Genomic DNA, 59,897 nt, shown 5'->3' on the forward strand with positions numbered 1-59,897 from the left:
AAGAAAGAAGTAATGAATTCATTGCTTTGCCTTTTCTTTAGCAGGTAAGGCTTTAATTCACAAAGTTTATTTAACTATCATCTATAAATCTCCCTAGCAGCATCTTGTAGAATTTTGTGGGACAGATTTCATATTTCCTTATCAAAGATGAAAAGCATCAAAAGTTATCAAATAAATCTTGAAACTATAAAATAGGGAGAAAAAAATAATCAAGTTATAGAAATTTGCAGCTAATACATGTCAAAATGCAGACATGTCTATGTTAGTACATATTCAGTATCTTTAGATTTAGAAAATATTTTTACAAGTAAGTATTTTGTGTTTCAACTTTTGATGAGTGCAGCAGCTTTGTTCAGATGCTGAAACTTTCCTATGTGGAATTGAAGAGCTTTTGTGGGATAACTGCAAGGATAGTGCGGCCCATTATAAAGACCACTGTACAGCAGGTCCTATTCTGTTAACAGTTACTGCCATTTAAAGTCACATAGCTGAACCAAGCAGGATCAACTTCCTTGTATTTGGCATGAGATGGGAGCTATCATCTAACCCAACATCCATTTTTCTAGGTAGCACTCATCATGGTTTCCACATCACTCAAATATTACTGTCAGGATAGCGGTTTTAGGAGATTTATTGACACAGATAGTAAAATAATTGTTGGCAGGCATTAATAAAAAGAAAATATTAATAATATAGTTTTAAGAAGATATCAAGCTATAAAAAAGCAGTTCTACATGATTTTATTTTCTTTTTTATATATGTGCCACTGAGTTCACAAACATGATCACAAGAAGTGACAGAAATGTTTCTCTTTTGCAGTACATACAAGGGCATGCAAATGGTCTAACTTCCCTCCACAAAAGTAAATGCAGTCATTTCTCTAGACCATTCAGCTGTAGAGTGGCACAGGCACAGTGTTCCTGGACAGTCTTGTTCTCCTATTACTAAAAATCTATTTTACATTCAATATATACTAGATGTTATGACACCCTTTGCCTTCGTGGTGTCCCTTCCAACTGAAGCCATATTATGATTCTATAATTCATCACTGAAGTAATTCTCACCAGTCAGTACTGTGCCTTACAGCTTTGGGAAATTGTACTGAGGGCAGATATACACACTGATGACTGACCTAATATACAAAATAAATCTCTCTTCTTTTAGTTTAAAACCGTTCTCTCTCACCCTATCATTATCAGACCATGTAAAAAGTTGGCCTCCCTACTGCTTAGAAACTTCCCCAGAGCCTTCTCTTCTCTGAGACCAATAAAGCCATCTCTGTCAACCTTTCTTCATAGGAGAGGTGCTCCAGACTTCTGATGATCTTCATGGCCCTACTCTGTACCTGCTCCAACAGCTTCACATCCCTTCCATACTGGGTGTCACAGGATTGGACACTGTACTCCACATGGGGCTTTACAAGGGCAGGGTAGATGGGGACAGTCACCTTCCTCTCCCTAGACGCAGTCCCTCTTTTGATGCAGTCCAGGACACTGTTGGCCTTTCAAACAACAGTTTCAAGCTCAAGGAGTGTAGATTTAGGTTAGATATAAGGAAAAATCTTCTGCAGTGGGGGACGTGAGGCACTGGAACAGGTTGCCCAGAGATGTGGTGGGTGCCTTGTCCCTGAAGATTTTCAAGGTGAGGCTGGATCAGGCCCTGAGCAACCTGATCTAGCTGTGGATGTCCCTGTTCATTGCAGGGGAGTTGGGCTAGATGGCCTTCAGAGGTCCCTTCCAACTCTAAGGATTCTATGATTTTATGATTCTGTGACTGCAAGTGCATACCACTGGCTCATGTTCAGCTTTTTGTCCACCAGAACTCCCAAGTTCTTCTCTGTTGGGCTGTTCACAAAGAGTTCTTCTCCCAGTCTGTATAGAACACACCATGGTGGTGTTGTGTACCTCTATTGACACAAATTAGTCCTGAACATACAAGAAGTTGACCCTGTTCCTATCTTTTTCTTCCCAACGTTTCAGCACAATTTTGCGGGGATTATACAGGAAAGCAGAAGCCATTAACTGGCTGGAAGCAAATTTCTGTCTGAAGAGGAAGAAGCATCTACCACTGTCAGCCTAGATAGCAAGGAACAGCAGAAGAGTGACATGAAGTCCAAATACTGAGACAAATTTGCACGAGTTTTTTTGCACACCAAGAGACACGTTGCCCTCTTGTTGGAGGAAACTTTCAGAAGAAGAATCCCTGTAAAAAGACAATGGGAAGGAAGGTTTGGGGTTCAGCAGAGACACAAATATATAGTGCTGCACAACCTTGAGATACTACACCTACTCTAGCTTTTTTCTATGATAAATAACTTTCAGGCAAAGGAAAACATAGACATTTGTGCTTTGAAAAAATATCAGAGGTTTCTGTTGTCAGGAAGGAGGTGAGAAGATAATGTTCACAGCTCATGATATGTTGAAGTGTTTGATTTGATTCAGATTACTTGTTGCTCAGGCAACGCACCAGTTTGAGTCCCTGTGGGAAGTTCATAGTTTGAGGAAGACAAACATTAGGAAGCATAATGAAAAAAGATGGTCAAGGAATCAGGTCAGCTGGAATGAAATGACTGGAGGTACAGACGTTGAGTGGAAGTTTTCTGTGCAGCACAAGCCTTCTTTATGTGAAAATTCAATGAATCTCTTCATGAAAAAGGGATAGATAGCTTCACACTTTCCTTTGGGAGACATGAAGTATCCAACTAAGAAATTTTTTAACTTTCACAGTAGGAGAAAATATGCGCACTGAAGGTGTTGGCTGCATTTATGGAGCTTGTAACACTGCATGTAGTACTAGTTAATCAGCAGTTGACAAACATGCAAAGCCTATATGCTATGCAGTGAAAGACTGACAAACACTGTTTAGTAGTCAAAACAATTGTCTGTATGCTAAAAAAAAAAAAAACAAAACAGAACTTTGTTGATATCAGGAGCATTAGCTGCCAAATGTAAATCAGGTTTCAAACATGCTTTAACAGCAGTGTTGTTGGTATCTGCATCTTTCTAGAATAGCTGTGGCTTCAAGTGATTATGCTTATCTACATAAAGAATCTACACTTCCTGTGGTAAACTGGTCTAGAGGTTGTAGTATTTCATTGAGAAGATGAATGATGGAAGTTCGAGTTCTCATCTTGAAATTATGTGGGAACAATCTCCACTTTCCTTCTGAGGCTGGACTGCTCCAGGTTCAGGAATATAGGAGTCATGGGATCAGATCCCACAGACCCAAGAGAAAGCTTAACCTCAAATGGATTAAAATAAAAGAGGCTCCAGATCACACTTCAAGTGCACATATGTTTTATATGTATATGACAGAGTTTTCCTAAACTCTGCCATCCTTATTTGCCAAGATTACATATAGGGATCCTTACGTACTTATTAAAAGGCAGATTTCTCTTCACAAGCTGTATCAGAAAGTATTTCTTACATGAACTTTCTCCTGCCTGCATTATCCAGTTGCTTATGGCTGTTATAAAGACTACCTACTGGGAGTTTACTGAAAACTGGGCAGGAGTCTGAAAACAAGTAGTGAATACTGTTGTGCTATTTTACATGGCTTAGCAATAATTTCCATGTGGCTTCTTATCTCTGCAGTCTTTTGCACAACTTGTTCAATAGATTCCTTCCCACTGCATTTTCCTAACTAGAATTATCTAGGAATCATTTGACAAACCTATCTTGCAGTATAAAACACCGCTTCTATAGAAGATCTCAGTTGCAATGAGTATACTTTGAAATTATTTATTTAGCTATTGTGCCACAAGGAAAACCAGATTTCAAAAGTTAAAGATTCTCTATCCGGTGTGTCTGAAGTTTTTCAGGCACCTGTGCTACAGCACTGTGTACACGGCTCCTCAGGCATTCACTATCATCACCCAGACTCCAAATGATTTGGGTGAACCTGGAAGTCTTTTCATCTTAATTCAGACTAAAACGCTTCCCAGAAGTTTCCTTTCTTTGATGAAGCGCTCCAGTCTGGAAGGGAGCAGACTGTCTTGATGGTGTGCACTTTGAAATATTTTGAAGCCATCCATATCAGGCAGAAATAGGCAAGAAAGTGCTCTGTCAGATTACAGTTGCTGTGATCTTCTAAATCGGATTTACCATCTACCTCTATCTGTGTTCTCACATTGTAAATCAAAGCAGAGCTGTTCAAAGTTTAATAAACTGGAAGGGAGATGTGTGATTTTCTTACTTTTTAAAGCAGCATGACTGCAGAGCCTTTTGGGATTTCACTTCCAGGCATCGAGAGCTCCTTCTGTGATTGCTCACAATTGTCCCCCAGTTGGAGAATATTGCTAACATTTTTATTTTGATAGATCAGTAGAATAAATCACAAGAAACCATGTGTTCCTAATAAAAATGTTCTCATCCACTGTCAAAAAAATCCATTCTGTTACCCTGAGTGTCCATGCATGTCTAATGCTACTATAATCTGATGAACTTCTAGCAGGAGCGCAGCCAATATCTAATGATCCTTTTACTCTGCTGCCAAGGCTGAGCACCTCAGAAAGAAGCAGTCATTGCCTCACACAGGGGTGTAATAATCACAAGCATCATGAGAGCAACAGCCTCTTCTGATTTCATGAACTGTCTTCAAGCCTGAAAGAATGTGAGTAGAGTCAATAACATAGAGGACAGATGACCTATAGCTAATAATAGCAACCTGATAATATGTAATCTGGATAACCCAATACTGCAATAATCTGACAATAGAGATTAATCATCTGTAATAGTCAGTGAGTAATGTTCTGTAGAAAAGTCTTGTAATAGCAGACCTCTTGGGACATGAGAGCTCAGGATTACAGAGCATCCAAACCTTATGTCGGGGTAGCAATAAAAAGTCTCTAGGATCACATGCCTTGATTTACTTGTCTCTCAATTTCCAACTAATATTCTTCCCCAGAGGTAGAGAAAGAGTAATGCTGGTATATTTTAGAGCCTTTTCTCACAGGTAAACAGCATAAATGCGATGCTTCAGCTGATAGATCTTCAAGGAAAGGAAGAGAGGACAAAGGGTTATATTCTAACTCTGTGTGAGACAGTGAACCTGGAATGGGGTTTGAAGATTCTGAGAAGAGTGAGGAAAGCACACAGTGGGATAAAAACTTTAGCTGAAGACTACGGTCCAGTTTGCTTCATCTCAGTCCATGAAAAGACTGCAATGAACCCACCTGAAGACATTTTACAGGTACGTATGTCTGCAGACAATGAGATGGCTTCCTTCTGATTCCAGAGTTTCACTATAGCCACTGCATTCTATGTATTGCATGGTTAGTTGGACTAACTACATGAAATCCGAGTGCTTACACTCACTGTGTTTTTCTTGTTTATAGAGATCCATGGGGTCTTCTTTTAGGAAATAATGAATTTCATTTAAATTTTGTCTCCATGTGAGCAAATTCTAACAAGAAAAAAACCACAGGAAATATTGTTTTTACTGTGAAAGAACAGTACTCCATACTGTGACTATGGTTATATCACTTGGCATTTAGCTCAGTTCCCTCTTTGCTCTGCAACTGTGTCACCATATTTCCCTTACGTCACAGAGCTATTATAAGCATGAACATATCGATTTCTGAAGTACATCAGTAGAGCAATGACATCTCAACAGCCACTATCTTCCTTTCTCACTGAATTTATTTCAGATCACCTCATAGTTACCAGTGTAGTATCAAAAACTATGAACAGAAAAGTATCCCATGCCTTTCAGTTCTCCAAAATTTAAAGGGTTCAGTGGGTTTCTAGACCCATCCTGTTTGCAGGATCGTCTGTTCTTTGCTCATAAATTGCAGTATTTTTTCAGGTGACTGTCACATCTAGCAACACACTCAATAGATCTTCAATATCAATCACCATTAAAGACACCCGTGGAAGCTAGAGTCGTTGTTGCTCATTTGATCCTGACAAGTGATTGTGCAATGACTAATATGAGATGTTCATTAATCAGCTGTCATTTATGCCATGGATAGTTATTTGAATATTTCCTGGCTGTTGTATTTCATAGTTTGGGCCTCCCTTACTGCTTCTAAATGAAAATGAGATTTTTCTCAGACAATCTATATTGTCACTTGGATGATTTTTCTAAACATTCAATGGCTATAGCTTTTTCTTACAGCTGTTATAAGAAGCAGAAGCCCAAATCAGTGAATTTAATAATGAAAATGTAACTGAATCACACAGAGCTGCCATGTCACTGTTCAACAAGACAGAAACAAAAACTCAGTATGGTCATATAGAAACAATACAATGCTGAAATTGTTTGCTACTTTAATGTTTAGAAGCAAAATGTATGACTTATAAAAGACCTTGACAGAAATGTTATATAATTAACATTTCTTTACTGTTTTTATATATATACACAGATAATAATAATAATGGTAAAAATAAATACTAGCATATGAAAATTGTGAAGTTAGCAAAACATCTGTGGAAAACCTAGAAAATGTTGTCAAGCTGCTTATGCATATTGTCGATATTGTTGTTCAGTAAGTTACTGGTAGATGAGAATATGGAAAATCAAGGAATTGACTGAATCTATGTAGTAAATTATTTGTATCTTCAACTAATACAATTTCCATAACAGTCCATAATGTATTGTAAAAGCCTGTGAGCCTGCACAGTCTCTCTAGCGTTCATATAGGTGGAATTCTTTCACTCACAGTTTTAACTACAGATGCAAATGCCATGTGCATTCGCAACATGGTGCACTGCATAACAACTTGAGTTTTCTTTGAAGTTTTAGACCAAGGGTAAGTGATTACTAAAACTATAACCGCCTTTAGGAAACTGCAATATTTGACAGTCATCTGAGAGACCTGTTCTCAAAGAGCAGAAATAAACTCCACAGGCAAATGCCACATATAACCTCCACCACCCGTCGGTCATGGCTAATAACCTGCCTATCATAACAGAGGACAAAAGGCCTTCGTACAATAGAGCAGCCAGGCTCTGAAGCTTTCCCAGGAAGCTTCACACAGTGTTGCTAGACAGACTTGTGAGAAAGGGGAGCAGTGTTAGATTACACTAAACATTACCATGCTGTTAGGCCTGAAGAGCCCAATTCTGAATCTGCTCTACAAACACAGCTCCTGTTGACTTCAGCAGGAGCTCAGTGGGGGACAGCCTCAGACAAAACAGAAGGGCTCGTTGATATTAAAAGCACTCCCACTTTACTACTTTGCTGGACTCTCTCTTTTCATCCTTAGTCTGCATTGCTTTGTAGTTCACAGGATATTTTCACTGGAGGATTTTGGTACACGCAGAGCTATCTTGCTCGTAACCCAGTGCCAATCCATTTATCTGTGAAATATTTGTAAACAGAGTTGCTCTTTGGGATAAAAGGATTTTAGTTTCAATTGCAGAGGACTGGATGGTTGCAAGTAATTGCTATTACAGAGGATGTCCCCTTTCAGTCAGTGTATCCAGCATTTTGAAGTTTGTGTCACTGTTTCAACCTCTTATCTCACCTTATCCCTACAGCTACCTTTTTTCCACACTCCTCCTTCTACATCCAGATCCCTCCTGCCAAATCCTCATCTATCTTCCCACTACTTCCTTTCAGCTTTGGGGTCCCCAAATCCCATTGGAAAATCTTAGCAGCTTGGATTCTCCTGTCTGCACCACTTCATGTCTCACAGTGGAAAGTTTTACCTCAGAAAACTGAATTTTATGCCGGGAGTAGGAACAAGGGAAAAATTCTGTATTTAAGTACATTAATCTGATCACTAAAATTGGGAACACTAAAGCTCAAATGCTCCATTTGCCCCTGCAAAAACTCTGATCTGTCCATGCCTCAGCCACACTGTGACAAGCAGGTTTCATTTTCTACCTCCAGCTACCACCAGCTGTCACTGCAAAACACTTATCCTGATCCCACTGTCATTTTTCCATTGTTCCATGAGGTGCACATACCAGTCTATTTCAGAAAGGGCAGATATCCAAAAATTTAAGGTCTCTGCAATGGGGACCTGTGGATGCGATGTGCTATTCTTATTCCAGGCCTTTGTTCAAGTAGCAAAATATTTAACTCCCTGTTGCTTCAAATGCACAGCTGTCTGTTGAAGAATCCCTGAATCTAAATAAAAAGTGGAAGGGAAACAAATGGCTTTAAACTGGAAGAGGGTAGATTTAAACTAGATATTAGGAAGAAATTTGTTACTATGAGGGTGGTGAGACACTGCAACAGGTTGCCCAGAGAGAGTGTGGATGCTCCCCCTGTCCCAGAGGCATTCAAGGCCAGGCTGGATGGGGCTATGAGCAACCTGGTCTGGAGGAAAATGTCCCTGACTACAGCAGGGGGTTTGGAACTAGACGATCTTAAGGGTACCTTCCAACCCAAACTATTCTACGATTCCATGAAAGCATAATCATTAAATCGAGGAGTAACTATTAGTCTTTCTCCATTTATTATGATACTATATCTCCCATTTTTCCTTTCAGCTAACATCATGTAAAGACCAGTTGAAGGAAGGATTTGCACATTATGGTGGGAACGAGGGAAGACAGATTTAACATCACACCTATTAAATACAAAATGTAAGAAGACTGTATTAAATCTTCGAAAGATTGGTTGGTCTCATAAGACACTGCTTTAAACTGCATTTGAAAGCCAGTGGAAATATTCATTGCACATCCCATAAAAATAATATTGAGAATCATGAAAGTTATTAGTTTTGTCAATTTAGCACATAAAAGGCAAGAAAACATCATAAATACATTTCTTCTACATATAAAAATTTCAGCAAATTGAATTTAGGAATTCTGTAGGGCTGCACTGGAAAACCAGTGTTTTGTTTTAACTTGCTTCAAAAATGTTATTCGTACAGATGCAGGCAGCTACTTATGTAGAAATTATTAAAAAGAGAATTAACTACAAAGCATCTGAGACAATCACCCCCATATATCTCTTTTTCAGACAGACAGTTTGGAAGGTCTGACTTTCATCCTGCCTTTCCTCATTGCCTTATACAGGGTTATGTTCAAACTGGGGAAATCAGAAATCACCTCCAAGTCAAAGAGTGTCTGAAATCTGTCCACAAATCGGTTCTCATTGTCCAGCCTAAACCTCATAGCCCACATAATAACAGTGTCATTCTTGCACAAGTGGTCAAAAGTTAGTAGGAGCTCATCCAGGAAGGGATGGTGGTAAACCACATCAGCAGCCATAATGTAGTCAAAGTGACATGAAGCTCTGGGAAAGTTTTTTTCCAGATCAATTCCCCAGGACAACTCCTTGACACAGGGCTGGTGCTTGCATTTCAGTTTTGTATTTTGGAGAACATTGTGCTGAAGATTTCCCAGCAGTTCTGGCAAATCAGTGGCTGTCACAAGTGCACCTGTGACAGAAGGAAAACAAAAGCAATCTTTCGATATACTTCAAGACTTGAGTAAAACCCCACTTGCAAAAGCCACTGCAAAATGAACCGATTTTAGCAAATTTTCTCTCTAGGAGAATAGAACACTGTTATTGCTCCCAATAGTTATTACCCATTGTAGTTAAAATAAATATTGGGTTCCCAGCAGTTCTGCTGCACAGACTGCAATCTAAAGGCAGGTGGGCTTGGGTGGGGATAAATTAAATATCGTATCTTGATGTCATTTTGAATGGAAGTACAGTGAGATTAGGAATTGAAGAGTAACAGTTACTAACTGCAGAAAATCAACACTAGATTTAGGCAATGCCTCAGGTACTTTCATTTTAACATATCAAGAAGCTTTCTCAGACTGCAGAAAGCTAAAATGTTGTTAAAATACAGGTGTGAATGATTTGAATTACTCTTTAGAAAGAGCGGGTTGCCATGAGAGAAAACACAAGCTTCTGTAGCAGAAAAGTCAAGGATCCGTTGCTGAAAGAAAAGGCTGAACTCAAGTGTGAAGGAAGTGGCCTGGCATCCAAAAGGTATTTGATCAATGGAAGATATGTGTTGGTCACACCTGCGTCTGACTTTACCCTATTGCCACTGATGTTCTGTCAGACACTAATTTCTTATTTGTTGGTCCCCTGTGTAACACTGCTAATGGTAACTACATCCACAGGGGCCTTCTTTGTTGCATCTACACCTTTGCATTTACAGTTTTAGAGGGGGAAAATAAAACAACACAGATTTCCAAGAAACCCTGCTGGAATTCACTCCTTCTTTCTCTTAGAAAATGTCAAATAATTGTGTTTGAGAACTTCCAAGGTACTTCCTTGTTTTTCCAGTATTCATCTGAGCAACTTTTCCAAGAGTATAAGAGCAGTGGTATGTACTCACCCAGTAAACTGGCTACTATGGAGACCAATCCAGTTCCAGCTCCGATTTCAATCACATTTTTGTCAACTAAATTGTACTGTTTAGAATTGGTTTCCAAAAAATAACACAGAACAAGAGCCTGCAGGAGAGGGAAACCCATGAATATACTGAAAAAAACAAATCAAATAAAAACCTTCACTAAATACACATTGTCATTTATAAGCATGCAAAAAAAAATGTTTTATAGTTTCATGTCTGTTTAAATGAGCAATATCCATTCAAATGCTGTCCTGAAAGGATCATGACTCACTATCTTTGAGCTCTATAGGCTGACAAAACAAACGCAGCCACATGCTTCGATATGGGCTTGCAAAGTGTTTCAGCCAGAAGGAATGACTGCAATTATCTAATCTGTCACGCTGCATAACATGAGCTGTAAAATTCCAGTCAGCAATTCCTACACTTACTTCTGGTTGAGTTAAAACATGTCTGTCACAAAGACATCTTGATATATGAAGTGCACGTACAAGAAAATCCACCACAAAAGGGGCAATACCTTCAGTTCAGTTTCTTTCTATTTTTAATGTCCATGCCTTGTAAAGTGTAAAAACCATTTTAGTACACAAAATCACATAGCCCTCTACAACTGACTCTTCATGTATATATATATATATGTGTGTGTATATATATATATATCTTCATAAACTGTGACTAAGAAGCTTCTTCAGCTTTTATGTCCTATCTTCCACTGACCAATGTTCTTTAGATCACGGTAGAAATACAGATGGCTATTTTTACTCCTCGCACAAAGATAATTTCCAGACTGTCTCCTGTATTACTTCCCACATTTAGAAAAATTATATAATCTACATTGACAAATACATGCATTGGTTGCCATATTATCTTGCAGTACAGATTACCATTTGGGAAGATAATTAGAAGTGATTCAGCTTGACACTGCAAAATTATACTTTTGGTTTTACTTTAATAGATTAAAATATAGAAGGAATGGAGAAGGAGGACTGCTGACTTAGCAAGCAATAGAAAGTCTATTTTTTGCTTTCAGCCTCTCAAATCAGAGCTAAAAGAACAAGGTCTTTTGTATGAACATACAGATATTTCAATCAACAAAACTTAGAAAGTTTGTGCACACATAATAAAAGCCAGGTTCTTTAAGACTGTGCATGATATTAGACTGACTTTCTAAAACAAATCCTACCAAGATTTCCTTTTAGCTCCATTCATCCCCATCATTTCTTCCTTTGGTATCTTGCCATGTTCTGCTGTTGAAACCAGCTGGCAGGATCAAAACTTCCGTGACTTAAATTAGGGAACTTTTGAAACTGAGCTTCCTTTCCATACAGAAACTTAACTTCTCTTAAATTTTCTGCATTCTTAACAAATGTGACTGACATTTTTCAGAAGATTTCAAATATTGCAGGTTGGAACAGAAGGGAGAATATAGAGACAAAGTGGGGGGTTTCTTCCTTCCACAGAAAAACTGAGCCCTCACATGCATTTTAGTATAGCCCTTGATTTGCGAGAGTAATTAACAGCCGGCCAACCTTGCCTTGAAGACATTCACTGAGGCTGCTCAGAGATACAGTGCAAACAACTTTTCCAGTTCTGCTAAAGAAAAATGTTTGGCATCCAAAGCAGAAGGGTACACTAACTCCTCAGCTAGATTATGGTCACGCTTCTTAAAAACAGCACAATCTTAGAGTAACGTAATTCTCATACAAGATCCTGCATTTCCTTTAAAATTTGCTTCTAATTGGCCAGTAGGACCAAAAAGTTTTGACAGGAGAAGACACCATATCATACATGCTGTGTGATGGGGCATAAACAATATGAGGGCTGCTCCAAAAATAATGCCTTCTGTTTTATTATGTTGGTACAGGACATCAGAGGGGGATTTTGGTGGTACGGCATTAGGGGTTGAACCTTTTGGCAATACTCCATTACATTTTGTTGCTGTGTGACAGATGGCAGCAGAGGGACAGTCTAACAAAATGACCTCTAACATGAAAGTGCAAATGAATCAATGATGAGTTGAATTGCTCCATGCACTAAAAACTGCACCTATTGACATTCATTGATACTTCCTGAATTTTTATAGAGACCAACCAGTGAATGTGAGCACAGTGAGGTGGTAGGTAGTAGTGTGTTGCAACAACATGAAAGACAAGCCAAATTCCAGACAGCCATGTACAGCTGCCACACCACAAAACAGAGTGTCTCAATCACCTCATCCACTCTAATCAGCAGATTATAACCACAGAACTGTGTATGGAACTGGATACCAGTTTCAACATGTTGGAAACATCAGCAGTGTTGGAATATCACAAAGTTTATGCCAGGTGGTTTCCACAAATGCTCATAGATGAACAGAAAGAGCACCATATGCAACTTTGTCAAGACCTACTGAAATAACATGAGGCTGAAGGTGACAGTTTTCTGGATCACATCATGAGCAGTGACATGAGGTGGTGTCATCACTATGAGCCAAAATTAAACAGCAGTTCACAGAGTGGTGAGATATGAATTCTCCATCAAACAAAAAGGTTCAGGATGTAGCCTTCAGCAGATAAAGTGATATGCAGTCTTTTGGCATAAGTGGTGATCTTTCTGGATTTCCTGGAACCCAGAGAAACCATCAGATCTGACTGCTACATCACGACACTGACTAAGCTGAAGGTTCAAACTTCCAGATTCACATCAGAGAAGAAGACAGCCTTTCTCTTGCAAAATGATAACGCCAGGTCCCATACCAGTTTAAATACTGTGGAGAACACTGCCAGTCTTGGATCGTCTATCCTACCAGACCCATCATATAGTACTGGATTTATCGCCTTCTGACTTCCATTTGTTTGTGCTGATGAAAGATGGACTGCACAGGTAACATTTTCCTAACAACGACACTGCCATGGAGCTTGTAAAACAATGGGTCACCTCTGCTGCTGCAGATTTCTATGAGCTCACCATGCAGGCTCTTGTTCATCACTCACAAAAATGCATAGCTAACAGCAGTAACTATATTGAAAAAGTGTTTTTAGCTGAGAGCTCTATCAAACAGTGTCATTGCGCTCTTCGTATCTATTGTGGATTGCATGGAAATAAATAAGAGGCAGTATCTTTGGAGTGACCTGCTTTAAGCTTTGAGAACCAGGAAGCCATAAGAAAACCAGGCTAAATTCAGGTTTGGGAACTGCAGAATGAAGAAAGCATAGATTCTTACCCTTAATTTTACAACATGCAATAAAAAATATCTACCACTAAAAACCAAACTAAATGTGTTAAAAGACTCCAAAACTAAAAGTAAGAATTTTATACAAATATTGTACCGATGGCCAGACGACTGCCCCATAACAATCAGTGGCTTCTGTAATCTTTATCTCATGGCCAGCAAAGTGAAAGCCTTCCCAGGCCTTGTAAGTTATAACATCAGGAAAAAAACGTCTTCTCATTATTTCAGTCACTATTTGTTCATCTTCTTTTTCCCCTGGAAGTAAAAATATAAAAGGTCACATGAGCTGAGAGGGCTGACAATTAAATCACCAATCTATATTGAAATGCCAATTTGAAGTGGGAGCTGGAATTATATTTGTGAACTAAAATGCATTTTACCATTAATGGTTATCATGATATAAGGGAAGTCTCCTGAATTCTAATAGAAGTTTTCAGTTTATGACTATATAAAGTAATTTTTTCCTCCTTTACTGAAAAAAATGAAGTTCAGGAAAAGTGCAATGTTACCATATGTTAGTTTTCATTTCATCAAACCCACAGAACTTGCTTTTTCACTTCAGGAACAGCTGCTCTCGTATTTATTCTTGTCATCTTTTGTACCTGGATATTTTGTTATTTTCCATGTCCTTTTACTGTTCACTTTCCCCATGTTATAGTAAATAAAGAGAATCACAATATCATATATAAGTCTCTCACAAAACTTGTGAAACAGATCCTAGCAACACAAATTATGACAGACAGGAGAGAAAGCACCACTGTTGTCAAGAAAGCTTATCCACCCACCCCAACAGAGCCTTGTAAAAGGGATTCTTTCCAGCTGGCTTGATATCCTGAATGTCATACTTGCTGCTATGTGAAGGACATTTATGATAGCTAACATAATCCAGGCCAACCCTTCTACAAGAGAGGATTCATTCATTTTTTTTTTGCTGAATACCAAGCCAGTGTCATTTTTGCAATCATCACACAAAGCTGCACCGCAGTGTTGCAGATAACACGTAAATGAAGCTTTCTGGAGCATTTTCTTTGCAAAATCAAGAATCATTCTGAGTTTGCATGGTAAATTTGCTTTCACAGCCAGACATGATCTCTTGGCAAATCAGCTAAAGCAAAACATGTTTACAAGCTATACCTCCTAGAAAGCACATTAAAGTTGTAGTAACGGGGTTACCATCTTTTCCAAAGCAGAATTCTTCTATCAGGCCTGCAGTTGATATCCAAATCACAGATAGAAACATGGAGATGACACAGAATGACACACAACTGGATGACACACACAGCATAGAAACTGCAGACCCAGTGGTCATTAGAAATGAATACACTGGTCTACCATCCTTCAGTAAATCTATATGAAGGATACAGCAGTTCTTGGCACTATAGAAGAGTCTACATTTTCTTCCCCCTCAACTCACTGCTCTTCCGTACACACTGGTATTTTTCTTGCCATGACATATCAAGAGAGACAACTCTCTCTCCTTTTCTGAAAATTTAAACAACAACAGTAATAATAACAACAATAATAAAAACGATGGTATACCATGATTTGGTTGAAAAAAAAATTATTAGTCATGAGCCAGCAGTGTGCTCTTGCAGCTCAGAAAGCAAATGGTATCCCGGGCTCCATCAGAAGTACTGCGTCCAGGTATGGAACCACCAGTATAAAAAAGAAAGACAGAGAGCTGCTGGAGAGCATCCAGAAGAGTGTCACAAAGACGATCAGAGGGCTGAAGCACCTCCCCTGTGAAGACAGGCTGAGAGAGCTGGGCTTGTTCAGCCTGTAGAAGAAAAGGCTGCAGGGTGGCCTCATTGCAGCCTTCCAGTACCTGAAGGGAGCCTACAAACAGTAGGGGAGACAACTCTTTGAAAGAGTAGGTAATAGCAGGACAAGGGGAAATGGTTTTAAGTTGAAGGAGGGCAGACTTAGGTTCTATATCAGGGGGAAGTTCTTTACTATGAGACTGGTGAGGTGCTTGAACCTCTACCCAGGTGCTTGAACGGCTACCCAGAGAGGCTGTGGATGCCCCATCCCTGGAGGTGTTCAAGGCCAGGCTGGATGGGGCCCTGGGCAGTCTGGTCTAGACTTAGATATGGAGGTTGGCAGTCCTGCCTTCAGCAGGGAGGTTGCAGCTTCATGATCCTTGAGGTCTTTTTCCAACCCAAGCCATTCTATGATTCTACAACACAGCTAAATTAAAAATAAAATTATGTATATTCCACTGGAAAGAAAGTTAAACAGTATAATTTTTAAAAGGTAATATACATAGAATAATCTGAACTTTAAAATTATGATATTTTAAAAGGTCAGATGCTAAGTAGTCACGTACAGTCAGCATATAACATTAGAGGCTTGCAGGAGCTGTAAAGTTGAGAGAAAGCACATATGTCATTGAGACCATAAGCAGGAAACTCTAAACACACAGGAGTTAAGAGTGATAGAAATGCTGCTTTGGGGCCAAAGTAATTTTTTCTTATGAAAAAATAATATGAGGTTTTCTTATTACAGATATTGTAAAGTGTATTTAATTTATCATCCTGTGTCTAAGTCTACTAGATCTAGACTGCTTTTAATCTTCTCGGACCACTTACAGCAGTCTGATCTCATTCTATGATCAGCACTAGCTGCCGAAATAAAAAGCTATTCCTTCTATTACTTCTCAATTATAGCCATTTTTCTTTTTTTCTTCTTCTGATATCTGCTTTGGATCCGAGTTTGATGAAAAGCCCTAACTTATAAAGTCTTAACTTATAAAGCTTCAGCCAAAAGATCTATAAAACTTCAGAAGTATTACAGCTTCCCCTCTAGTGTTCAATAAACATTTCCCACTTATTTTTTATATTGTCAGTAATCTTTCTACTCAAGGCTTGTGTGGTACCTGCACTATTAAAAGTCTGTAGGCCACTGCTCCCTGCCTAGGGTAAATTGTTCATACTCCCAAAATAAGAGATCCAAACCTACTAGTTAATAATACCACTTAAATCACTGGCCCTCTTATTCCTTCGGTAATCCCACAGGTGGGATACCTGGAGAAGCTGACATAACACAACCTTCTCTTTGTTTGTTTGTTTCACCAGATATTTGTTTCACTATATGTATGTGGAAGGCAGGCTTCAAAAGTCACCTTAGTGAGAAATCTAATCAGGACCAAGAAACTAATGGCAAAATTAACACTACAAATCTTTAGCCAGACATGCTTACTTCCATATAATCACAGAATGGAAAGGAACTACAAGATCATCTAGTCCAACCATCCTCCCATTATCATTGCTACCACAAACCACTAAACCATCTCTCATAGCTCCTCATCCAGACACTTCTTGAACACAGCCAGGAATGGCGACTCCACCATCTCCCTGGGCAGCCATTCCAGTGCCTGACCACTCTCTGAGAGAAAAAAAATTTCCTTATGTCTAATCTAAACCTCTTCTGGTACAACTAGAGGCCATTTCCTCTAGGAATGTGTGGCTCTCCTGCTGGCCACACTATTTCTTATACAGGCCAGGATAAATCTCCCCTTACAGTCCAAAAAGCACTCTTCTATTTTCTGCTTTATACTGTTCAATTTGACTGAGATAAACACAAACACAAAAATAAAGCAAAAATCATTTTTTTCTGCAACGATCTTCAAAGCAGTCAGAACATAAAAATAACAAGTTGAAAATCTGTAATGCAAGAAGAATGTTGTTATCTGTGTAAGCAAAATGCAAGTGAAATAAAGTCTTCAAATACCTGCAAACAGTGATGAAGTTCTGCTAGTTATGCTTTGATCAACGTCTAGTTTCTTGATAACACATGTAAAAAAGCTGATAAGAAGTTATTCTCCTATAAGTGTTCAAATCTGTATTAGTCTTTATTCTTATTCAAGTTGCAATGTTGAATTACAACTCAGTGAAGGAATTTTAATGATATTTAAAGATAGGAAGACCCATCAGTAGTTCAGGATCAGACAAGGGAAGAGGAGGCTTCACTGACCTAATTGTAAGAATGGAGTTTCATATTATGTATTTCCAGCAGTATTAATCAAGTACCCATAACAAACCATCAGAATATAAAGGTCTGCTAGAACGGGTTCCTCCCTTCTTCATTTACCTGAGTTTGATGACATGGGCTAGCACTTTCTCCTCCTTCATGTATATATATACACACACACACACACACACACACACATATACATACATACATACATACATATATATATATATATATATATACTCCTTCATATATACATAGAGATGTATGTACAGTTTATTCCTCTCTTTGCATTTGCATGCAAACACAGAAAGTATTGGAATTTCAGGTGCTAGAATATATTTACATCAAGAAGGGACAGTTTGACCCTATTCACTTAGCACACAGAGACTGAGATAATTTTTGTTAATAAAACAGTGCTCCTCTGCCCTTGAATTGCTCAATTGTTCTTGATCACAAGGAAATTCCTGTCTATAGATGTCTTAAATTCTTCCCAAGATAGAATTTGAATTTATGCAACTTTCATAAGATTTTCTGTCTAACAAGATAGTGACTTGGAGTGTCCTTTGAAATAAGAAGTCTTCTCCAGAGGGCTGCTGGGCACTGGAACAGGTTCCTGAGGGCAGTGGTCAGAGCACCAAGCTGCATTTGGACAATGCTCTCAAACAGAGGGTTTGAACTTTGGGGAAGTTCTGTGTGGAGACTGGAGTTGGATTCAATCAGTGATCCTTGCAGGTCTCTTCCATATCAGGATATTCTATGATGCCAGGTAGTTTCATTTACCAGAAAAACCTAAAGTTGTTGGAGCAGACTCTTTAAATTCCTTTGATTTTCAGTCCTGTACGCTGCCACAACTTTGCACTATACCAAAGACATAATTAAGAAAGCAATGAAAGTATCACTCACAGGCAAAGCAATTACAATTACTATTTAAAAAAACAAGCGACAACAACAAAAAACAACTTGGTTTTTCAGAGAGAGATAAGATAGATAATAAATCATGTGGAAGACTGGTGTTCTTAAGTTAGTAGCAAGCTGATTGCAGAAATGTATGACAAGCTACAGAATCTTATGTAGAGAACTAGAGGTTTTTGCTGATGAGTTTAAACATCAAACAAAATGTTTTACACAAGAACAAAACCTTAAGAAAGAAAAGACCTGAGTGCTGCTGAGACAAAGCTAGAGAAGTGAGGAGGGGAAGGCAGAGCAAGATAATATGTAGATTAGGCTAGAATGAAACAAGCTCCAAATTACAGCATCTTTAACAATAAGGTAAATTACAGGAATAGGTCTTAGGCTAACATTACCTGCATGGAGTTTTTTTGCTAGGAAGAAGTTGAACAGTACATTTTGAAACATTCCACAGGAACATTTGTTCTGTTTACACCAGGAGTTACATAAAAATCGTACTTGGGTAGTACACAGCTCCACCAGAAAACAGTAACCTTAAAAATCACATGGGTACTGTCCCTCAATAATTAGCATACGTTAAATCTTTGAACATACACCTAGTGATACTGCCTACATCGATGCATTTTTTACTGAGCTGATAAAGGACAAGCACTGTTAAACATCACTTAAAATGCAGGAAAAGTGGCAAAAGCAAGGACTGTGAATTAAAATATACTGATAACATTATCCAGATAACTGAATTAGAATGTGACTAAGATAAAGGAAGAAAACAACCCCTGCACATGGAATCTATGAAGAATATACTTGTAGTCGATATCTCCATTTTCTGACTCACACACGAACAGCTCAAACACTGAGTAACAAAACATCCTTCAAGCACTCTGTTAATGTATTTGCAGCTGGACTTGATTTTCAAGCTATTTTCCAATCTGAGCAATTCTACGACTATATGATTAAGACAGCATTAAACTACAGTTTCACTTAGTGATTTATTGGGGGAGGAAGAAGGAGGGGAGGGGAAACATAGACTAGACTCTTTCAAGTGCTGGGCTAACTGTACTTAATTTCCTAAGGTCAAATGGTGTCACAGAACAAGTTGATAAGGGAGCATGCAAAAGAAATAAGACCCAGCCACCTTCTGTGTCTCTCCTGCATTCATGGATTTTCTCCAGTTGGCAAAAAGAATGAAATCCAAGCCTTCAGCATGAACTTGACCTGCCAAAGTTCAGCCCTACAGTAAACACATTCTCTCTTCTTCAGAAGCAATATACTCTCACCTGAAGAGTTTAGTTATAAGATACATACAGGGGTGGCAGAGACCTCTGAAGACCATCCAGTCCAAACCCCTTTCTAAAGCAGGTTCCCTACAGTAGGTTACAAAGGAAAGTCTCCAGGTAAGTTCTGAATATCTCCATAAAAGGAGACTCCACAACCTCTTTGGGCAGCTTCTCCCAGTGCTCTGTAACCCTCACAGTAAAGAATCACAGAAGACTTACCATTTTGATCTGTACTTAGAAATATTTTTACAGTGACACACAAGATAGATATTATAGCTACCTATCTATATTCATGCATACCAACACCAAGAAGAAACTCAAAGAAAGATCTATAAGAAAGCAGATTTGCAACTTGCTCTGTAACTGTAAAAGCTTACTGGATAGAAGTTACATCACTATGGGAAAACCTCAAAATGTAGCCCTGTGAACTCATCTGGGTATCTCTAACGGCCCAGAGAACCCCAGATCTCCTTTAGCTTGTACTTCTAAGGGACTGTAAAGCCTCATAGTTTTTACTGAGCTACTGATGTCTTGTAGTCAAAGTCCTGGTCTTGTAAACATTGCAGAGAGCTCCATGGAAACATACTCAATCTTGAATCAGAGAACAGTCCCCAAATTCCAGGTGACATCACTTCAGTATTTCGTTTCCATCCATCTATTTCTATTTCATTCCAATCCATTGCAGCCTAAGGACCCTGAAAGGAAAGGATCAGAGAGGGAAATTTAACCATTCCCTTGACCTTCCAGAAGTCAGATGTAACCTGCGCCTTTTAGAAAACATAAATCAAAGTACTATCCTAGAAAATCCTCTTATCTAAACTACCTAGTTAATTTTTTCTGTCTTCATGCCTGCCTATGAAGGTGGTGGTGATCAGTCACTCTAAGCTCAACCTGCTGAAGTGATGGCAAGGATAAGGTATATTATATAGATTAATCCGATATATTGCATTAGTGTAATATAATGCTTGAAACTTCATACTTGGAAATGTAGAAATACAAAACTGCTACCCACGAGCAGCCTAATCTCAGCCAAGAGACGAAATGCCCTTAGTACAGAGTGCAAGGAGATGAGAACAGGAGAGGGCTATGCCCTCTAGTAGAGGATTTATCCAGGTTTTAGAGGTGCATTCTCAACATGAAACTCATGTTACTGATATCACAGCCTCATACAAGCCACAGGTCATCTAAAACCATTAGAAAGCTGAAAATAGAAGTACTGTGGTCAGACTATCTCATGAACACATAATGAATTCAAATGTACCCATTACTTATTACATAACCATGTTTGTCTGTCATTGAAAATATCTGCAGGCCTATGCTCAGCATCTACATAATTGCTGATAATAACAAAATGATTTCCTGTTGACTGCAAAAGTAGGCTATTTTCTATGTTATGTTGCATAGGAAGGCTTCCAGGTGAGTCTTGAATATCTCCAGAGATTACGTAGACCTTCTGAGCAGCGTTTTTTAGTGTTCTGTATGCCTCAAAGTAAAGAAGCTTTTCCTCATGCTCATATGAAACTTACTGTGTTTGTCACACCCCATCTGGTCCTTTACAGTGTTCCAGTGTGTGTCTGTTGCCCCTTATTCAGAAGTTCCCTGCCTTTCTTGAACTGAGAAGCCCAGAACTGGACACAGCACTCCAGATGTAGGGGCAGAGCAGAGTGGGAGGATCACTTCCCTTGACCTGCTGATCACACTCTTTGTAATGAGCCCCAGGATACCACTGATCCACTTGACCGCAAGGGCACACTGCTTGCTCATGGCCAATGTGTAGCCCACCTGAACACCCAGGCCCTTCTCTACAGAGCTCCTCTCCATCAGTACCTGTCCTGACGTGTGCAAATATTCCTCCTCAGGTTTAGGATTTTACCACTTGCCTTCATAAGGTTCTTCTCTACACAGTTTTCCAGCCTGCCCAGGTCAAAAATGAGAGAAGGGAAAGCAAGTGATAGTAAATGAGTCACTTATACGTAATATAAGTAGGTTGACTTTTTAACCAGCACTGCTAATTGCGAAGCCCACCGCAAATAATCTTTTAGCATTTTAAGCACTCAGAGAGCAGAGAAATTGAGTTCTGAGCCTTCTTTAGAAAAAGTCAAATTCACTCCTTGCACATATCTGTCAATTCTACAGAATTAAGTGGATCCTCTCCCTTCCACCACCATTAAAGATGGGCCAGAAGAAAATAACGATTGTAAGGTTTGTGTCCAGAAGAACAACAAGCAAGTAAAAGCAAAGCTAGAAACTGGACACTCAGTTGTGAATAGTCATGGTTGGGTCTGGTACCAGAGTGTTTTTCCTATCTTACAGAAAAGTCTTTGAAGTCAGGGGAAAAGGGTCTGCAGCGAAAGGAGAAGATGAAAGTAAGAAGTGTCCTTAGAAGTAACCCAGGAAATGGAAACAAGATACTAAGTCACTCCCTCATCCCTGCTTAACTTCTTAACTTCTAAGTTACAGGGTTAGGCTGCTTCTCACTTGCTTCTATTCCAACCATGTCCCATTTAAGGCATCTTTCTGGATGTCACCCAGACTTGAAATGATGACAGGAATCACCATCAACGAGGGCATCTGTTGAGCAGGGGAAGAGAAGGAGCATGACTGTTATAAAGCTATGGAAGATATGTGAAGGTTACCAGGTCAGCATTTTCTCAGATATTTATGGATTAAAAACTGGGCCCCAGCCAAGTAAAGTGAGACGGTGAAGTGTCAAGGACAAGCTGCAAACTTGCTCTTCTCCTTTTGTCTCAGAGATGAAATTACTTTGGGGTGAACGTAAATAATATAAATCTTGCAAAGTAATTTCAGGTCCTGAAAAACAAAGGCAGCAGTGGTACAATCTGATCTCAGAAAAGTTTGGCAAAGGAGAGTAAAAGCTAGTGAGAAAAAGAAGTCATGAGAGGAAGGAAAAGAGACATTAATGATGCAGGTGTGCTGGAGAACTGATTGGATGAAAGGACCAGGAAAGATAAGACCAGGTAAGGATCTACCTGTAAATTGGAACCTGGTACTAATGGTAACCATGAGCTATGATAAGGAGTTCTATTCTAGAGATATGGTGAGAAGACAGTTGAGATAACAGAACCTCATGAGGGAATGGCAGCGAATAAAAGGAGAATGGGGTGGTGGAACAGCAAATACAAAGAGTTCAGACACTGAATCAGAGCAAGAATCCTAAGAGTCTGAGACTGGATGGGCGAAGGGAATGAAATGGGAATGGAGAACATGGTAGAAGAAAAAGATGGAGACAAGAAAGATACAGGCTGAGGGGACTGAAGCAGTAATTCTCCATGCAGTAGGTTCAATGCACCTTCCTCCAGAATCTGGAAGGGAACTTGATATGCTAAAGTCTACTGTTGGATAAAACTGTGACTGTAAAGATGTGCTATTTTCCACTGGTGTCTCTTCATCCTCTTTAACAAGAGTTGCTAGAAGCGGGCATCCTGCTATTGCTATCAGCAGTTTGTTGTCTAAAAGAAATACATTTCTGCTTTTGATTTAAAGATTCTGTGCTACCAACTAATTTTGCATAAATCAATCTGATGTCCCAGAACTCAATTATTTTAAAAATTCAAAAGCTTAAGTAATTACATGCAGACCCACTGCTCCTTGCCCTAAATCCAGCATGAAGAAAGTATCAGTATTAGAAAGCCAAACCTGCAGAAGCATAGCAATACCTGTGCAACTGGAACTGAGCCTTCTTGTGTACAATGTAATAAGAGTCATCAATATTGCAGTCTTTAATGGCCTGATCTTTAATATTAATACTTCTAAATATTTCTTACCCCAATCATGCCTCATCACACGTAGGATCAACTTGAGCTTTCCATTCAAGTCAGGATTATGCAATAGGAAAAGGAAATGTATTAAAGTAATTCTCCAGATTAAGGCATGCAAAACAGGGATTTTGTAACTGCAGTCTCTACCAAACTCTATCAGCCACTTTCTTGTGTGACATCAGCTTTCCAGAGAAGATCATGATTTTGGGTGCTTAATTTTCTTAGCCCTTCAGTTGTAAGGTATATGAAGACTTAGAAAAAGGGAAACAAAAAGCCATCCAGACAGCAACAGAAAGCTTCTGGAAGAGAGGGATTCCCCTGTCTTTTCTCTGCCCTCCCCAGCCTTCTCAGACTTAATACAAGAAATTTAAAAGCCATGTGTATATGAAGCAGTTGTTCTAGCAACACTAATGTTTTGGTGGCAATTTTGCTTTACACTTCATTGCAGTTCAATAAAATCTCTTCTACTCCTGATGTTTCAGGATCTTGAAAATGAGCAGCTTAAGATCTACTTAGGAATAAAGAAATAAATGCATAAAGCTGCTAACAGTCCCTGTTAAGATCAGCTGTGAGGCCATCTACACAGTAACTGGGCTTGTAATGACTGATCCTGCCTGTCACTCCACAAACAAACTTATTCTGAATAGCTCGATCATAGCCACAGCTTCATTCCCTGGAACTAGTCACAGGCAAATAGCTGAAGCAAGTTGCCAGACATGGTTAGGAAATCACTATGCCAAAGAATGCTGGCATATCAGATATTTACTACATAGCTAGAATATTACAACAGCGCTATCTATTGCATTTTCTCTACAAGTGCCATAAACACAATTCTTCAGGAGAAATAAGTAAGATAGCTCACTGTCAGCAAGGTGCCTTGTTCCTTCTACTTAACAAAATTCCTAAGCATGGCAAGAAAAGACGGTGAAATAATAAACATTTTACCTCCTGCTTGTCTTTCTAATTTTCTTCTCTGTTCATTATGCAGGTGATTATGTTGTAACGATGTCAAATCCATACTAAGCCAGACGACCACGGACAGACAAACACAAGCCTGCCAACCTGCTAAAAACAGATAAAACTGCTTTACGTCCTCTTTCCCAACACACACACAGCGTTTACATTTGTTCCACTATAAGTTACTTGTATTAAGATACACAAATATCAATATCACAGCATTTAAGAGCCAGAAGTAAGTAAGTTTAGCTGTTCTACTCTCAAAAGAGAGGAAAATCTAACTTTAAAACTGTTATATGAATAGTTAAAAATTAGAATCAGTTCAAATCAAGATTAGAAGGCTTAAAATTGTTTGAAGGGGAGGCAGCAGAAACGTCTGAAGAAAAAACTGCATCAGCTCATGTAGTTTGATCTAGCCTGGAAGGAAAGGGAATAACCAATTAGTAAAAGTGTTACACTAGCATAAGTAGGAAGCAGGAGCTGTTAAAAACACACAAAACAGAACATGTATGTGCAAGTGTACAGATACAGAGAAAAATGTAACAGGGAAAACATGACAGGACAAAATTTAAACAAGAAGCAGCAACATAGTGTGGTATAAAAAGAAAAGAACAGTGCAATGCTCAGGATCTGCAGAAAATCAGACAACCAGTGTTCTCAAATTCTTGGTGTTTTATTATCAAAGCACTGTGTTTACTGGGGCAATAATAATAATAATAATAATAACAATAATCAGTGCTCTGATAATTTGTAAAGGTCTTACAATCTAGTGTGGAAATTTAACTGTTGTTTTTGGTAGGGTTTTTTTGGAAGGAATGGTTGCAGGGAGTACAGTTAATAGCACACAGATACCAAAACACCCAAATTATGCAAATAAACGAGGCAAAAGATGAAGGACTCTGTTGATTTAATAAATAAAGAAGTGAAACCTTAGTGAAACCTTAGGGGCTGGATATCAAGGAAACATTCTTTCAGTGCAAAGCCTCGGCCAGACTTCTCTCTCCAGACATAGGATGAAAATGAATAGCACAGAACAACCCTGTCTTGTTAGAGAAGATACACGATACACCGTTGACAGTACTCTACAAAAGGCAGAGGAGTTAAAACTTATCACAGCAGTGCCAGCAGCCATTAACCTATTTCAAGGGGAAAAGTATGTGAGCTGGCTTTTACACAGTACTGTAGCACGTTAAATAAAAACATTGCTATTGCATTTATGTCCATCTATGATCTTTGCAATAGTAACAACATTACATGGGAAAACAGAGAAGGTAGACTGATTAGAATTGAAAAGCACTGAGTCTATATTCAGAACATCAAGGAGCTTTAGAAACTAGTGGGATGTGAAGCAGTGTTAACAGACATTCACCAGCTTATCATCTACTTCAGAAATATAAAAAGACAACTTTTCTTCCTATTAGAAGATGCAAGTAATGGGTTAATTATGAGTCCTTCAGTATTCTGAAGTACAAGCAATGCTGCACTGCAAGATCAGTCACTAAATGGAAAACTTTTATTTATTTATTTATTTAAGTTCTGTGCACTCTTTTCCACTCCTGAAAATACCCTTTAAATCAAACAGAACTACACAACCCATCTGACTTCAGCATATTAATTCAGTAGTACCACCAGCAGCTAAAAACACATAGGTGCAGAACAGTTTCTGACTTATGCAATCAAAGGCAAATGATAGAAAATAATTAGAGTAAAACACACAGCAAGTCACATCGACTGTGTTTCAGTTATCATTACCTGAATCTCAGCTTGTATCTTCCCAATGATGGCACTCAAACAAAAATCCTTATCTGCCAAATTGTTTGCTTCGCAGTGAGCTGCCAGGCAGTTCCAGACAGAAAAGTTCTGAAGTGTGCATTACATATCGCCAACATCCCCACACCAGCAGCAGTAATAAATCCTGACAGCTGCAGCAGGAACCCAAAGTAGGCACAAGGCACCATGGCTCTCTTATGTAAGGGAACAGATCTCATAACAGCAGTAGGTACCTAGTCAGAGGAGCTCCAACCAAAAACATAACCCAACAGTTTTGGGTTCCAACCTCTCATTGTCACTAAATAGTAACTGAAGAGCAGGATGTAATTTGTCACAAAGTCTTCTTCCAAGCACAAAGGACCAATTTAAACAGCAGAAGTGCATTTTGTGCATATGCAAACACATACTCACACAAAAGAACACAGAACTGCAGCAAGGCATAAAACCTACAGTCAAATGTTCAATTCAGAGAGCTGTCAATGTACATAAATATACACGCATCACTCCTCTTTTCATATACACAAGATGTAGACTTGCCCAACAGACTGCAACCACTTACTGCCATTGGAACAAACGGAGGTAACTTTAAGACCTCTCTTTGTGTATAATTCAATCTATTCAGGATAGAAACTACCTCTTACTTTACCACTTTTCAGCTAAACTGAATTCCAACCTCAGCTGGTGTTCCTAGGTGACACAGGATAATAATTTATTGTACAGGAACACTGAACAAGCATTACAGAAATCAAAGATGTATTTTACCATACTTTTACATCTAGAAGCTATTAAACAAACCTAGGCCTGATCTACCTTTTAAGGTTAAAACAGCAACACTCTGCAAAATAAAGCTGTAAACTGGCTGTGCAGACTGAGAATACACTTATAATATGACAATCTTTTACTAAAGTACTATCAGAGGGATAATTTTCATCCAGCAAACACCGTCCATTATGTATTATACTCTTTGCAGGGTATAATTTCAACCTTAGAAGGGCCAAATCTTACCCAGTTCACCTCAACCCTTCATTCTTTCAGGAAAGGCTGATGTTTCACAACTTGGCTGCATGGACTTTGACTTTCAGGCAACAAAATAGTGAGAAATTACAAAGAAATAATAACTGAGAGACCAAAAAGCAAAAAGGACTAAAATGTAATCTAAGAACATGTGAGTGATTGGCAGCAATCGCTGTTTTTCCATCTTAACCCACAGGAGCTATAAATAAGTTCTAGAATCAGAGAGAGAGGTGAGAAAAAAAGAGTCTGGATCTAACAAATTATTTATCTCATAAAATAAGCTGACAGGAATACTGCAACCAGTGGATCTGTATGCTGGGTTGTTGAAGTGCTAGCAAGAAAATAAGTTTTCCAGGAAGAAGCCCCTGCACTTTAATTAAAACCTCCCCATGGATAATACTGAAGAAAGGGTGGGCCGGGAAGGGAAGCGTGGAGTAAGGGATGGGGTGAAGGTTAACAGAATCCTGCTGTGTGGGGATACAAGAATAAAGAAAAAAAATAAAAGGGCCTGCATTAAGACAGCTACAGAGAGGACCAGCAGAAAGAGCAACTGATGTGGCAAAGGGTTTAGGCAGGAAAGCAAATGGAAATATTTCACACATACCTACATAAATGCTCTAAGGTGAAATCTAAGGGACTTGTAAGAAAAACTCCATACTACCTCTGAGCATCACTTATGGAAACAAATGCTGTCTATATCTATGCTCAAATAATTCCACATCTAGTAACATGTAATTTACATTCAGAACATGTAATCTAGAATTATAAACATATAACCTAGAATTATAATTGCATGTCAGAATTTACTGTACTATTTTCCATGACATACTATGAGGGCTTATATTGTACCACAAATGATTCAATAATCAACATTACTTTGAGCAGGTATGATGCAGAGAATAAGGGAAACGGAACTAATTGAACTTATTTTCTTTCTCTCAATACCTAGAAATAAACCAAGTAATTTACAAGGTTTTACGTAAGTTCTGAAGTTCAGGGAGCAACAGGTTGCATGTGATTTTAACAGCTATTTTTTCTCAGTGAGAATGCAAATGAATAGATACAATTTTTGGCCTAATCTTAAAATAAAGTAACATCAAGTCCAGTATAGAGCTTTTTTGAGCAATTGCGACAAAAGTATTTTTTTTCCCTTGTTTAAAATCCCTATTTAAATTCTGAACACAAAGACAGTTCATGACAAATGCATGATTAATAAAGATAATTTATTGCTTTTATACAAAAAATCATTACAGTGCTTACAGAGTTTAAGTAATAAAGCCCATTTACATAGCCTGTCTTTTTATAACTTCTTTTCTTCAAGACCTCCTCTTTTTTCTTCCTCCCTTACTCCGTGCTTTTTGTTTTCTGCCCTTAAATACAGGTTTGGCAGTCACCAAAATCGTGTTTCCCAGTTCTTCATCCTCACCACTTGAGCTACTGCAGCTCTTTTTGTGGTCTGCTGTCTTTGTTTTAGAGGCAATCTTTCTTCTTTTGCTCTTGTCTAAATCTCGGTTTTCTGATTCTTCTGCTGAGGAGTCACTAGAAGTTTCTGAAAGATGCAAATTTCCAACAAAACCACCTCCAAATAAACAATCTTTTCTGGAATCTGAATGCCTTTTTTTCTTTCCACTTTGGATTTCTGTCACCGCAGTCTGATGATCTGAAGTACTTCCCCCTTTCATTTCCTCGTGCTGTGTAAGTTCTTTCTCCATAACAGCTGTAGCCTCTAAAATTTCATCATTTTCCTTTCTCTTCAGACAACTCACAGCTCTACGTAGTCTCTGGCTTTTAATAGCTTGTTTTTCATGTTGTTCTAATCTGAAGAACGAATCAATTCGAAGCTGAGTCTATAAAAAATAAAACAGTGAAACAGCTTTGGATGTTTTTGTGACAGAAAGTCGGTTGTTACCTAAGTTACAGTATAAAGTGTTATAAATTAAAGCAGGATAAAGCGTAATGAAATCAGAATGCACACAGATAGTAAAATGCATTATTCCAGTAATAACTGCACTTTATAATAAATTATGCAATGAAAACTTTGATAGAAACTAAATAATGGGCAAAACGAGTGAACTTTTTAATAACACTGTGCACACAATTTCACTTAGAAACACAATTCTATTTTAAACCCTAATACAGAGAATCTCTGTAGTGCTCTTAAGTTTGTCCTTGCAAAACCATGGTTAGCTGCCAGCTGTTAAGCCAATAGACTGTTTACTAAGAAGATACTGTTACTGCACTTTGTATCTGCATATGCTACTCCAACAAGTGCTGTCATTTGAATGGAGTTATTGTATCACATGCTGCTACAGGTTTGAGAGTAGAACTAGAAGTAGTCAGACAACGGATCTGTGTTAACTACAGCTAGGCTTGCTGTACAGACTACACTAGTCTCTTTACTATCCCTAAAATTGGCTGACACAGATGCTTCCAAAGGTTGCTCTGGTCAGCCTGAAAGTATATGAATTTAACCTGTTTTGTGGTACTTTTTACTCCTTTGACAGAGAGAGCCTAGAATACTGGTATAGATTACATCTATACATCTAGTGATAGAACTAGAGGGAACGGTTTTAAGATGCGCCAGGGGAGATTCAGGCTGGACATTAGGAAGTATTACTTCTCGGAAAGCGTAGTCAGGCACTGGAATGCACTGCCCAGGGAGGTGGTGGAGTCACCGACCATGGGAGCGTTCAAGAAACGTTTGGATGTTGTGTTGAGGAATATGATTTAGCCTGAAGTACTGGTAATGGTTGGACTAGATGATCTTCTAGGTCTTTTCCAACCTTTATAATTCTGTGATTCTGTGATCTCATTGACAACAAAAGGAGCCAAAGTAAACTGTTTTACAATTGACTTTCAGAGTATCACAGTATGCATCACTGCTCACTTTTAATCTGTATGGAAGTTCACAGCACATTTATTGGTAAAGAACAATAATATCATTCAAGGGCTCTTGACAAATGGTTCATTCTGCAGTGCTCCTTAAAGAATGAGTGTGGTACCCAATGGTCCTTTTCACTTTACTAAAATGTTAGAAGCATTCTCACGAATCAGTTCAAGAGACAAGATAATGTCTTCTAAAAGCACTAAATGTACTGGAGGTACTTGTAGCTCTACTTACACCCAGCACAGAACTGCAACCTGGAAATCCGGGTAGGTATGTGATAAAGCTTCATATCAGCTACTAAAATTATGAGTACTGAAATTAAGAAGAATGCCTCACAATAAACCCAATCCAAAAGAAATAAAATCTAGAGAATCGTTTAAAGATTTTAAAATATAAATATACTGTAAGATAAAAAACATCCAAATCCCAGTTTCTGAGAAATGGATACTATAGATGATAGCTTTGCTGTTTATTTCAAGATGCTTCTCTTACAGTTTTCCAGCTAGCCTTAAGGTATACATGGCTCTGTACTGTACCTGTTGCAAGTTCAGCTGTTTCATCACAGGCAAAAGGATTTCATCTGTCTTTGTCCTATTCCAGCCAAAGTGATCTTTACAGAATATGCAGAAAGTTAAGGAACATTACAAAATAGTAGCAGTAGCCATTTTGAAATCACAAAATACAAATTCCTCAAATAGCCAATGCCTAGAAGAAAGTTTCTTCAGAGACCTTACTACTGCAAAAACAGAAAATATGTTAAGTTATTAAAGCCAAGCTATGTGGATGATTCTAGTATTATGCTATGTATTTTCATTATGACATTTCATTTCTGTTAGTTACGGAACTCTAGTATCAGCATTTCCAAAAGCACGTCTTCATAATAAAAAGTGCATTTTGGCTACGCAGCACTGTCATAAAACACAACATCCATAAATAACCTTTATTTTTACACTTACAAACACTGGAATTTTGGTTTACTCTTTAAAACATTATTAGCTCTATATGCATTGCCATCTACTTTTCAGCAATCCACTGCAGCTCAAGCTGCAATTGTAGCAAGAAATGGCATTTTATATATATATATATATAACTTCTTTACAGAAAGGGTAGTTAGGTACTGGAATAGGCTCCCCAGGGAGGTGGTTGAATCGCCATCCTTGGATGTGGTGCTCAGGGATATGATTTAGCGCAGGGTTTTAAAGAGTTAGGGTACTGGTTAGGCTGTGGTTGGACTTGATGATCTTCAAGGTCTTTTCCAACCTGGGTAATTCTATGATTCTATGATTATGATCTGAGTTTTTTTAGCTAGCAATTCCCATCTTATAGTTAAAGGATATTCTCTAATCTGCTCTACATCAGGCTTCCCCCAGGTGAATGAGCCCCTTGTCTCATCCACCACAGGCTTCAGGTATGCTTCTGCCACTGCTGGATTTGGGAAACCTGAAGAAAGCTGCAGCTCCCGCAATTTCTTCTTGACTCTGGTATCACGTGGATTAGGTCTGATTCTCTTATTCTTCTGAGCCTCATTCCACCACTCACTGAAAAACAGAGACAAATATTCACTGGTTCCCGTAAAATGTAACTTGAAATGCCAGGAGTCACTGTACTACCTTAAATGGCTTTAATCGGACTTCCTACTTCAGCTACTGCATGGTATGAGGTAGGAGATCTTCAAATAAAAATGGCCAAAGGGGCATAAGAATCTGGTAGCAAACATCATCATCCTGAAGAAGCCAAATGAAAGGACACCCCACATGTAACAATCATTTTTTGAGTTTTTTTTTTTTTTGTGTGTGTGTGTGTAAATACCAACATTAGAAAACAAACAAAACAAACAAAACAAAACAAAAAAACAGAACAAAAAAACCCACCCACACACAAAAAACCCACCAACTTCTAACCACACTGAGCAACCTGGTTTAGTGAATTGAAAAGGATCACAATGATCATCCAGTTTCAACCTCCCTGCAGGGCTGCCAACCACCAGACCAGGCTGCCCAGAGCCACATCCAACCCTGGCCTTGAATGCTTCCAGGGATGGAAAGTGCCCCTGTGCACAGCACTTTATTATCTTTACAGATTATCTTTACAGTCCCTTCCAACAAAGAAACAACATTCTAGATTCTGTGATCCTCACAATTGCCAACACAATTAGCTTGCCACTCTTCACTCTTCGTTCTTCCCCACAGCCTACCTGTCTTGTCTCTTTCCAGTTCATCCATTCCTCACTCATCAAGTCTCTTTTCTCTATGGGCAAGCTACAGCACCTTCTCACATACTCAGGGAGAAACAACCTTGACTCCACTAGGGATCCAGCTCTGCAGTGAACTCAGAGGCAGTTGCACAGTTTTAAAGCTGTTCTATTGTCTTCACTAGTCTTGCTGCACCAACACACCGTTTTGATTACCTGCCATTTCAAGTACCGATACAAGGGAGTTACATATTTTATAGTTAAGTTAGCCTCCTTGATGATGGTCATGTTTTGTTGTATACTTAAGTAGCAGAAAGTATATTCACTAACACTGATATTACAGAAATATAAGAAAGAAAAACAACAAAATCCAGCAAAACATACGCGAATTTTATGAGAGGTTCCAAACCACGTCCAGGAAACTCATTTAAGATCTCCATTGCAGTTACAAAGCCAACATTTGGGATTCCCTCAGTGTAGTCACTACCAAGCAAGTATGCCAAATTAATTAACTTGCTTCGATCTAATCCTGTAAAAGAAAGTGCATAAGCTAAATACAGCCACTGGATTCCTCATATGTTCTCTTACAAATTAAAAATACTATTAAATACAAATTAAAAATACAAAAAAACTACAGAAATATGCATGCATTAACATCTGGATTTGCTAGATTATATATAGCAAATTATATATATATATATATATTATATATATACAATATATATTATATATTATATTATTATATACAGCAGTGTTAACACACTACTGCTACCTCAAACACCACAGCTGTATTTGCTACCTAAGCACAGTTTAGCGTATCTTGCCAAAATTAAATTGTTATAATGTAGAAACTCAGATTTCCCCGATGGTCTTCAAGCAGAGAGATTATTTTACATATATTTTTCGATGTATTTATATACATACATTTTGCCATCCTTTTCTCATCTAATGCTGACCTGGATTTAATAACTGGCAATAAAAACAGCAATCCAACTGAATGTCTTTAGAGACTTCAGAATGCTGCATTTTATGCATATGTTATCTGTTTCTGTAGGAAATCCAACTTCAGAAAGATACATGGCAAAACTGTCTTATCAAAGATTGTATCTACAATGACTGGTCCTTACCCAGCTGGTTTTGAAAATCAACATACTGGTAATATTCCACGTATTTGTTTTGACTGAAGAAATTTTTATAAACATGTCGTGCACCAAATAACCAAACATCACTATCATCAGTGATTGTCCCAGAGGTCTGATCAGTGAGGTCTAATATAGCACACTGTGCCTCTGCTTCCATAGGAGCTTCAATATATGGAATTCCAAATAGGCGGAGAAGCTCCTGTAGGACAAAGACAAAACAGTTACAATTTCATCTGAAAAATGGATTGTAATATACTAGTATGTGACTCAAAAAAGCTAAATTCACACTTAGGAGGTATCTAATATTTCACAACAAATCTTAATCTCCACTAAAAAGTACTAGGCACAGTTAAGTCAAGGCAAAAGTCCCACTTCTTCAGCTCAGACAGACAGTGCCACGCAAATCAAGCACTGCTGGTTCACACTATTACTACAGAGACTGAGAATTTCCTATTAAATTATATTTAAAAAAAAAAAAAAAAGCATATTTCTTTCTATAACTGCTACTTCCACATGGACAAAACTCCATGTATTACAATTACATTTATGCAAATTCCATGAAAAAAAATGGTGTAGGTTTAAAAAAGAAAAATTAGTCATCAACTTGGCTCACAAAAGTAGTAGAAACTACATGAGAAACGTGTATCAAGCAACTAATAGCAAGCAGGCTATGCATTCTGTGAGGATAACACGTTGATATACATGTATTTTGATATACTTAACACTATCTGCTTTTACATAATGCATTATTTAATCTCATATAAATAATCCACACACTAGGTTTACATGTGAGTGCTAGTTACACAGTTCTGGATTACTTCACCACTATACTTTCCATTTATACCACTGCTCCCAACTGAGATGTAATAATCACTGCAAAACCTAAGCCCTAAATTATTTAGCATATATTTGGTAAATGTATATATATATATATATGCACATATATATACACATGCATCTATGTACCACATATATGTGCAGTAGCACTATGTGGCATGTAATATTACAATCTATTGTCCTTTAAAAATTCCGAACAAACAATGTGAGTAGGAAAGAAAAAAATCCATCACTTTATAACCATACTAATTAACCCTTCTTTACAAAGAAAATACAAGTGTTTGTATATGTTTCAGAAATTATTTAATTTTATTATATCATAGATACCATCACTAGTCTGCTATATTGTATCAGCTCAGAGATACTGTATTCAAGTAGTCTTTGTATTATGCTGGATTATCCTTTCAATGTGAATAATCAAACAGAGGCTGCAGGCTTCCACAAATATTACTGGTGTGATTCCTTAAAAAGATCACAGTGATCCACACTTAAAAATCTTGTGCTTAAAAAAATGTTGATTTACTCATAATTTTATTATTACAGTGTTATACCATTTACTTAAAATTCTTGGTACTGAAGATTCATTTCAGAACTTTAAATATTTTAAAATCAAGCAGACTGAAGAAAATAAAATCCTAAAATAAAGAAAACATTGGACTGCAGGGGTAGGAGGGCATGTCGTATACTGTATCAAGTTGAAATGATTCAATGAGTTACCTGGCTTTCCAAGAACATTTGCCCTGTTACAGAAGAAGCAACACGCTCCTGCTGCTGTTTTTGAGACTGAAGCACTTCCTGCTCAGCAGAAAGATCATTTTCTAAATCTTCTAGTTCTTCCTGAAAAATAAAACAAGTTTTTGGTAATTTCAACCACGTTATACTTTACCTAAGAATAACTATGTCCACAACTAGTAGTACAAGCTCACATCAGGTATTTCATGTAAGGAAACTGAGAGCCTCTTTTATGCAGTAAATTATAAGATCATACGTAGATCTCCTCATCAGAGTGCTAAAAACTTACTGTTCCCCTGTTTTCAGATATGGTTTAACGATCACCTTTAAAAAATGCCCCTACAAAATTTAAATAAATAGGTGAAAGTTATGAAACAGTAATAAAATCCTTAAAGCTTCTTCCTTTGAAAAGTATCTTGAGACAGACCACTTCAAGACCAGCTTAAAACGAATATCAAAGTTACCAAACTGATGTCTTGCCACTCATCTTCTGCATCTTTAATGTTATCTTCTTCTTCAGCACCCTGACTGTTTGTCAGCTGCACTTCATCAGACTCATTCAGCAAGTTCTTTGTGATAGTATCATGTCCATCTTCCTCTGCTTCAGAAAGTGCTGTCTTATCACCCAGTCTCTCATCATACTCAGTAGGAAATGCATCCTCGTTACTGATTACAGCGTCCACTTCAATGAAGCTTCCTATAAAGGGAGAACAAAGAGCTCAGCTTCTTGCTGTCTGCTTAAAAAGAAGCTCATGAATAAGTGCTTTCAGAGCTGTAAATAATGGGCTGTTTTGCAGGGAGAGATGTGCCTCACTGATGTGGTTTTTTGTTTGTTTTTTTTTTGTTTGGGCAGTGAGTTTGTCTGGACTTTGTTTTGTTTTGGGGTTGGGTTTGCTGGTTTGGTTGTTCTGTTGGTTTTGCTACATGAAATAAACAGATACAAGAATTGTGAAACAAACAAACAAACAAAAGTAATTAACCATCCATATCTAAGTTAATCAAGTTCAAGGTATAGGAAAACAATCTTCCCTGCTTTTCCATACTGTGTACCCAGGCACAGCACCATAGGGAAAATACAGGTCAGATTTTCTTCCCAATTCCAGTGTGTGTAGTAATAGATGTGTTTAAAAGTATTTCTTACAAGGAAAGAAAGGTTAAATTCAATTGACTTCAAATACAGCAAGGCTTTATCTTCTTATCTTTTCACTCAGTTAAAACGCACATACCATCAGAATCACTGTCTTCAGACTGTGAAGGCCCTTCTTCTTCCTCCTTAGGACCTTCTGTTGCTGTAAGAATTTCATTTTCCTTTTGTACCTCAGATGTATTCTCTTCTGTTTGTGAATGAACTTCCTCTATAATTTCACAAGTTTTCAAGTTTTCCTCAGTTTGAGAAAATCCTGCTGTTTCACCACGAATCAAAGGCACTATACTAGTTTGTGAAGGGGAACAGCTTGGGTTCTGAATGCACAAGTTCACGTTGTTATCTTCCAAACAAGTTGAGTCTATTTTTGAACCATTTATTTCTGTTTCTACAACCTCTTTTCCTTTTCTAGTATCTTCAACAAAAGAGTAATTTTTATCCGTGGACATACTGGTGCCTGTGGGTGTAATATGATTTTTTCCCAACTCCTGACTCTTTTGTCCAAATACAATGTCTTGCGTAATCGCTTGGTTTGAAGAATGAACTGTAGATGTAAGTATTTCTTTATCCCCCTTAACTTCAGGAATCTGATCTTCCTCATCTGAGCTACTAAGAAGAAAATCCTTTGCTTCTGACCTTTCTGTTTGCACTCTATCAGTTCTAACAGTAACAACTTCCTCCTTTTCGTCATCATCATTCAGAGCTTGCTGAATTGCCCGCAGTGTTCTTGGAGACACGCTGCCTTCTTCCATTACAGACTGTGTCACCTTCACTCGTTCTTTATCTCCCAGTTCTTCTGAGCTGCTTTCCACCATTGCTGCCTGGATAGCAAGCAGCGTCTGGGGAGAGGGTGGTGCTGTTACTACACCATTATCTTTCTCTGTCTGCAACTTGTCAGGTGCAATTAATTTCGCATTAGCTGGAGATTCATTTATTTTATTCAATTCAGACCTTTCTGATGAGGGTCCTGCAGTAGCTTCCAAGTCTTTACTAGTATCTCCTTTTGTTTGAAAACCTGAAAAAAATAGGTTTGTTTAAGATAAAATGCTGTTTTATACTAGCATTCCACACTACATTATAAAAAAAACCCACATCATTTGACCATTAATAAGCCAGTTTTCTACATTTTCCAATCACAGTTAATTATCTCTAACAGTACTGTAAATTTCACTACATACAACTGTAAACAATATTCAGGTCTTAAAACTGTCAGCTGCTGACTGCACATACTGAATAAAAGGTTTTATACAGTGAAAACCTGACATACCTTTTATTAAGATATAGTGAGAAGAGTCTTCAGAGATTATCCTCCTAGATTCCACTTCTTTCACGAAACCGCCTTCATTCTCATATTGTGTTTGGATTTGACCCGAGTGCTGCTGATTCATCTCTTTTTCTACATTTTCTATGCACCGACTGAGGTGACTTTTCTTAAGCAAACCCCTAATCTGGTACTGGGAAAAGTCACTGGAGTCCTTCATAAAAAAAATTTAACAGAAATCCAAATCAATTTAAAACAAATGACACTAACAGCACCTTTTAAGCAAGTGCAATCACCATCCTCTGGAAAGCCTTTTAATAGACATATTTGCTTCTTTCCTTTAAGTAGGTAACATTTGACATTTACTGACTGCTGCACTCACAAGTGACAATGCTATTACTGCTACAATACACAATAGAATCCTAAAAGATACCATTAAACAGTTCTGAATGCTGGTTAAGCACAGTGAGATCTAAATGATGTGATCAACAAAAGCAAGCTGGCTAACAGAATGAGTCCAGATCTTAACAACAATGCAATTGTACCAGAATCCACATGTGGGTGGTTTTAAGCAGCTGCCCACCACAAAATGGTCCTTAGCTTGCACTGAGGCACAAGCTTTCATTCCATCTGGTACTGTACTTTAAAAATATTTGTGCTACAGAAAGCTATTCTATAAGTAGCACTGTAGGATTCCCCGCTCATCTGTGAATGGCTTCAGTATCACATCTGAGTTACAAACATGCAGGTCTTTTCCCAGTTGTGAATTCCCCTAACAATCCGGGGGTTTGTAATCCAAGCTGCACTCCTGCCTGATTTATCCACATTAGCAGCATGTTCCTTGAAACTGAAACACTGGGTATGATGCTGCTGAGGGGCGAGACACAGCATGCTTTCCTCATTCTTGCCAAACTGAGTTAGCTCTGCCAATTGTGGTAGGAATCAAGGGATAGGACACTGAATGCACACATGGGAAAGGATCTGTTAGGAGTCACTACTTCCTTGTTTTTCCTTCCCCCCTTATCATAACATTTCTCATTAAACAGAGTTGTGAGTAAAGCTCTCCAGATGTGATTCATGTGCAATAGAACCACTCCAATGGCTTGACACTATTTTAAATATTACCTCTGGCATTGCTTCAAATAATGTTCTTTTTCGTTTTGTAAGTTCCTTCAAATCACTCAAGATCTCATGTTTTACTTCTGGAGGCATCTTGTTAAAATCTTCTGAATCTATATCTATAGCATGAGGGTTTTCAAATAATTGTTCCTATTTAAAAAAAATGGAAAAAATATATACATTTATTTTGTATGACAGCCTAAGAACAGTGAAATATTTTTATCATCCTTTCAAATTAAAATAAACAAAACAAACAAAGAAACTAGATTATTATTACTATTCCCTATACTGTTTGATGCACACTATATAAACTACAACTTTAAAACCTGGTGTCATCCTTTTTATAGAAATATATTCAGCATAAATCACCGAAGCAAGTCTTACAGCCTCAGCAAGTCTGACTTTATCCTTCCAAAGAGGTTGTTTTTTGGGTTGTCTTTTTTAGCAAACTACTTCAAACACTGACAGTATTTTCAAGAGAGTTTATTTAATGCTGTTTTTTTTTTCCTGCTTGGATGGAAGAAAAAATAATTTTACAATCCATTACACATTCTGCTTAGCTGATATGTTTCTTGTCTTCTCTTCCCCTAAGATCAGTGCATCAGAAAGGAATACAGTTTGTCTGTGAAAACTTCCTTACTTGGTCAGTAATGCTGTAGCAACACCTATACCTTCAAACCCAAACAGGTTTTTTATCTAAAGAAACACCGTACTTAAGTGATAGGATAGTTCATAATAACAAAGGAATTAGGATGCGTTTACCTGCAATAACTTTTTCTGGGTCATTCTTACTTCCCATTCTTTTTCTTCTTCCTCCTCTGAGCTAAAAATCACAGCAAGAAAAAAGATGTAGACATTTCCTCAGGTAAATGAAACTTGTATTTTAAGCAAAAGGATATCAGCCTTCCCTTCCTGACACTTAGAAGAAAAAAACAAACAAATCACACATAACAGCAAAGTACACACACACAGATAAAATGGCTTAGACTATAGAGGACTTTAGAGATCATCTAGTTACAACCCCACAGCTGTAGGCATGGTTGCCACACACTACATCAGGCTGCCCAGGATCCCATTCAACCGGACCTTGATCATCTCCACAGATAAAGCAACCTCTCTGGGCAGCCTGTTCCTGTGCATCACCATCCTCTGAGTAAAAAATTTCCTCTTAACATCTAAGCTAAACCCCCTTTTAATTTAAAACCAAGCCTCCTGCGCTGTCACTATTAGACCATTTAAAAAGTCGGTCCCCTCCTGCTTGTAAGCTCCCTTCATGTACTGGAAGGCTGCAATGAGGTCTCTCCAGAACCTTCTGCAAGCTAAATACGCCCAGCTCCTCCAGACTATCTTCACAGGAAAGTGCTCTAGCCCTTTGATCATATTTGTGGCCCTCCTCCAAATCCACTCCAACAGCTCCATATCCTTCCTGTACTGGAGGCCCCAGGCCTGGACACAGTACTCTAGGTGGGGCTTCATACAGGCAGATCAGTGGTGGACAATCACCTCCCTTGCCCTAATTTAAAATGTCAAATATTTAACAAATAAAAAGTCTACTTCCACTCAGTGCATCTGCACCACTGGATGAGGGGACATGAACCAGCACCCAGCTGTCACACATCAGCCACCCACTTGGTCAGGTTCATTTCTCTCACAGATGTAGCCACAAAAAGTGAGGTAGAACTTTCAGCCCTTGACATGACTTTGGGGTAGAAATCTAATCTGCGGGTTGAAAGCTTGTTCTATTAGTTACTTTAAAATAAGTAACTAAATGACTTCTGGATCCAAGCTACAATCCAATCTGCCCGAAAAGAAACAAAATAAAACACAAACTGAAGATACGTTACGTATTAAGGAATCACATCAGTCAAAAGTCTTCCAACAACTTCAAAAACAGTGTCTTACACTCTTATCTGAGTTTATTACAGTCATTTACAATATTTTTCTTAATCCTACCTACCTGTTCTTCTCTTCATCCTCTAAAGAAGGCAAGACATAAATATCATCAATTTCTTCTCTTCGAACTTGTGAAATACTGGGATAAACTTCACTGTATAGGGAAAAAGAAAAGACGACAATGATTTTTAGCTACATAAAACTTATCTGCCACATATAAACAAGGGCAAAATAATTTTTATTCCTGCCTTTTCCCTGTAAGAGCAGTTTTGATAGCTTGTCTCTTCAGAAATGTTCTCAAGAGTTTCTCTGCGGTTTTCCTGGAATCTCTGATGGCCAGTTCCTTTCTGTGTCTTCGCTTTGCCTGTGAACAATAAACACCAGTTAATTTTGCTGGATGCTGAAGATATGCATCAAGTGAACAACTCCTGCATGCTGAGTCTATGAGCATCTCCTAAGTCACTCTACATAGACACAGCCTTCAAATCCTCTGAGTCAGTGTCCTCTGTGGGACTCAGTAGTGGTTTTTAGCTTCTCAGTACCACCCACTTCTCTACAGTCTGGTCGGTGTGAAAATCAAACCCAAAAATATATCAGTCAAAAGGGAGAATCTGCATGTTCCAAGAGCTGACAAAGACTGGGACTATGAAGAACACCTGCTTAACAGTGTGCTTTAAGGCCCCCACCCTCATGGTTCAGAAGTACAAACAAAATTCAAGGAATGAAAAATGGCTACTCGGGATCAAAAGACACACCATATTTTGTATTGCAGTGACTCAGAAAAGGTACTTACCAAGGTCTGCCTCTTCAGAAGTGGTGCCTCCCCATCAAAAACAAAGACAGGCCGAATTCGAAAGAACAGCAACTTGCAGAGCCGATTAAAAAGAGTGAGGAGATGAGCATTTTGTATAGTATTACCATGACGATCTCTGACACCTTTTACTGCCTGGTTCAACCAAATACTAATATCTTAAAGAATGGTTAAGAGGAGATAACAAGCAATCTCACATATGTATCATATTAACAGTTTCTATAAAGCACAGATTTGACTGAGTGGCTTACTGTTCCATGCTTGGCCTACTGAACCCACTGTTATCCATATATTTGTGAGCTTCAGAGAAGAATTATCACAGAATCATTCGAGTTGGAAGGAACATTTAAAGGTCATCTAGTCCAACTCCTCACAACGAGCAGAGACACTTAACAGTAGATCAGGCTGCTCAGAGCTCCTTCCAGACTGATCTTGAATGTTTCCAGGGATGGGTCATCCACCATCTCTCTGGGCAACCCGTTCTACTGCTTCACTACCCTTATGATAGAAAACTTACAAAGTTGGTTCCTCAGCCTTACTTTAAAGGATACCAATAGCAAGAATTTTTCCTTCCAGCGTTTCTGGGTTTATAGGTCTTCCAGTGCACTCCAGCAGTTTCCAAAGTCCTTGAACTCCCATAGTCCCTTCTTAGCTACTTTGAGAGAAAAAAGAAATCCATGAGGCATAATTCAAAGCAGAACCCAAAGACTGCAATGAACCACTTAAGTTTTAACAGAGAAAAAATCAAGAGCATTATTACCACAAACAGAAACAACGCCAAAAAATTCCACACCGAGACCGAAGCAGGGTTTGATTAAAAGCCATCTGCTAAAGTAACTCAGCACCACAAGCACTGCAAGGAGAATCTATTGGGGCAAACATCGCCCCACCGCTTCGGATGACTCCCTCAGGGTTTAACACAAGAGAACACCCAGTCAAGCGCGACACGGGCCTGCGCTACCCGCACCCTCCCGGTACCGGATAACCGCTCTAACCCCAGCGACGGACCGAACCGCCCTTAGAGACGATATTCAGCACACACAGCACCGCTCACCTGTGGGGCCACCCGCACAGCGGCACAGAAGGAGCCCAGGGGAGGAATCCGATGCTAGAAGGGGAGGCCCGAGCCATACAAGAAGCTCCCCCACCCTCTCTCGGCCTCTCACTGCCGCGCTGCCCACTGGGAAGGGCGGCTGGAGGGGGTGGAGCAGACGCCATGATGGCAGCGGTGTCCCCGCCCCCATACACGTTTCTTCCCGAGACAAAAAGAAACCAGACAAAATAAAAAACAAATTTTATTGAATGAACAGAAGTCTGAAAGTCTCCCTCCCATTTATTATTATTATTATTATTATTTTTGGTTAACAATAGCATCGACCTACAAAAAACGTTGCATTTTATGTAAAAAATAAAACAGCCTGGAGCAGGTTTGCACACAAAGTTACAAACGCCGAGATGCATTTGGGGCACAAACAACTGAATAAACGAGAAAGAAAAACAAACAAAACGAAACAAAAGACCGCACGTGGGACACCTGAAAAGACTTGGGTCGTTTGCTGGCATAGAGGTATATCATAAGGGCTGCCAGCAGTTCTCGGCACTTGCATCTCCTTTATACAGAATTAAGAGAGCAGCACAAAAACAACAGGAGTTTTAAGACTGAACAAGGAAAAGAATTGGCAGCAGAACTCTCTGATCAGCCAAATCGTTGGGCTCAGGTTAAATGCAGCTTGATAAAATTGATTTTCAGGGCTCTGTGTTATGCAGTCACTGCTCACCAGAGTTCACATGATAGAAAACCTGCTACTGTATCAACAGAGCAGTAAAAGTCCATCTTCATACCTTCCTTGTAACCACCAATTCTTCTCAGCCTAAAACAGGTATCTCACTATGGGAAAAGTAACTGGGATCTACCTACAAAACAGGATTATCTGACTCACAGAATTCTACTGACAACGAGATTGAGAATATACATTCATTTTGTTAATCTGACAAGATTTTCTAACTTATGCAATTTCTTTCTTCTCACTGGATATCAGCAGCCTTAACAAAATGGAGTGCTAAAAAGGAAGGCAAATGTTCACTTTTACCCTTACACCATATGCAGTATAACCCTTTTTATAAAGTCATATAATACATTTTCATGCTTCTGAATATCAAGTATTTTCAATGAAATCTGTTTATTACATTGGCTAACTTCAATCTGCTCTTTTATTCTCACAGATCAGGATATAGTATTGTCATTTCAAAATAAGTGATTGATTTAATTGTCATATCTGCTTTTGATTACAAAAGTACAATAATCTGTGCTTATCTGTCAGTTCATGTATCAGATGTCATCCACTGCAACCATGTAACTCATAATTGATTTAAGGATTACAAAGCTGTATTTATGCCGTATTTTCTATTCATATGTATCCTAGGATTAATAAACCCCTACTCTGTGTTGATTAAAACTAACTTTGATATATAAATTCTATTACCTAAAGTTAATTCTAATCATCTCCATCATAATCATTATAGCTCTGATACCCGCTGTTCCTCCTCTCACGAAGACTTGATTTTTTCCACGTAGATTCTTGGTGGAAACCAGCACTGAAAGATCGTCCCAGTCGTCCATGTTGTTTTTTAGAGATATTGTCTTCACTCTCAGATTTGGCAATACCTTGTCCTTGTGTTTGGGATTGTTTATCCTGTCTGACACTTCCAAATGGAATATTCCAAGGACCAAATCTTTGCCAGTTAAGTCTCTGAAAGGCGATGATACAATGAAGATTTCCTCCAACCTAATAGAATTTCAGAAAGTTCTTTGTTATAAATTACAGATGGACTTTTTGTGCTTAAGTAGATATTTGAAATAAAGATCTTTCCAGGTAACAGAATCCTTCAACAAAACGAAACAAAACTAACCACCAGCACCAAACAAACCAATACCTACAACACCAAACAAACCATATCCACAAACAAATCAATTCTGATAATTTCCCCAGAGGTGCTGGAACAGGCAGCTGAGTCACCATCCCTGGAGGTGCTCAAGAAATATTTAGATGTTCTACTCAGGGACATGTTTCAGTGCCAAAATATTGGTGGTAGGTAGACAGTTGGACTAGATGATCTTGGAGGTCTCTTCCAACCTTGGTCAGTCTATGATTCATCTGTTTTCCTTCTCATCTTTTTAAATTACCCATTTACTCGTCATGGTTTAGTACAACCTATTGCTACTCTAGCCTATGTTCTGCAAGTCTTTTTACTTTCCGGTCATCTTCACACAGATTGTCTGTTCTGGTCTTCTGTCATCATGCTGACACCATCTTCCATAGGATCTCCACATTTCAAATAATTTCTCCAGCATATTATTTCAGACTTCCAATCTGAAAATTAAAAATAGAGCCCCTCCCCCATACATATGACAGAACCCATTCATGACTGCATGCAAATACACACATTTGACTTTTTCCTTCTGCAACCACTTCATTAAAAGTTTTTAACTGCTTAAGTATGAATAGGTTTGCCAAAATCTATCACAAATTTTCTTCCTTCTAAATAGCACTTACCTTCTTTGTTTTCCGATGCTGCAGGCCTCTCTCTAGGTGTCGAATATCTAGATACTCTGGATTTTGGGTGTTTAGGTCAGTGACAATATCTGCCCACCTATGAAATAAGATTACAGCTCAGCTGAGAATTTGAAGCCTCGAAACCATGCGCCTCTCATACGTACAGGAGAATAGAAATCTGAGGTTTTAAACATTCTTAACAGGAATTTAAAGATAAACAAATGTGTAAAAATATAAATGCCTCTGTATTGGAGACATCAAGTTAGATATAAAAACTTAACTTTTTAAATCAAAGCGTTCAGATACTGTTGTGCTGCTCTTGGTTAACAGCTTCCAAAATGAGTAACTGCATCACAGGTCACTTGTTGTTTTGCTTGCTAATTCACCAACTTGTGAAAGGAAGAAGCTAAATGTGCTTTAGGCAAAGAGAAAAGTTCCTTTTATTATATTATATCTTTTGCTGTTGTATGGCATTTCAATCAAATCCTTGTTTTCCTTATCCACTAACTGTCATTACTAGACAGTTTTACCCATAACCCACTCTTCCATTCTGTGTAAGTCTCACCTCTAATAAACTATAAGTTCAATCATTCCCCATCTACTCAGCTCTTCAAGGTTCCACAGCTCCTTCCAGACCAGTGCAAATAAATACCTCTGTATTTTACACATAGAACATCAAATATAGCTGAGAAAACTGTTTAACAGTTACATTTGCAATGATAAATTAAAATCAATAAAACTTCAATACAGTACTTTCTAGCTGTCCTAGTCTGTGTGTCTAATTTACTCACCAACTTCTTATGAATCAGACCTCATCATGAATATATTGTTTTTATGCACATATAAACTAATGGTGCTGCAGATTACAGGCTGTACATACATCTAAGCTAGATCTTGAGATATCCAGTGCTCATTCAAAGTTCACACAGCCTGTAAGTCACAACTGATACGATTACAGGCACAATACATGTTTTCACTGCCTGACTAATATAATCTGACACATCTAAGAGAAACAGGCTTTGGCTTTCATGTGTCCTGCCACATCTAAAATTGCAGAGCTAGTCCCAAAGTCAATATGAAGTTTCTCATTAAAGCACCTGCTTCTCTTAAAGCTACAGTATATTCATTCCATAGAAGTAGTAAGTCTGTTAGTGGCCCTTAGGAGAGGTATGCAAATATATATTGCTTGCTTTTTAAAAATGCCTAATTTAAGAATTCTTACGAAGTAACAAACCTTTTACAGTGTATCGTTGGATGTTTTCTGCTCGGCTCTCCAATTAAGATCCAATATTCTACTTCTTGCTGCAAAACACGACCTCTGTTCAATAGAAGATATAATGTTAGTAAGACTTACTGTGCATACTAAAAAGAAAAAAGATTAAAATCTCTCTATATATTTATAGAGAGATGTTATACATATCTTATTTGTTTCTAAAGGATTTTCTAAATTTACAATTGTTTTCTCAGCCAAACTAAAAACCTGTTCCCATGGTATAGTATTTACAATTGCTTACAGGGAAGCTTTTAGTTTCACAAGTCATAGGAACAAGATAGAAGTACTACTGCTTATTATTCAGAGAAAAGACAGATCTTCAAAAATAGTATCACTCAATTGAAAGGTGATCTAGTAAGATCTAAATATAAACATACGTATAAGAATACAATTAAGAGTTGTGAAAAGCCACGTGAGAGGGAAACAAACACTTTACTCCTCAGTTCTGACTTTTAACAGAGCCATCAATGAGCTCCTTCCACTATTTTTAAACTACAGGCCACCTAACAGTTATTACTAAAAGAAGTAGGGTAACATATAGGAAAGTAACTCTTATCTTCAATCACTTCCTCCTAAACACCTAACACATAGAAACAAAACAAACCAACCCATCAGCTGATATGAACTCATATTTGCTAGCAACTTCCAAGAAATTCAAGGCCTGTTTCAGTTCAACGTAACTGTTTCAGGGAAAACTTGCACAGAGATATTATGGCAGATTGATGGGATACACAGCCCTGTGACTTCCTGTGGCTAATAATACAATGAAAAGCTACTTCAGTTTCAACAGTAACAAAACCTGAGATTTTTCCTGCCTAGGTAATAAACAGTATATGGCCTTGCTACTTGCAACCATTTGCTTACTTATTCCTAATGTTCCCCATAAAGTAACAATGTACGCCATCATCTCACACCTGGGAAACTGCGACACAGGATAGATGGACTTACCTAAAATCACAATGGAAGTCTGTGGTTGAACTGGGAACCCCCGAGTCCAAATCCAGCAACCTAAGATCATAGGAAGTCTATGGTTGACCTAAGAACTGTCTACTAAGCTCAATCTAGCAGCCTATCTACCCATTTCATTTGAAGCTTAAATGTTCCTTAAAATTATAGTTAATGGAAAACTTTTCTTATAACTAGAATGAAAAACAACTACAACAAAATACAAGAATTACTACATAATCTAATGACAGCACCTCTAGCGTAATAACATGATTTTTCAAAGCAAGATGTTAGAAGATACAAAGAAAACAGGACAGTCCTATGGTTTGAACCCCAGCCTAAAATAAGGCTGTAAAAGCTCCTTGAACTCATTACTCCATATTACATCTTTAGGAGAGATCTGTTGTTAAGAAAAAGAAATCCAACATTGATTTAAAAACAATAGCAGTGACTGAGAATCCATTTAAAAGATGGGTGAAATACTACAATCATTGCTTTTGTTCACTACTAAGCAATATAAATTCAAACTTGATTTATAAGGCTTCAGAAATTTCCACACACTGGATCACACTACTTTTTTTAACTGCACTTCCACACTATCTTGCATGTTTTATTTATCACTTTAACTCCTTTGCTCTTCTAGTGCATAATCTCTGTAAGTGATGGAGCAAGCAAGTCATTAACTGTTCAGTAATCTTAAGTAGATTAATATGCTGAACTTCTAACTAGGCCACATTTTTCACACCTTTCTCACGTAGCATGTCAGTGAATGAAACCTCAATTTAAAAAAAAAAAAATAATAATAATAATAAAAAAAAAGGTATGGAAAAAAAAAAAACACTGACCACTTTATATCTTCTTTTGTCCACATACTGATGAAGGAATCGAATGCACTCTCAATAAGCTTGCAAATGACAGCAAGTTGGGAGGATTTGTTGATCTAACTGAGAGTAGGAAGGCCCTACAGAGGAATCTAGAAAGGCAGGATCAACAGGCTGAGACCAATTGTATGAGCTTCAATGTGACCATAAGCTGGGTACTGCACTTTGATCACAACAACCCCATGCAATGCTACTGGCTAGGGGCAGAGTGGCTAGAAGGCTGTGTGGAAGAAATGGACCTGGGGGTGTTAGTTGATAGTCAGATGAATATGAGCCATCCATACAATGACCACTCTAAATTCTAGAATCAGAGCTAACATTTCTTCACTTCTTGATGTGACACTACATATTTCTACACAGCCAAACACAGATTGGCTGGTAAGCAAAGTGCAAGACTGACGCTCGCCTCACACCAATGACTGACACTCTTCATTACTTCGTATTTCTTATTATTGGGATCTGCTAATTTTATCAGAGATTGTTTTCTTACACTCACTGATGCCGCTACTAAACACTGACCAGCAGATAAGCCTTGAGAAAGTGCAACAGAAACCTTTGACACATATTGGTCACAACCACTTGAGACAGGAAAAGCAATTTGAGTACGATTATCTGAATGATGCACAAAGAAGAAAAACTACTCACAGTATATCACATACAGTAACAAGTTAATAGCATCACAAAGTCTCAGATTTGCCAAGGCTGGAAAATGTCAATCTTGAGGAAATTTGTGGTTTTATGCTGATTTGAACCTAACATAGCTATGAATATCAATGCCCTCATCTTCCTTTTAAACCTATATTTAACTGAAACTCATGCTGACTGTTCCACTATTTTATCCCAAGTAATGTCAAATTACTGACAAATCTGAAATTAAAATCATATTTTTATTCCAAAACAACTGTCATATTAGATTTCCCCTGGTCTTCGAGAAGTGTTTCATCATTACAACAGTCATTTATAAAAGCCAAACATACTATGACAGCCCAGAAATCTCTTCAAGCTTCTCACCATCCCTCAAGATTCTAGATAACAAATTATTCAAGTAGCTCTACTTATTTTTCTAAGCCTTACACTCCATTTTTGTCATCGTTCTTAGTCAACACTGCAAACATATGTAAGCACAACACTACAGTACTACAAGATCCCCTGTTCTCACCATAAACAACTAGTTGTTTCAGCATTTGCAAATTTCACCACGTCTACTCCACACTGGATTAGTACCACTGTAAAGCTTTTTACTTCTAGTCCCTAAGTCATACAAGCACTTGCACTTTGCTTTTTAAATTTTTTTTAAGTCTAAATGGTTTTATTTTTCAGACTAGCTACCTGTAAATAAATACCCTTTATAAACACACATCTTTAAAAGACTTCTAAATACCACTGATGGTTTTCTGTCTAAATTCTTTCAGTCTAGCTTGTTCAGTTGTTTTTGGCTTTTTTAAACTTAACTATTTAAAAATACACAGTGTTATACTAGTTCATACATAAATGCTTTCACAACATACACTGAAACATTATTTAGGGAGAAAAACATTATCAACTTGCACTAAGTTTTTCAGTACATTTCTCCACTAAAATAAGTGTAAGCATCCAATCTTACCTATATGCTTTACTAGCTTTTACTGGGGTTGCTTCAAATCCAATTGGACAAAAATAATGGTTTTGGCAATGGTAGATGTAAGCCATTGATTCATCTTTCAGTCCACGTGTTAGCTTTGCAAGGGCCCCCACAGCTACAAAAGAAAGTTGATATTACAGCTCAGAGCGCTTTGGATCCTGTGTAACACATTCAACAACGAAGTTGTACTTCCTACTTTAAAATAGTTACATTGCTTTTGTTTTTACAGTTGAGAGTACATGCTTTGACAGGGAAATGCAAAATAGTGTTGATTCAAAACTTTTAACCTAGTGTTTTATTTCAGTTCTGGTACCAAAAAGTTAACACCTTCCACAGACTGTGCTAAGGAAATGGAATATAAAGTATGCAAATACATCAAAATCATATTAAAAATACTTTTTCATACGAAAAGAAGCATCTCAACTCCCCTGCACTGAACAGGGATAACTGCAGCTACATCAAGTTGCCCAGGCCTGATTAATCTACCCCTACATTTAGAAATTAAATACCCTCAATAAACCAAATACTAATAAATTGTACATAGAAGCATAGCTCCTCTGTGGATTGCACATTTAAAATCATGCATGAAAATGCAGTTCCAGCACCTTGTTGAAAATAACCATATAACATTCAGAGGGATACTTTAGCTAAAGGCAGGCACAATAAATCACAGAATCCTAGAATAGTCTGGGTTTAAAAGGACCTCAAAGACCATGTAGTTTCAACCCTCCTGCCATGGACAGGGCTGCCACCTACTAGACCAGGCTGCCCAGAGCCACATCCAGCCTGGCCTTGAATGCCTCAAGGGACGGGGCATCCACAGCCTCCTTGGGCAACCTATTCCAGTGCGTCACCACCCTCTGTGTGAAAAACCTCCTCCTAATATCTAACCTAAACCTGCCTTGTCTTAGTTTAAAACTATTCTCCCCTTGTCCTATCATTATCATAGCATACAACCACTATGAGTGAGCACAACAACTTCAGAAAATTATTTTTAGAAGTACAAAACACTTAATTTAATATACTTCAATATTGTATATTCTGAATTTTTATACAGAGGCTTCCAAAATGTTTAAATAAATAAAAATTGTTGCTTCACCAGTATTACAGCAAATGCCTCTTCCAGGAAATCAGGCTACCTTAAAATTCTATAGCACAGGATATCTTGGTATTCTTTTAAAATTTCAAAGGAAATCGTTCACAAAATACAAGAAAAAAAAAAAAGAAATCAGAAAAATCAGGCCATTAGTAGCTATTTGATAGACTGATAGAAACAGAAGCAATACTTAATAATTTGCCCTGCCAAATGCTGTACATTACAGATTTTTTTTCAACTGATGTAAATTGTAAGGTGAATGCTTTAGGATTAGCTACTTACCAGTTTCTCCAGCTGTCTTGTTCTTTCCGTGAGGTTTATACAGAACATATGAGCACCCCTTGATATGGAAGTGATCGTTTATTTGCCTAAACCATCTGAAACAATAAGTTTAAAGACTGTAGTGACTCGAGAGTTATTAAATGCAGTTTTCTTTTTTCTCAGTTCTCCCTGCTTGACAGTTTAGAAAAGAAGTTACAGTGTGCCACTAAGTACCCATAACACTAGTATATGGACTGTACATTGCCACATCACAAATCATTCTAGGAAGGTAAATACTCAAAGCTTTTTCCTTTGCTTTTTCAGACTTTTTATTGACCCATAATTAGCAAAGTGTTGGATTTAGAAATGTTGGCCCTATTCTGTTCAGCCCAGTCACATCTAATTTCCAGTTATTCAGCCTTCAGAAAGACCCAAGTTCTGACTTGCCAAGTTCCAGCCATGATTTGTAAGGTACACAGTGGGAATCTTTTAAAACATTAGAAGGCAAGAGACTTCAGTAGGACTTTCTGCATATCACATTGGGCTTCCATCACATACTTCATGTTAACATAAAGTGGCAGAATATCCTATAAGCTTATTCTCTTAGAGTTGACATATTTCTAAGGGATAATTAAAAAAGACAAAAAACACCTGGGTCTCAGTCTTCTCAGGCAGAGAAGGAAGTTCTCATTACACTTCAATGATCTAGACAGCATGCCACTATTTAAGAACAGACTGCTGCCACATTTTCAAATCCAGCACCCACATTCTGTGACAAATCATATATACTGCCTTTAAGGAATATCAACTGGATGAAACATGATTCACAAAGCTATTAAGAGAACTGCAAAATATTTCAATCTCACACTAAAGCTTTTCAGTCTTTGGCGTGTGGGTAACACACCAAGGCCTTTTCAAGACATTCAAATCTCACTGCCTTATTTAATTCTACAAGTTTTTTATGAGTTTTGTACAACAAAGAAAGGGCGTGGGTTTTAGACCTTACTTCTCAAGATCAGAAAGGAGCAGAGCAGAAATAAGAGAACTTAAAAAGTCCAGGGCTTCTGCGACTCCAGCCCCATCTTTCCCCCTCAAACTCATCCTGAAGAGTTCTGTTGCAGCAATGGAACAAATGCCTCATTTTCAACTCTCAGTTTTATTTTTTACATAAAGCTACTATTACAACAAGTGTCATTTCAGGCTGTTTTAATGGTACCACTAAGAACTTAATAAGCATTTTCAAAAACAGGAAAATGAGAGTCAATAAATTTCCTAACCAGGGAATTATATTCAGTGAAGTGTATCCATTAATCAAACTGAATTTAAAAAGAAATATTGAACATTTTAATTCATGTTTTCATGATCTATATAACATCACATCACACATAACAGATAGCATAAAAACTCTTCAGACATTCTCAGAGCACCCACATATGCTCTGCTGCTCTAAGACCTAACACATGCCAGCCACAACTTCTCTCCTTATTTAATAAATGAATCAGTGCTGTATCTTTAGATGTTTTATGATTTAATTTATATCACATTAATTTTCCAGGTAATAACTATTTGGCTGTGTCAATAGAACTCAGCATACCTCATTAAAGTTGTATTTCCAGTGAAAGGACCAAATCTAATCTCCTCAAATGGGGGTTGAAAACCTAATATATGCAAAGCTTCTTCTTGAGTAATAGGTGGTAAACTGAAAAAAAAAAAAAAAAAAAAAAAGTTTTATTTGATAAAGTAATTGACACCACATTTTAGATTCTCTAGAGGCAAATGGGTGTCCATGTATGACTCACCTGCCAGCTCCCAGAGTACTATACAAGAAATTCCAGCAAGACACTAATGAAGAAATTCCACAAGAAGTCTTGTACTGAGGTCGGCTAATACAATACCTAAATCAACAGCAACAACAAATGCATCAGTAAGCATTCTCGATCCAGTTACACATATGAGCAACACAAACTTCTTTGCTTTGTGCTGAGCCACAGAGGGACCAGGCTATACAAGATGTTTTACTTCACTTGTATAGAAGAGTACATCCTTCCCCAAAAAAAAGGGGAAAAAAAAAGCAAAAATACTAATAACTTTATTAATGCTTGTCAGATATTACTACCCTATCTCATAGAAAGCAGCTAAATTTCTAACAGCCTTATAGAAGTTCTACCATGGGTTCTATACAAATGTTTTCTAAAGATATGAATTCTTAGTAAATTGCATTTCCAACTATTTACTTGTAAATGACATTCTAGGTTGCAGATTCTCCAGTCCAACTCCAACTCCCTGATATAACAGACATACAGTAAGAACCAGACTGACTCATTAAATTAGTTATGTACATACAATATATGAAGACTGCATAGAATTAACAGATTTTACGTGGTATTTCAAACTTAAAAGAAAAATCAGGAGTAAGATATATCAGTACTATACTTGAAGACAGTTTTTGCCTTACCACACCAGTGAACTTGCCTTGCTTTAAGCGCTTAACTTCCACATAAATTGATTCCATATTAAAACAACAGGTTATTTATAAAAATAAGAAAAGGTTTTAGGATTTCTGCAGATGTGAAGCTCCTGTTCTCTCCTTCATTTAGAAAATATAAGATTTAGAGTATGTACACTTAACACACATGGTCCATACAGTGTTTCTCGTAAAATACAATCGAGATACTATGAAGTTTTAGATAATAAGCAACAGTGTTAACCAACAAACTGCACAGGGATAATATTAAATACATGTCATAAATACTACCATCGTCGGAGGTCCAACACTTTCCTCTCCTTCACATCTTCGAGAGCAGAGAGCTGAGGACACTCCTTGTGCTGTTTGCTTTTTTTGTCTGAGGACTTTTTCTTTGCCACTTGTTTCTTCATGTTCCCTGTGAAGAAGATTTCAGAAACAAATTAATACCTTGCTTACCTCTTACACCTTATTCCTGAAGCACTGATAGAAATAGCATGAACATCAAACAACAGATGCTAGCTGTGTAAGTGCACACTGGAACCAAACACTTTGATGAAGGATCAAATAACCAATCAAGACTTTCAGTGGGTCTGTAAATACTGAAGAACCCATCTGCTCTATAAGAAACTTTTTTGTTGTTTGTTTGTTTTTTTTAAGAGAATTAAATATGATCTGCTCAACTAATCTGAGAAAGCAGTCAATCGGATTACTATCTGATGAGTTACATCAGCTGTCCCAGAAATACATTCTCTGAAAGCTGGAAATATGTTGCCAGATTAACAAGCAGCCTAACACAAACTTCCCATCACATAACATTAAAGGTACAGGAAAATATAATTAAAAACCTGTTTTTCACAGCCAATCTGTAACCAGCTATTCTTTCTGATGAAAGCTTACAGGCAAAGTCAGAGAGAATAATACATCCTGTTTAAGCCACTAAGTTAGTGGAACAGCAAAAAAAATAGTTGAAGTATTTAACCTATTCTGAAACCACCGTATCCAAATAAAACATACTACTTATTTTGGCTAAATTTGTCATCCTGTAAGACATAATAATTGCTTCTTATTTTTACTCAATGACACTACTTGTACACATTAAAATATAACATAAATTCACTAAAAATGCTCACATTTTGCTAAGTTGGTTTCACAAAGAGGTGGATAGCACAGATAATTGACCAGCTAGCCAACAGAATAAGAAGAAAAAAAGCTACAGGCAGCTGTAGGTAAGCAGAGGGATTATAACAAAGAAAACCATGCAGATATGGGTGCTTGATTCACAGCTGCAATCTGAGAGAAAGAACACAGGAGGCAGCAAAGCCAGTTGAAATGGAACTGGCTCTTCAACACTACACATACAGAGAATCAAAATGTATACAACTTTGTTACAGAAACAAACCATTCTCCTAGATACTTTGACGATATCATTGACTTACTGTATTAAATAAAGCACACTTTTAAATTCCAAACACATCTCTGAAGTACCTGGCAACACTTCAAGTGACAAAACTGTATTTAATAGGTAAAAATAATCACTGCAAAATTCACTAGATTCTACTAAATGAAGAGCCACCAAAGCCATCACACACAGTTAAGCACATGCGAGTGTTGTTTGAGGACCACTTAGTTTTGGCTTTCACTCCTCCTACTTCACTCTCCAGCTGATGAGCAAGTTGTCTGAAACACACAAGCTCTCCCATAGCACTCCTTCAAGAAATACATGTCTTAACTGTGCCCCTTCACAAGCAAGTTCTGAAAATCAAACCCTTCTCTGCCACAACGTCACACATCACCATCTCACCTGCTTTGTTTTTATGATTCGCAGTCACACTGTTGAATTCTGATTTGTCAATTTCCCACGCCAGCGGAAGCTTTCCAAGGCTGCCAGACAAGGTTTCCAAGTTAGCATCTTCACCGTAGATTATTTCTGAAGCACCAGCTTGAATGCCCAGTAAACTAGGTGTGTTATTTCCAACATTTAAGGCAGCACTGCCTGACAGGCAGCCACTAACTGAAGCACTTGGGCTTTTACAAATAGATGTTACTCTGTTTAAAAAAGCATAGTCTGAACAAATGGTATAAAATTTCTCTCGTGTATGAGTCACAGGACAACCCCATGGGTAATGTCCATCTCCCCTGGACACCAAAGACACAGTGGAGGCATCTGAGATGCAGTACGACTTTATAGGATCACGAAGAGAAGCTTCTGAGGATTCTTTCCCAGGTTTCTTTTCAGTGTTTCCATTGTTTCCAGAACCATTCTCCTTTTCATCTTCTGAGATGTGAGGCATTGAATAATATTGGAAGTGCCTTGTACTGCGAGGAATGGTTTTTGTTTATTTTTAATTACCATATAGTTTGCATGGCTGCCTCCATTGTTAACGCAAGCTGAGGTACCTGAAAGAAAACAAGAGGTCCCAGTCAACTTAAAAATGCACACCAGGCTTATTTCTGAACACATACACCAACAAACCCAAAATACCTTTAAAGAGACACCAAAACACCCACTATAACTACCCCTAAGCATCTCCAGAATTGTAGAAACTGTGCTTATTTATCACTGCTGCAGCATCAACTGCACACACTATAGTGATGCCATGATGATGACATCATGAGTAAATACACACATAATTGTGCCTGATCATTCCTCCTCCCTTAAGGTCACGATATCTCATACGGATGTAACACAAAACAATTCAAGCAACTGGATAAATCACAAACAAACATAAGGTCGCTGAATTCAGAAGAATTCCGCATAGTTCTGAGGCAAGCAAAGCTTAACCTTACAGAATAACGCAATATCGATTACCTCTGTTTATTGCAAATCGTCAGCACTAGAATCAGCCCATTCACTGCCTTCCTTGTACAGATACCACGAGAGCCGGGGCTCGCCGGGCAGGCCTGCTGCACTGCAGACAGAGGGCCAAAGAGCGGAAAGGCCGCGAGGTTGCAGCAGCGCAGCCCCGGCTTGTTACCAGCGCGGCGCCCGCCGGCAGAGCGGGGATGTGAGCACGCCGGAAACAGACGCAGTACGGGACGCGGGGCGGGGGGGAGAAAGCACGGCGAGAGCTCACCTGCGCCCACGCCGCCCCCCGCCTCGTCGCGCTGCCACCGCCGGGCAGCACCATCTCCCGCATCCCGCTGGGGGAGCGGCTCGGTGCTCGTTCTCAGTGCTGGTGCTGCGGGCTGGTACGTGGCTGGCACGCAGGAACCGCCCGCGTATCTCCCGGCGGGGCGGCATAGCGCCTCGGGGCCGGAGAGTGGCGACTCCGCTGCTCCGGTGTCCCTCAGCCCTCCCCCAGGTCTGCGCCTTCATGGTCTCGTCCGGTGGTGGCAGCTCGTCTGTGTTTGAGCTCAGAGCTTGGGTTGAGGCCTTGTGTCCTGCTGCCCTACACCAGCTTCAGATTGAAGCGCAACGTGCAAGCCCTGATGCAGCCTGTCTCAGTCCTACAAAGATTAAAAAGTATTAAAAAGAGCGTGTCCAGCAGGTCGAAGGAAGTGATCCTCCCCCTCTACCCTGCCCTGGTGAGGCCTAATCTGGAATATTGTGTCCAGTTTTGGGCTCCCCAGTACAAAAAAGACAGGGATCTCTTGGAAAGAGTCCAGCGGAGGGCCACTAAGATGGTGAAGGGCCTGGAGCATCTCCCCTATGAGGAGAGACTTAAGGAACTGGGTCTGTGTAGCCGTGAGAAAAGAAGGTTGAGAGGGGACTTGATTCAGGTTTATAAATACCTGAGGTGTGGGAGCCATAGTGGTGAGGCTGGTCTCTTTTCAGTAGCACATGGGGACAGAACTAGGGGTAATGGGATGAAAGTACAGGATAGGAAGTTCCACACGAATGTGCAGAACTTCTTTACAGTGAGGGTGACGGAGCACTGGAACAGGCTGCCCAGGGAGGTGGTGGAGTCTCCTCCTCTGGAGATATTCAAGACCCGCCTGGATGCCTACCTGTGTGATGTGGTGTAGGGAGCCTGCTTTGGCAGGGGGGTTGGACTCGATCTCTAGAGGTCCCTTCCAACCCCTATGATTCTGTGATTCTGTGAAAGCAGCTAAATCTTCCCATCTTAAAGTGTTAAGAGCATAAATCAGCCGTGGGTTCCTGCTGTGGACCAGGTGCAGTAATCCATGCACGTCCTTTTGTTCTGAGCTCCTGCTAATTGTCTCTGGCTGCAGTGAGATCAGCACAAAATCACAGAATTATCAAGGTTGGAAAAGACCTAGAAGATCATCTAGTCCAACCATTACCAATACTTCCCGGCTAAATCATATTCCTCAACACCACATCCAAACGTTTCTTGAACACTCCCATGATCAGTGACTCCACTACCTCCCACAGCACAAGTGTAACTGCAGTGCCTTGAGAAGGTTGTACAAAGGGACAAAAGATTGTTTCAGAAAGTGGTGTCTGGAGGTGCTGGAAATATTTCACATAATCACTGAATCATAGGGGTGGAAGGGACATAGGGAGATCATCAAGTGGATGTTGTGTTGAGGGACATGGTTTAGTGGGAGCTATTAGTAATAGGTGAATGGTTGGACTGGATGATCTTTTAGGTCTTTTCCAGCCTTGGTGATTCTATGATTCTATGATTCTAAGTCCAACCCAATGCTAAAGCAGCTCCCTACAGCAGGTCATACAAGAAAGCATCCAGGTGGGTCTTGAATCATCTCCAGAGAAGGAGACTCCACCACCTCTCTGTGCAGCCTGTCCCAGTGCTCTGTCACCCTCATTGTAAAGTTTTTCCCCGTATTCTTATGGAACTTCCTATATTTCAGTTTGTGCCCATTGCCCCTTGTTGTGTTGCTGCACACCACTTAAAAAGAGCCCAGCCCTGTCCACTTGACTGCTGCACTTCAGATATTTATCAACAATAAGATCCCCTCTTAGTCTTCTCCAGGCTGAATGGTCCCAGGTCTCTTGGCCTTTCCTCATAAGAGAGATATACCTATGGCCCTTAACCATCTTTGTGGCCCTCCACTGGACTCCCTCCAGAAGTTCCCTGTCTTTCTTTAACTGAGGAGCCCAGAACTGGACACAGACTCCAGATGTGGATCCACCAAGGCAGGGTAGAGGGGAAGAATCACCTCCCTTGACCTGCTGGCCACACTTTTTCATGCAATCCAGGATACCTCTGGTCTTCTTGGCAGTTACTCTATTTTCAATATATAGTGTCTTGGAAGATGTGAATTCAGGGGGAGGGAAGGAGGCACTTGAGGCAGTGCCACAACTATTTAAAAATTGTGTTAAAATAATGATATTTGTGCCATTAAATGATCACTTACATGGCTTACTAAGTACTAGAATAATTTAAAAACAAACAAACAAGAACAACAACAGGACCCAGAAATATCATAAGTTACAGCTTTTTGCTGAGACAAGATTCAGTGCTACTACAGCATAGTGCCCTCAGACCACAGAGCCCTAACGCAAGCAGTAGCTGCTGTGAGCAATGCTGCAAATAACTGAACCAAAAATCAAACCTCCATGGAGGCAATTGGTAGTTTTCAGTGATTAACTAGAACAAAGTGGCAGAAGCTTGATAATCTTTGCTGACAGACCCAAGTTTGCAACAAAACCCATATCAAATTCAGGATTTTATGTGACTCCATCCAGAAGCAATGTACCTCTATTGGAGAACAGCATCCCCCGTGTCCTTGCCAGCTGGAAGCCTGTTGAGCCCCAGTCGGCCAACTGCTTTTGAAGCAGCTAAACAATTCTGCCTCCAAAACATTTTTCCTCTGAGCCAAATTACAGGCATTAGGATAGCAGCAGTGTCGGCTTTGCCAGCCAGAACTAAAATTAGGTTGTGTGATTTATTTTACAGCTTGTTTGGGTGCTGAGACATACTGCCAGATCTGTACACAGACTCCCTGTATTTATATGGAGGAAGAAAAAGTGGAGGAGAGAAAGACAAGGGGGTGGGGAAGAGGGAGGAGTAATACGTCGAGAAGGTAAAAGTAGGGAAGAGAGAGGAGCTAAATGGCTGCGGACATAAAATGCAACCTGCGTCAGTTTTAGATTGGCTGTAACTGCTGATGGAATGCAGTCCTGAAAAGTCATGCCAACAGGAACAGCAGGAGGCAAAAACTAAGCTTGACGATTTCTTTAAGGCATCTTTTGATAATGAGGTTCAGTGTTCTGTACTGCTTGCCTTAAGACAAGAAAAAACTATGGAGAGAAATTGTAAGTATCTCTTGCAAATGAAGCTCTTCCACAAAGAAGCTTTTGCTTTGAGAATATTTCCATAGCTAGATGACAAAATAAGCATTTTGGTATGTAAAATAATACATATAAAAAAAAAATAAAGAAAGTAATAAATAAATAAAGTAACAGTGTTTCATACTCTCTTTCTGTACTTGCTCTTCTGTGCAAATGGAGCTGCTCTGCTTTCAGTCTGGTATTAACTATGACCACTTTCAAGAAACAGAGGATTCTCTTTAAACCTCCTGAGCCTAAAGAAAAAAACCCATCTCTGATAGGTTCAATACCCTGTTAACCTTTCCCATGGTGTCTTCCTAATCTGGAAACCCAGGTCTTGCTTACTCAATATTGGTTAGGAAATATTCAAAAGAATCGTAGGATCATAGAATGACTTGGGACTTTAAAGAACATACAGTTCCAT

At 38.6% G+C, this 59,897-nt stretch overlaps 3 protein-coding genes across 16 annotated transcripts; all 3 read right to left on the reverse strand.

Moving 5' to 3' along the window:
* Window positions 1-1,745: 1,745 nt before the first annotated feature.
* Window positions 1,746-28,255, reverse strand: LOC107307964 (protein-lysine methyltransferase METTL21E-like). Of its 5 annotated transcripts, XM_015851476.2 has the most exons (6): window positions 26,128-28,255; window positions 24,364-24,483; window positions 13,579-13,736; window positions 10,256-10,373; window positions 9,006-9,337; window positions 1,746-2,202 (listed from the first exon to the last, which is right to left on the reverse strand). In XM_015851476.2, exons 2-6 carry the CDS (start codon window positions 24,434-24,436, stop codon window positions 2,188-2,190), a joined length of 696 nt encoding a protein of 231 aa, XP_015706962.1. In that variant the 5' UTR covers window positions 24,437-24,483; window positions 26,128-28,255; the 3' UTR covers window positions 1,746-2,187. The 5 variants fall into 5 exon arrangements, with proteins under 5 accessions (XP_015706962.1, XP_015706959.1, XP_015706958.1 ...); XM_015851473.2 differs by lacking the exon at window positions 1,746-2,202 and having other exon boundaries at window positions 2,209-9,337; window positions 24,364-24,480; XM_015851472.2 differs by lacking the exon at window positions 1,746-2,202 and having other exon boundaries at window positions 2,209-9,337.
* Window positions 28,256-28,364: 109 nt separating this feature from the next.
* LOC107307962 (DNA repair protein complementing XP-G cells) lies at window positions 28,365-42,400 on the reverse strand. 7 transcript variants are annotated; one of them, XM_015851462.2, is made up of 16 exons: window positions 42,231-42,400; window positions 41,728-41,828; window positions 41,159-41,334; window positions 40,614-40,729; window positions 40,430-40,519; window positions 39,235-39,295; window positions 38,479-38,622; window positions 37,360-37,567; window positions 36,175-37,107; window positions 35,413-35,645; window positions 34,934-35,053; window positions 33,365-33,578; window positions 32,622-32,766; window positions 31,384-31,584; window positions 30,583-30,667; window positions 28,365-29,006 (listed from the first exon to the last, which is right to left on the reverse strand). In XM_015851462.2, exons 2-16 carry the CDS (start codon window positions 41,813-41,815, stop codon window positions 28,476-28,478), a joined length of 3,345 nt encoding a protein of 1,114 aa, XP_015706948.1. In that variant the 5' UTR covers window positions 41,816-41,828; window positions 42,231-42,400; the 3' UTR covers window positions 28,365-28,475. The 7 variants fall into 7 exon arrangements, 5 of the variants coding, with proteins under 5 accessions (XP_015706948.1, XP_015706949.1, XP_015706951.1 ...); XM_015851463.2 differs by having other exon boundaries at window positions 41,728-41,831; XM_015851465.2 differs by lacking the exon at window positions 42,231-42,400 and adding an exon at window positions 41,937-42,087.
* A 55-nt stretch (window positions 42,401-42,455) lies between these two features.
* On the reverse strand, window positions 42,456-56,535 carry BIVM (basic, immunoglobulin-like variable motif containing). 4 transcript variants are annotated; one of them, XM_015851469.2, is made up of 11 exons: window positions 56,349-56,535; window positions 55,076-55,671; window positions 53,563-53,689; window positions 52,607-52,702; window positions 52,402-52,506; window positions 50,829-50,923; window positions 49,433-49,565; window positions 46,952-47,011; window positions 45,965-46,048; window positions 44,731-44,827; window positions 42,456-43,962 (listed from the first exon to the last, which is right to left on the reverse strand). In XM_015851469.2, exons 2-11 carry the CDS (start codon window positions 55,563-55,565, stop codon window positions 43,672-43,674), a joined length of 1,578 nt encoding a protein of 525 aa, XP_015706955.1. In that variant the 5' UTR covers window positions 55,566-55,671; window positions 56,349-56,535; the 3' UTR covers window positions 42,456-43,671. The 4 variants fall into 4 exon arrangements, with proteins under 4 accessions (XP_015706955.1, XP_015706954.1, XP_015706953.1 ...); XM_015851468.2 differs by having other exon boundaries at window positions 56,148-56,535; XM_015851467.2 differs by having other exon boundaries at window positions 56,084-56,535.
* Between the last annotated feature and the right edge of the window lie 3,362 nt (window positions 56,536-59,897).

The sequence above is a fragment of the Coturnix japonica genome, chromosome 1 (assembly GCF_001577835.2).
Source record: "Coturnix japonica isolate 7356 chromosome 1, Coturnix japonica 2.1, whole genome shotgun sequence".
NCBI lineage: Eukaryota > Metazoa > Chordata > Aves > Galliformes > Phasianidae > Coturnix > Coturnix japonica.

What these genes read in the sequence shown, in the direction of transcription:
- LOC107307964 (XM_015851473.2), bottom strand. Translation starts at nt 24,436, where the DNA reads ATGGATTTGACATCGTTACAACATAATCACCTGCATAATGAACAGAGA. An exon ending in ATTAGAAAGACAAGCAGGAG is followed by an intron (nt 13,737 to 24,363) that starts GTAAAATGTTTA and finishes TTTTACTTCCAG; the next exon opens with GGGAAAAAGAAGATGAACAA. An exon ending in CATAGTAGCCAGTTTACTGG is followed by an intron (nt 9,338 to 10,255) that starts GTGAGTACATAC and finishes CTTCTGTCACAG; the next exon opens with GTGCACTTGTGACAGCCACT.
- LOC107307962 (XM_015851462.2), bottom strand. Translation starts at nt 41,815, where the DNA reads ATGGGAGTTCAAGGACTTTGGAAACTGCTGGAGTGCACTGGAAGACCT. An exon ending in TCACTATATCTTAATAAAAG is followed by an intron (nt 37,108 to 37,359) that starts GTATGTCAGGTT and finishes TATTTTTTTCAG; the next exon opens with GTTTTCAAACAAAAGGAGAT. An exon ending in TGATTTTCAAAACCAGCTGG is followed by an intron (nt 32,767 to 33,364) that starts GTAAGGACCAGT and finishes TTTCTTTTACAG; the next exon opens with GATTAGATCGAAGCAAGTTA.
- BIVM (XM_015851469.2), bottom strand. Translation starts at nt 55,565, where the DNA reads ATGCCTCACATCTCAGAAGATGAAAAGGAGAATGGTTCTGGAAACAAT. An exon ending in GGAAATACAACTTTAATGAG is followed by an intron (nt 50,924 to 52,401) that starts GTATGCTGAGTT and finishes TTATTGTTTCAG; the next exon opens with ATGGTTTAGGCAAATAAACG. An exon ending in GACTTCCATTGTGATTTTAG is followed by an intron (nt 46,049 to 46,951) that starts GTAAGTCCATCT and finishes TCTATTGAACAG; the next exon opens with AGGTCGTGTTTTGCAGCAAG.